At 41.6% G+C, this 72,089-nt stretch overlaps 3 protein-coding genes across 3 annotated transcripts in view; all 3 read left to right on the top strand.

Moving 5' to 3' along the window:
- The window catches only part of LOC124117751 (pantetheinase-like), a 12,782-nt gene extending 2,102 nt beyond the window's left edge, over positions 1–10,680 (top strand). The window contains exon 2 of the mRNA XM_046479745.2: positions 9,075–10,680. Coding sequence (XP_046335701.2) covers positions 9,075–10,421 — 1,347 coding nt within the window. The 3' untranslated portion in view covers positions 10,422–10,680. The remainder of the gene's footprint in view (positions 1–9,074) is intronic.
- A 6,342-nt stretch (positions 10,681–17,022) lies between these two features.
- Positions 17,023–45,740, top strand: LOC124117727 (cytochrome P450 4F6-like). The gene is made up of 11 exons (XM_048394484.1): positions 17,023–17,864; positions 21,178–21,325; positions 23,230–23,411; positions 24,208–24,332; positions 25,966–26,028; positions 28,636–28,759; positions 29,480–29,627; positions 30,522–30,645; positions 34,296–34,574; positions 43,777–43,842; positions 45,358–45,740. The coding sequence occupies exons 1-11, from the start codon at positions 17,694–17,696 to the stop codon at positions 45,455–45,457; spliced, it is 1,530 nt and encodes a 509-aa protein (XP_048250441.1). The 5' UTR covers positions 17,023–17,693; the 3' UTR covers positions 45,458–45,740.
- Positions 45,741–48,814: 3,074 nt separating this feature from the next.
- LOC125378808 lies at positions 48,815–65,495 on the top strand. The gene is made up of 5 exons (XM_048394782.1): positions 48,815–49,196; positions 53,213–53,267; positions 59,212–59,278; positions 63,538–63,705; positions 65,229–65,495. Exons 1-5 carry the CDS (start codon positions 48,872–48,874, stop codon positions 65,319–65,321), a joined length of 708 nt encoding a protein of 235 aa, XP_048250739.1. The 5' UTR covers positions 48,815–48,871; the 3' UTR covers positions 65,322–65,495.
- Positions 65,496–72,089: the final 6,594 nt, after the last annotated feature.

The raw sequence follows: 72,089 nt of genomic DNA, 5'->3' as shown, positions 1-72,089 counted from the left end.
TATTGAGAGAATAATTTAAAAAAAACCGGCACATTAATATTATCTAAGTCATGAAATATGTATGCAATAAACATTTGGTGCACAACGAAAAAAGCTTGTGGACTGTTGTTGTGTGATAAACAATATGCTGTGAAATCAGTTATTGTATTTATTTTCCACTTGAGCTGTCTGCGTCATAAAGTACAAGTGTTGCATGATGCACATCTCATGTAGATCATCCTCGATTATTGAGGGAACAATATATTAATTCTATTGTAATATATACCCTCGACACATTCGCCACCGTTGTTTCGTGTGGAAAGTGACGGCGCCATCCCCATCTCTAATTAACTTAGCAGTGGAATCTTCCCGCTTACAATTGTGTTTTGGTTGCACGGCAACCCCAAAGGATCAATCTATAGCGGCCATGGATCCAGGGTATTTATCATGATAGAATGGAGACATAATACCCTATATTATCGAGGATGCATGTAGATATACCTGATAGAAAATGTGTTGGTGGTGAAATGGGGTTTAACGTCGCGTCCAAGATTATTGCACTTATATAGCGACGTGCATGTACGTGAGTTTGTTTGTGTGGCTGCTTGTACTAGTCCGGACTGATGCCGATTTATAGTGCTAGCTCACTGAGATACCATGCCGCGATTGAACATGAATACCCCACTCAGACACAGTATACTGACTCCGAGCCGACCAGTCCTTGTTTTAACCCCTTAATGCCGAGCGCCAGACAGAGTAACAACAAGTACCATCTTTAAACGTCTTTTGGTATGACGCGGCCGGGGATCGAACCCCGGACCCTCCGCTCTCCGGGCGGACGCTCTACCACTAGACCACGGAGACGGTCGATAGAAAATGTAAATGATTTTATTGATAAATGGAAATTAATAATAATAATGATAACCCAGTAGTCCAGAAACTCTAGGGTCTTTGCCGACTCTCGGTCAATGGTATTTACAAAAATAAACATGCTGTTTTCATGGGAACATACAAAGAAAGAAAAAATTAAAAAAGAAATGTTCAAAAACTCAATTTTTATACTATGTCGCCAATAGGCCTGCCCATTGGCCTACCCATGGGCGAGAATATGTTCCTTAACTCAAAACTCATGTTTTTGTTTCGCAAATACATTAAATGTATATATTAAGTATGATGACACAAAATTTAACTTATTTTAACTTAAGTCAACGATTTTATAGCGATATTGAAATATTTCGCCCATGGGCGAGAAAAAGGTTTGGCCCATGGGCGAGAATATTTTCCTTTACTCAAAACTCATGTTTTTGTTTCGCAAATACATATATGTATATCTTTCAAGTATCATGACACAAAACTTAACTCATTTTAACTTAATTCAACGATTTTATAGCGATATTGAAATATTTCGCCCATGGGCGAGAAAAAGGTTTGGCCCATGGGCGAGAATATTTTCCTTTGCTCAAAACTTATGTTTTTGTTTCGCAAATACATGCAGGTGTTCTAACAATTTTCATGGCACATAATGTAACTCAATTTTACTTAATTCAACTATTTTAAAGCGTTATTGAAATATTTCGCCCATGGGCGAGAATATTTTCTTTTGCTAAAAACTCGTGGTTTTGTTTCGTAAATACATAAAGGTGTTCTTAGAAGATTCATGTCACATAATTTAACACATTTTAACTTAATTCGACTATTTTACGGCGTTATTGAAATATTTCGCCCTGGACGAGAAAGTTTGGCCAATGGGCGAGAATATTTTCCTTTGCTCAACAGTTTTAGTTTCGCAAATACATAAAGGTGTGTCTACAAGCATGACACATGATTCAACTATTTTACGGCGTTACCAAAATATTTCGCCCATGTTTTCGTCAGTGCCTTGAAAGCATCAACTAACTGTGTGCAAAGTATATTGTATCATGTGAAATATACTTTATATTATATCATTACATTACTATTTAAAAAGGCCTTTGGTTGGATGTTTCCTTTATAGAAGTTTTACAAACTTCACCTGTTTAACATATTGCAACGATCTTTAATGAACCCGGCCTTACCTCTCAAAACGTTTTGACAGTTTATCATACGAATTCATGTGCGTGTACTCCAATTCATTGGAATTATTTTCCACAACATTCAAGTTTAGTTAGTTTCTATTTCATTTCCCATTTTATGTCCCGTTGATACATCACACTGGGCAATTAGGTGACACTAGGTATGCATTATACAGGTACGCGTGCGCGTATTTTAATGGAAAAAAAACATTCGTCTTTTATTGCATAACGTTTGGCTGAATATCTCACATTCTAACGAAATCTCGAAATAATTATTAAATTACATGCGGTGTCGAACTGACCAGTGGGAATTATGTTTCAATGCGATTGAGGAAAACGTGAGTGAATATTGTGACACTAAAGTAACTTTCAAATGCATTGTCACTTTTGGTATGAAAATGGTAATAGTTAAGAAAAACGAAACAGCCTTCTTATGATAATTCTCATATTCTCATTAGTACGTTGTATCTAATTACAGTGTCGGCCTTATTTACAGGTGATTCTACAATACCTGCTCTCGGTCAATTACAATCTGCCACACCACGCGTGAATAAACAGTTAATTCAGGTGTTGCTGTGGGCAAATACCTAGCCTGAAAATGTATATTTTTTGTGGATACATGTATTACATATTTTCGTTGATATGTGGATATATTAAGCACAAAGACACAAAAAGTTTATGAAAGATGAATTGGTGCCTAGATATATATATTCAACGAGAACGAATCTTGTATTTTCTCCGCGATCCTGATGTGTATCATCGTTTAATGGGTCATTCATTAAAAGTATGTTGTGAAGCGATATCAAAGGAGATGCTCAATTTACACAGTGTAGTCTGTTTCGCGTAAATTACCACCCCACCCTGTCGGTAAGACTTATGTAATCGGTACACAAATATATTTGATGCGATGTCAGTGTCGAAGGAGTTTGAATTACGTCCGCCACTGGCCACAGAAATCCTCAAAGTATAGTAACAATCAACAAGGTCAATGCCGTACTAATAACCTAGTGACGTACGTAACAACGGCTGTCAATCTGTCTGCTACAGCTACCATACCATCATCCCTGTCACAACTGGCGTATTAACGGCTTATTCAAAATATTAATTGTAGAAATGTCGTTAAGAGACTAACGTACGTCGTATACAGTCCTCAACTGGATGTTACATTCCTTATATCAGCTAACAGCCCTGTTTGTGTAAATATTTACTAGACATCAGATTTAAAGACTAATAAAATCAATTGTAAGACCGCATAGACCATAAAACCGAATAAAATATGTCTTGGTATCATCTCTTGTGTAGTAGATGATGGTAATGACCTGAAATGTTATAACGTTAGTTTAAGAAGGAGAAACACTAAAGTGTTTTACAATACTTGGAAACATGAGCAATAAGATGAAGCAACAAACATGCATGGAATAGGGAAAATGGTGAAAACAAATTGAAAAGGATTGTAATACAAAATTATTGTACTAACTAACTTGCCTGAACAGAAGGGGTACCCAAACTTGTTTGACAGTTATTCGTGTGTTGTAGACTGTCGAATGGGACTCATGTGTGTACGTAGGGTACACATATCTATTGCAAGTTTTAGCACTCATACACTTTCTCTTTTTGTGTTGATATGATTTCTATTTTCGTACATGATATGATTTCATTTTTATCTTACCTGCTCTGTTTATATATGTTCGAGTAGCTGTCTGTCCCTCATAAATTGACATAGTTCTGCCTCGCTAATGCATCTCTTGACTACAGGAGATCTACAGCATATAGCGGATCTAACTGCAATTCTTGTTTTAACCAAGTCCGGGTTTGACATTCCAGTAACTGGATTCAGGTTGATTGAAAGATATGCATACCTCGTCATAGTGATTGTTGTGAATTCCTCAAAGTTTTGTTTGTTTGTTAGTTGTATAACGCCGCACTTGGCAATATTTCAGCTGTATGACGGCGGTCTGTAAATAATCGAGTCTGGACTAGACAATCCAGTGATTGACATCATGTGCATCGATCCATGCAATTAGGATACGATGACATGCATCAACCAAGTCAGCGAGCCTGACCACCCGATCCGTGAAGTCGCCTCTTACGACAAGCCTTGTCGCCCTTTTACGCCAAGAATGGGTTACTGAAGATCTGTTCTACCCCGGATTTTCACGGGTCCATTGACGCAGGGATTTGTGTAAAGTCATTCAGACAGCATACAATGCCAACTAAAAAATTATACTCAATGTCTCCTCAAAGTAATATAGTACGGTACTTAGAGTACATGTGAGATTATACTCAGGTTAGGGAGATGTTTAATCTATATAACGTGTTATTATTCTACCTAACAATGTATTTAATGAAATGAATGCAAAACAAAAGGTTTAATTAAAAAAACTACCCCTGGTCTTGCCTAATAAAACAACTGCAACCCGACACAGATTAAACGCAACTTACAAACATAATCATAATCTGGTTATTCTGTATCACTCAACGAGTTGGAGTAGCTTACTCTGCCCACAGTATGACAGTATTGGGCAGCTCAGAGATTAGGAGGTAAAACCAGTCAGGTACACTGGTCACACTTGACTGGTCTGTCTGATGATTAGGTCGTCTGACAATTGGGAGTGGACCATAGCAAGTACAGTGGGATATCTGCGATACTATTTGCTCCTTTTATGGGACCGATTAGTTTTATGACCACGGGCCTCGGCACAAGCGTGGTGTTGGAAGACAAGTTATACATGTACATCCCATATGGTGATTGTTTTTCGCTATTCATATTCTAAATTCATTCATAATACCACAACATTTTAGTACTCCTTGAAACTTTGCAATCACTTTTTATATGTACAATAGATTGAACGAGACGAATGATATATTGCAGATTATTCAATCATTGACTCTATTATCATCCGCTACGTTTGTATCGTTTGCATTGTACAAAGACACATTTTGTCTGTCCTTTTGCAGATTTAGCCTCAGAATGTTCTCATTCGAATTAGGAACGAAAATAATTGCTTATCATGAGTATATATGATACAGTTAAAAGTTACTTGTACACTGTAGATGTATTCACTTACGGTTTAGCATTTAGCAAGTCGTATACGACCTTCGCGAGCGAGTTGAATGATCCAGGTTAATTGGAACGAAGTCTAGAAAGGGTTATAAAGTTTTGTATTTGGTAATGTTTAGGTTTCTTAAATATGATTTGTTTAATTCCTTTTTTCAAAATGTAAAAAAAATAATTATGCGCTTAAACATAGAGCTGACTCGATGGGAGATATGGCGTTAGCCACATGAGATTGTCTTGTGGACACGGTTTAACCTTACTGTGCCCTCAACCTGGTTGTTGTTGTCGTTGTTATAAGGGATTAAGAGCTACAGCTCATTGCATTTTTGGTTACAGTCTGTCTCACTGAAGTGGACATGTGCAGGTGAACTCTGTTCAATTAGTATATGAAATGCCCAAAAATGTGAACTCCAGACAATAATAACCTGAGAGTAAATCCACGTGCGTCTGCCTTTCCCCTCGTTCACCTTCGAAATCCTTGATTATTATATCATGCCGGAGTTCTGAAATTCAGTGACAATGTTGCTGAACAGTAGAATCGGATGGACGTATTGTGCAGAACCTGTTTGACACTATGGGTTCCAGGACCACTAACACTGGGAAGAGTGGCACTCTGAACTGAAAAAATTTGGTCCAAACCGCCCTAACATCTACAAGTTTGTAAGCTTGTAGACATCATTAAGAAGACATTAACAGTCCCATGCTGTGACCTTTCTCAAAATTCAGACCGGTGGCAGGCTGCCAACAAAGAGAAGAAAATATCGCAACCCGACACAAGTGTGCTCAGTCTAACGATGAACTTACGACCGGCAGAAAACAACTCCAGTTGAGTATGCCGATGCTGTATCTCAACCGTGTTGGCCTGAAAATGTAAACATGCTAATTAAATCCATAATCGTATAATTATTTTAAATAGAAACCGTATCCTTATTTGTTCTGGCACTGTATCATATCGTGTATTTCATCTGTATATGTGTAATGTGTATATGTATAAATGACTACACTTATACCGCATATTCTGCAACAGACTATAATTAATCACCTTATTTTTGTCTCTCCATTTACCATGGCTGACTGCACTTATAGCCTTTTAACAGTGGACACCGATTTCAGTATACATGTAGGCTTTTTGTTCAAAAAGGAATATGCAGGAAATTATATGTAACAATTAACTGTGTACTAATTACATGTTTGAATGTTATCAGAGGAGAGGGCATACACACAAGTATATTGCTTCCGTTTGTGAATGCGGGTTATACTTGGCATCTCAGTTCTCAGTTTCATACCGGATGTATATCTGAATTCGTATATGGAACCATGCGTACAGCATGACAATTACTTGCTAGTCGTCAGTCTACAACACACATAACAAGGTCAAACAATTTTGGGCACCGCTTTTGCAAGTTATTTAGTACAATAATGTTTTATTAAAATCTGTTTCAATTTGTTTTCACCATTTTCCCTATTCCATGCGTGTTTATGTTGCTTCATCTTATTGCTCATGTTCCCAAGTATTATAAAAACACCTTAACGTTTCTCCGTCCTAATCTAACGTTATAACATTTCAGGTCATTTCCATCATCTAATACACAAGAGATGATACCAAGACATATTTTATTCGGTTTTATGGTCTATGCGGTCTTACAATTGATTTTATTAGTCTTTAAATCTGATGTCTAGTACATATTTTCACAAACAGGGCTGTTAGCTGATATAAGGAAGGTAACATCCAGTTGAATTACTTACTTTTTTTAATCAAATATGAGGAATGTATACGACAAACGTTAGTCTCTTAACGACGTTTCTACAATTAATATTTTGAATAAGCCGTTAATATGCCAGTTGTGACAGGGATGATGGTGACTTTTTTTTGTCTTTGTGCTTAATATATCAACATATCAACGAAAATTTGTAAAACATGTATCCACAAACAAATATATATTTTCAGGCTAGGTATTTGCCCACAGCAACACCTGCATAACTGTTTATTCACGCGTAATGGGTAGATCGTAATTGACCGAGAGCAGGTGTTGTAGAATCACCTGTAAATAAGGCCGACACTGTAATTAGATACAACGTACTAATGAGAATATGAGAATTATCATAAGAAGGCTGTTTCGTTTTTCTTAACTATTACCATTTTCATACCAAAAGTGACAATGCATTTGAAAGTTACTTTAGTGTCACAATATTCACTCACGTTTTCCTCAATCGCATTGAAACATAATTCCCACTGGTCAGTTCGACACCGCATGTAATTTAATAATTATTTCGAGATTTCGTTAGAATGTGAGATATTCAGCCAAACGTTATGCAATAAAAGACGAATGTTTTTTTTTCCATTAAAATACGCGCACGCGTACCTGTATAATGCATACCTAGTGTCACCTAATTGCCCAGTGTGATGTATCAACGGGACATAAAATGGGAAATGAAATAGAAACTAACTAAACTTGAATGTTGTGGAAAATAATTCCAATGAATTGGAGTACACGCACATGAATTCGTATGATAAACTGTCAAAACGTTTTGAGAGGTAAGGCCGGGTTCATTAAAGATCGTTGCAATATGTTAAACAGGTGAAGTTTGTAAAACTTCTATAAAGGAAACATCCAACCAAAGGCCTTTTTAAATAGTAATGTAATGATATAATATAAAGTATATTTCACATGATACAATATACTTTGCACACAGTTAGTTGATGCTTTCAAGGCACTGACGAAAACATGGGCGAAATATTTTGGTAACGCCGTAAAATAGTTGAATCATGTGTCATGCTTGTAGACACACCTTTATGTATTTGCGAAACTAAAACTGTTGAGCAAAGGAAAATATTCTCGCCCATTGGCCAAACTTTCTCGTCCAGGGCGAAATATTTCAATAACGCCGTAAAATAGTCGAATTAAGTTAAAATGTGTTAAATTATGTGACATGAATCTTCTAAGAACACCCTTATGTATTTACGAAACAAAACCACGAGTTTTTAGCAAAAGAAAATATTCTCGCCCATGGGCGAAATATTTCAATAACGCTATAAAATAGTTGAATTAAGTAAAATTGAGTTACATTATGTGCCATGAAAATTGTTAGAACACCTGCATGTATTTGCGAAACAAAAACATAAGTTTTGAGCAAAGGAAAATATTCTCGCCCATGGGCCAAACCTTTTTCTCGCCCATGGGCGAAATATTTCAATATCGCTATAAAATCGTTGAATTAAGTTAAAATGAGTTAAGTTTTGTGTCATGATACTTGAAAGATATACATATATGTATTTGCGAAACAAAAACATGAGTTTTGAGTAAAGGAAAATATTCTCGCCCATGGGCCAAACCTTTTGCTCGCCCATGGGCGAAATATTTCAATATCGCTATAAAATCGTTGACTTAAGTTAAAATAAGTTACGTTTTGTGTCATTACTTGAATGAATGCATTTAATGTATTTGCGAAACAAAAACATGAGTTTTGAGTAAAGGTACATATTCTCGCCCATGGGCCTGCCCACGGGCCACACTTCGCCCATGGCAGGCCCATGGGCGACATAGTGTAATTATTGAGTTTTTAAAAATTCTTTTTAATTTTTTCTTCCTTGGTATGTTCCCATGAAAACAGCATGTTTATACCTTTGACCGAGATTGGGCAAAGACCCTAGAGTTTCTGGACTTTTGGGTTTCCAGAATTAAAATGGGATGTGTTGTCTTTATATCATCACAATATGATAGATAAGATAACTAATACAGTTATTTTTGCTTTTGAGTATTATATATTAAAAGGTTTTTTTTCCTTTAGGGAGCTGATACCATAACGATGTTTTTAAAACGTTGTTATTTGTTCTTCAGGTAGCTTTTATAATAACGATGTTGTTAAAACGTTTTTTTTGTCCTTCTAGTAGCTTTTAACATAACGATGTTATCAAAACGTTGTTATTTGTGCTTAGGGATCTGATATCATAACGATGTTGTTAAAACTTTGTTATTTGTCCCCAGGGTGCTGATATCATAGTATTTCCTGAAGATGGGATATATGGAATGATATTCAACCGAAACACCATCAAGCCATTCTTGGAAGAAATCCCCGATCCCCGTATCACCGAGTGGAATCCCTGCTTGACTTCCGGTAGCGACACCGACACCACGATACAACGGGAACTCAGCTGTATGGCGAGGGAAAATGCCATGTATGTTATAGCAAACATGGGTGACAGAAAACCATGTCACCATAGCAACGACCCAAAGTGCCCAGACGACGACCAGTATCAGTACAACACCGATGTGGCCTTTAACCCGGAAGGAGTTCTGGTCGCCAGGTATCACAAGCGCCATCTCTTCCAGGAAGATCAGTTTGATACGCCGCCATTAGAACTGGCCACGTTTGAGACACCGTTCGGAAAGTTCGGTTTATTCACTTGTTTCGATATCCTGTTCTACAACCCTGGCGTCGAGTTGATCCAGAAGGAGGGGATACGGAACATGGTCTTCCCGACGGCGTGGATGGACCGACTTCCGTATCTCGCAGCCATTGAGTTTCATTCCGCCTTCGCCAAGGGCCTTGGGGTCAACGTGCTCGCGGCCAATATACACTACCCAGTGTTTAAATTCCAGGGCAGCGGCATCTACACCCCGACGGGGTCGGCGACATACTACTACAACGACGGTGTCCTGAGTGGGGGAAGGTTGTTGTTAGCCGATGTAGATTCTGTTGAGGAGACTGGTATCCAAGATCCGATTGTGTATTCGCAGATGAAAATGGAAAACTGGCGTGTCATTAATATGAAGGAAAATAAGAAAGTGTCTTCATCTTTGGTAGCTGAAGAACGTTCACCTGACAAGACTGACTCGTTTATTGACATGTTAAAGCTCTCCAGGTTGACTTCCCTTCCACGAGAAAACTACACGTTTGTTCCCCTAGAGCACCACACTGGGACGCAACGTGCTTGTAGAGAGGATGTGTGTTGCACGGTGGTCTACACCAGGGAGAACCTCTCCGCCCTTGAGGATTTGTTTGTTCTGGCAGTATTTAATGGTTTTGATGACGGGCGTTTTACTCAGACCTGTTCCGTATTGATGTGCCCGGATAATGATATGTCCAGTTGCGGGGACCCTGTGAAACAATCACGCTCAATGTTTAGCTTCATGGAAATTAGTGGTAATTTATCAAGTCCGTATATTTTCCCAGAAGTGCTTGTTTCTGATGGACAATATATTGGTCTTGTGCAAGGAGAGTGGACTTTTAAAGACGGGGTTCTTCATGGAGGAAATGGATTTTCCAAACCGCTTATCACAGCCTCGTTGTTCGGTCGCCTGTATTCTAGAGACAAAGTCACCCTGACGTAGATCCTTGTGAAGAGTGAGTGAGTGAGTGAATGATTGAGTGAGTGTGGATTTTTACGCTGCTTTAGGCAACATTGAAGCTGCATCAAGGCGAGGGACATATGGGGATTCATACATGAGGCTTTGCCGTAACGATCGAATGCTGTAACCACTAGGGCACCCTACCACCCATCTTCCCGAGGCAAGAGTGTTAACTGACTTTTCAAAAGTCTAGTTTCCACCCTTGCCGAACTAGGCTGGAATTCCTGGGCTCGATCGTAGCGCCTCCAGTGGTTATTATGAGTTATGTCCCTTTTGAGCCTCTCCTATGGACCAATCCGATTCTATAACTTGCATTTGTTTCAAACAAAATGGCGGCGCCCAATCAAGACGATCTGATCGATAATCAAGATCTATAATGTGATAAAACGAGTCTTACATTGAGTAGTGCATCAAATCACGCGAGCACCTTGATAAAAAACATGAAAAAGTTTCGAAAATATCTGTTGACAACGAGTTGGCGGTGCACATGTTTTGCAAATCCTGCAATCGACCGAAATCTGCACGACAGTTCACGAACCGGATTTCGATTTCGTTGCCAGATTTGGATTGGACTATGCATGGACTCGTTAGTCCAGCCAAAATGTTATGCCAGCCTAGTTCGGCAAGGGTGGAAACTGGACTTTTATAGTCAGTTAACTCCCTTTCCTCGGGAAGCTGCCTACCACCACACCTAGGGATGAGTGAGTCAGTGAGTGGAATTATCGCGGCTCATAACACTATTGAAGCAACATCGCTGATGTCGACTAAAAGAATTTCACCACAAAGCTTCCTTACTGCCCATCTCGGATTGAATCTTACACATAGTTATGTTTGTTAGTTGTTCCGGCTATATGGCGGCGGCTTTAAATATTGTGAAAGGAGATGATCTGGCGTAGTAATAATTTATCTATAATGTAGTAATAATTTATGATTGTAGTTGTGACTGGATTTACGCAGAGAGGTATTTTTGACGAACGGGTTTGACGTTTATCACGTGTTGTGTTTGGTCTTGCAGCGAGTGCATCACTAGCCATCGATCCCATAGTGCTGCCACCTCGGCACGACTGCACTGCTGTTCCATCAACATCGCATCACGAATTCCTTCTACCTCGTATTTATCTCCCCTGACTCGAAGCTGTCTTTCGCTTCCCGCAATCTCATTAATATCAGACCCTTTATTCCGAAACGACATTCCCTGTATTTAGATCTGACGAACATGATTCGGCTTCATTTCTTGACCACCTCTTTCACGATTTTAGCAAAGGAGAACCGCCACACAACACAAATGTAGCCATGATAGTACAAGCTTTTGTGTGTAGAAACTATGGTGCTCAGAAACGACTGTCCAGAAAAAAATGTATTTACATTCCGAACGTGTCGTTATACATCGTTTTCGAGATACAGAAATCAGATACGCTGGTCTCAATGCTCATTCACTCTTTCCGTGCCTGGCGCTCGGCATTCTGGGGATAACACAAGATTCTTTTTTATCTGAGTGGGGTATTAATATTAAACTGGTGCATAGTATCTGCGTGCCTAGCTACTATAAAACCGGCACAGGTACAATCACGCACACACAGGTGCATGCACATCGCTACACAAGTAAAATAAATCTTCAACAAACGAGTGAGTGAGTGAGTTTAAATGCCACTTTGAACTGTATGTCAGGTGTATTACAGCGTGTCAACTTGATGTGAGTGAAGAGCACGTGGAACGGCCTTTACCACTTTGGAGAAACACATGAGCACGGGTATGTGCAGACAAACTCAGAAGTCTAGTCAGAGCGAATCCACGATCACAGGTTCCTGACACGCCTAAGGGACGCAACTCTTCACAACGACTTGGGGCGTTTTTGACGTCACTACTGGGAACATATTGACAATCTCAAACGTCCAGTTGTTACCACAGATCCGACATCAAGCCCCTCTATAGAAGGAAGGTTCGTGTTAATTTACACCAAATTGTTTTGTGTGACAGAGTGTCAATAAATTCTTTGTTAACATTTTTTCGACTTCTTTCATGGATCGTGAGTCCTTATGCCTGTTGAGAATGTAAGTAATTTAAATATGACTTGATGACATGTTAATCTGCTGCTCAACACAACAAGTCATGCATATAGACCTCTCATCAAGTATGGGTTGTAGAATAGATCTTAATCGTTCAGCGCTATAATGCAACACAAGCGCACCCATTCTATTTTAACCAATCAGGAAACAGAAGTCGGTTAATGGGCGTGGTCTATTTTTGCGGCTTGTGGAAACATAAACGCACAATAAACTGCTTGGTAAGCCACAGATTATATTGAAATTTATTTCTTCTCTCATCTCTGATTTGTCCACATATATCTCAAAGGCGATAACACTGGAGTGACCGGAACATTTATTTAATATCGTGTAATATTAATACCATCAACGCTAATTACTGTAAAGTGTTAGCTTCCATTGCCTATTGCTAATCATCTGTCAACGCCAACCATCTGTTGGCTTCCCTTGTTAGTTCCTACCTTTTGTTTTTTTCCACCTTTTGTTATCTTTTTACTTTTGTTGTCCTTACATGTCTCTGTCTCGTGGCATTCATTCACCCGATGAAGGAGTAAGCATATGCTCCGAAACGTTATGTTCCTCGTAATAAAGAAGTTGACTTCCATATATTCTCTTCCTCTTGTGTAATATTGATGTTAACAGCCTCCCGAGGCATTAGGTTTGAAATGTTTCGTTATTTTTCTTAGGTTTTTCAAATACTGATTTCCTTTCCTTGGTCCATCTTCTGCTTCCCCCTCATCACCACCCCGACGTTGATGCTGTCGCACTCAGTTGACTGTCTGGTGTTCCCCCAATCTATCTATCTGTCTATCTATCTATCTATCTATCTGTCAATCTATCTATCTATCTATCTATCTATCTATCTATCTATCTATCTATCTATCTATCTATCTATCTATCATCTATCTATCTGTCATCTATCTATCTATCTGTCAATCTATCTATCTATCTGTCATCTATCTATCTATCTATCTATCTATCTATCTATCTATCTATCTATCTATCTATCTATCTGTCATCTATCTATCTATTTATCTATCTATCTATCATCTATCTATCTATCTATCTGTCATCTATCTATCTATCTATCTATCTATCCACCCACTGTGTGCCAACTTCGACATTCAGTATCATGTTTTTATTCATTCAGACTGGTGGTCTACAGATAACTATACGGATTGACAAGCAGTTATCTGGCCCGTCTGTACTCATATACTCTCGCGAACAGTCAACTCTCACATTCGTATGAATGGGCGTGAAACATTATTGGGTCGTTACCGCTACTAGAACTTATAAGCATCATACATCTGACAATTTTTGTTTGTTTTGTTCTTTTAATAATGTCCAAACGAACAAAGAAATTAAACCACAAAAATCTGAACTTGTGTAAGGTGTAGATCAGCTGATTGTAAAACTAACCCTGATAACATGAAAACTAAAGCAAGACTATTTAAGGACTGTTTTACAGAAGTGACAACATGATGTCACAGATACGGGTTGTTGTTGTTGTTGTTGTTGTTGCTGCTATACATTGGTGGACTGCCTCCGTGGTCTAGCGGTAGAGCGTCCGCCCGGAGAGCAGAAGGTCCGGAGTTCGAACCCCGGCCGCGTCATCCCAAAAGACGTTAAAAGATGGTACTTGTTGTTACCCTGCCTGGCGCTCGGCATTAAGGGGCTAAAACAAGAACAGGTCGGCTCAGGGTCAGTATACTGTGTCTGACTGGGGTATTCATGTTAAACTGCGGCATGGTATCTCAGTGGGCTAGCACTATAAATCGGCATCAGTCCGGACTAGTACAAGCAGAATCACAAACACACACGTACATGCAAGTCGCTATATAAGTGCAATAATCTTGGACGCGACGTTGAACCCCATTTCACCTCACCTCACCCATACATTGCTGCAACCGAGTATGCCCGCCCCTCCCTGGCGTGTGTGAGTGGGTGTATGTGTGTGAGTGCGTGCTTTCGTGTGTGTGTGTGTGTGTGTGTGTGTGTGTGTGTGTGTGTGTGTGTGTGTGTTGTCTGGTACCGCCAAGAATCGGCAATATATACCCGTTGATGCAGTTTTCCAACAACCTACTAAGAGATCCAACAAGAAATCTGTTTCATGCATTAACCTGGGATGACACCACATCCTACTTCATTAATCAAACCAAACGGCCCTCACTTAGGAATCGGTGAACTCACAGAGGAGACCGTTCGATCTTCAGAAGCCTTTGTCTGCAGAGTATATAATGTGCACAAAACAGTATTCCAACTATTCCCCAACCCTTACACGTATATTCAGGAAAACATGCGTCAAAGGAAATTAACGACGAGTGGGAGTTGTTTATCGCACAATAAAACACTGCAGGGAGAATAAACCATACCGTCATATTAGAACAATGTTTTATCGTGAAATAAACCACACTGCATTCTCCATCGTTCTTTGCGATTCATCGCGTAACTATGTTATATTGTTAGATAATGACTAAATTACAGATATTTGTGATATCCTAGTCCCCATGATGTTCACGGCTAAAAATGGTATAGGTCATACGTTGTGCCTAACGGCTATCAAATAACACGATTAAAGCCTTATCATAACTGTGTGTAACACCCACCATAGACTCTGTGTGACACCAGCAACATACTCTGTAAGACGAGTCATTTACCCTGTATAACTCCAATCATGTACTCTTCATAACGCCAGCCACATATTGTGTATAATGCCTGTCATGTCCTCTGCATAGCGCCTATTATGTTATCTGTTAAATGACAACCACATACTTTGTATAATGCCAATCATATGCTCTGTATAACGTAAATAATTTACTCTGTATAACGCCAATCATATACTATGTATAACGCAATCCTGTACTCTATATAACGCCAATCATGTACTCTGTATAACGCCAATCATGTACTCTGTATAGCGCCTATTATGTTGTCTTTTAAATGACAACCACATACTCTGTATAATGCCAATCATATACTCTGTATAACGCAATCCTGTACTCTGTATAACGCAATCCTGTACTATGTATAACGCCAATCATGTACTCTGTATAACGCCAATCATATACTCTGTATAACGCCAATCATATACTATGTATAACGCAATCCTGTACTCTGTATAACGCCAATCATGTACTCTGTATAACGCCAATCATGTACTCTGTATAACGCCAATCATGTACTCTGTATAACGCCAATCATATACTCTGTATAACGCCAATCATGTACTCTGTATAACGCCAATCATGTACTCTGTATAACGCCAATCATATACTCTGTATAACGCCAATCATATACTATGTATAACGCAATCCTGTACTCTGTATAACGCCAATCATGTACTCTGTATAACGCCAATCGTGTACTCTGTATATCGCCAATCATGTACTCTGTATAACGCCAATCATGTACTCTGTATAACGCCAATCATATACTCTGCATTGCGTGTACGACATGTCATATATATCATACACGCTTTATGACGCCTATTTTGTATGCTGTATTACGTACATCATTTACCCCTCAAAACGCCTTATCATTCAGCTTTTCAGAGGGCCTGATGAAAATATGAACTTGAAGTACTTCTCAGGAACAGCGGAATTTACAAGAGTACTAAATATAACATCCGGTTAATTCCCAGAAACTCGGTATTCTGCGAGAAAGCGATCCTGTCTGAATCACGAGGCGAGTGTGTGTGTGTGAGGCTGGTGATGGTGGAGGGGTGAGGTGGGGGGTGAGGTGGGGGTAAGGTGGGGATGAGGTGGGGTGAGACTAGTGGGGCGGAGGGATGAGGTGTGGGTGAGGCTTGGGGGGATGGAGGGGTGAGGTGTGAGTGAGGCTGGTGTGGGTGGAGGGGTGAGGTGGGATGAGACTGGTGAGGGTGGAGGGGTGAGGTGTGGGTGAGGCTGGTGAGGCTGGTTGGGGTGGAGGGGTTGGGGTGGGTGGGAGATGAGGTGGGGTGAGACTGGTGGTTGGTGAGGGATGAGGTGGGGTGAGGCTGGTGGTGGTGAAGGGGTGAGGTGGGGTGAGGCTGGTGTTGGTGGAGGGGTGGGGTGGGTTGAGGCTGGTAGGGGTTGTGGGGTGGAGGGGTGAGACTGGTGGGGTGAGACTGGTGGTGGTGGAGGGGTGAGATGTGGGTGAGGCTGGTGTGGGTGGAGGGGTGAGAAGGGGATAGGGTGGGGGTGAGACTGGTGGTGGTGGAGGGTAGAGGTGGGGTGAGGCTGGTGGTGATGGAGAGGTGGGGTGGGGTGGGGTGGGGTGGGGTGGGGGATAAGGTGGAGTGAGACTGGTGGTGGTGGAGGGGTGAGGTGGGGGTGAGACTGGTGAGGCTGGTGGGGGTGAGACTAGTGGGGATTGAAGGGGTGAGGTTTTGGTGGAGGGGTGAGGTGGGGGTGAGACTGGTGGTGGTGGAGGTGTGAGGTGTGGGTGAGACTAGTGGGGGTTGAGGGGTGAGGTGGGGCTTCGCTAGGTCACAACTGCCCAGTTTGCATTAATCGGGAAGTCCCTTGAAACTAAGCACTGAGCAGCTATATTTGTACTTCTATGTTTCTATACTGTATCCTATAACCCTGGAAAGCACGAAGTGATGCAGGTCTTAGACGGTTACCACATTGGCCAAACCCACGAACACAACTCCCCATCTTCCCATCTCCCCAGGGTTGAAAGGACCGGGTCTTCCTAGCCGTCATCACACCCCGTGGAGATCCCGGGTGATAAAAGGTCCTTAGCAACCTATGCTGGTCGTGAGAGGCGACTAGATGGACTAAGTGATTGGACTCGGTAACTTGGCTGATTGATTGTTATTGGATCCCAGATGCGCAGATCGATGCCCATGATATCAATCACTAAATTGTCTGGTCGACGTCATATAGCTTAAATATTGCTCAGTGCGGCGTAAAACAACAACAAAACAGTACCTACAAAAAAACTGGCAGTATATCGTTCGACCGTTTACTTACTAGGTCACAGCAACCAGGTTTGAGGCGAGCTTGTGGAACCAGCCATGCTCTATTTCCAGTGTCTGCTTGTATTTCTACACACGACGATGTGATTCGACTCGTCTCCTACAGGGTACGTGTTTGTGACCGAATTTATTTGAATGCGTGTTTTGTGACCTATAAACTGCGCTAATAGATCACATCCTCATCCAACCTGGACAGTTGTAGCCGGCAGCAAGTGTTGTCATATTTTCCGTTTTTTAAAAGCATACATCATGGACGTCAGTCTACGTGACAACATTTCGGGGACGATTGCCACAGCAGCAGTGATCTATCTACTGATCAGATTCCTCCAGTGGGTTAGGACAATTGTGTCACGCTTCAAGTTTTACAATTCACTTCCTGGGGAGACTGACTTCTCCTTCATCACCGGCAACTTGCACTTGGTGAGTAAAATGATATTGGTGAAAACAAAACGTTATCTCTACCGGTACAAAGTTTATCTTGTGAGAAATGGTAGAAACCCCAGCGTTGTTAGTTTAACTTGAAGTGTAACATGATGAGAAGGTTTGTGTCAATACAACAACATGAACTCTACATGTCCCGTACAACATTGTTACATTGTCATTATTACATATTTTATTAATTAAAGGGGCACTGATCTAACGCAATTCCCCGGGACTGGTTGTTGCCTTTGTTATTGTTTTTTCCCCGTGAGTACCCGGATGTATAGCAGAAATCTAGACTAGTTCGCGACCTCTGCTGCGCCATTCGTAAGCGCGTTAGTCACTTTTATGGGTAGTAATAAGGGCGTATGGTCACATTGATCAACAAAATGAAATACAGTTTTCGAGATAATAAGGAAATGTAGGTATCTTTGTGGGTAGCATCGGTAATGGTGACGAAGTTTTGATAAGTCACTTGCTTGGTAATTTTGCGATTTCCGTTTACACTATATTGACTTGCAACACAAAGTAAATATTTCACCTGAGCATTGCTTTTTGATAGTGTGTATATTTTTTACTGTCAAAATGTGTAACATTTTCAAATTTATTAAACGCCTAAATATTCAGTTATTTAACAAAGTGACTGAAAAACATTTCCATCTGTATTATTATGATAACGAATTCCAAACATTTTGATGTTTAATGTCATCACCAAGAGATTGAAAATGTTACGTTGAAAAGTACATTTCTGTGTTGTTTGGCTTCTACTCACGGGGGGAAAAACAATAACAAAGGCAACAACCAGTCCGGGAAATTGCGTTAGATCAGTGCCCCTTTAAAACATGGCGGTCGGGTAGCCTAGAGGTTAAAGCGTTCGCTCGTCAAGCCGAAGCCCCGGGTTCGATTCCCGATATGGGTACAGTGTGTGAAGCCCATTTCTGGTGTCCCCATCCGTGATATTTCTGGAATATTGCTAAAAGCGGCGTAAAACCATACTCAGACATTCACAAAGAATGCAGGAAAGAGGGTTTGAGTGATCCTGGCACTGGTTAGGCTCATCATCAGCTCAGGGCCCTTGCCCCCTCTACACGCAGCCCAGACAGCGACTGGGACTTCTCAGTCTGTGCTTTTTACAAAATCTAATCTAAAAGTTCATGCTGTAGAGACTAGAGAGATTACACAAGAGGTCACGTTTCTTTGTGCCGTCACAGTCGAAATCTTGCCAAGTATCATGCCGGTTGTGTTACATCCGGGTTACCCCGTGCACGAATGCTGATTAGTAGACATTCATCACCATCGACAGATGGCGCGCATTAAGGATGCAGGAATAACTCATAAAGAGGCAAACATAAGCATGACGTCACAGATAAAATCTTTTGAGGACACGACCTTTTTTTCTTTTTTTTGAATGAATCAATTGGTGTTCGACCTTCCACAAGGCAGAACAAGGGATAGTAATGAGTTTCCATTATGATATAAGATAGTGCCTACTGGGACACGGAAGTCGAACTAAGTCAGGGGGAGGGGAGGATGTCGAGTTTAACCTCGCGTTCAAGATTATTGCACTTATTTAAGCGACGTGCATGCTTGTATGTGTTTTGCTGCTTGGACTAGTCCGGCCTATTGTCGATTTTATAGTACCAACCCACTGAGATACTATGCTGCAGTTTAACATGAATACCCCACTCAGGCACAGTATACTGACTCCGAGCCGACCAGTCCTTGTTTTAGACCCTTAATGCCGAGCACCAGGCAGGGCAACAACAAGTACCATCTTTTACATCTTTTGGTATGACGCGGACGGGGATCGAACCCTAGACCTTTCGCTCTCTGGGTGGACGCTCTACCCCTCTTAATAGAGTTACCGACGCTGACCCGCCTTTGTCACACATCCTAATAACCACTTTCATTCATTAGAAACCATGAGCTCAATTCGTTTCATGATTGGAAATGACCACTGACTATTGACCAGTTTGTCCACTGTCCATACCCTTTACTGATTCCTTAATTTCGTGACTTTCTCTCTCCATTACGAAAAAACCCAAACAAAGCATTGTACCCGCCATTTTTGAATCTGTCAGCATACTCTTTGTTTTTGGGATGCATTTGTACCTTATAACATTAGATTGGTTGGTTGGTTTGTTATTTAACGCCGCACTCAGATAGAAGATAATAAATTGACATCCTGTCATGCACAAATAATAACATTATAAAAACATATTCATACATGAACATCACAATCAATGATGTATGAAATCATTGTCATCTTCACGCATTTGTTTGGTTTTTTGTTTGACGCCGCACTCAGCAATATTCCAGCTATATGACAGCGGTCTGTAAATAATCGAGTCTGGACCAGACAATCCAGTAATTGACATCATGAGCATCGATCCACGCAATTGGGGTCAATGACATCCATCAACCAAGTCAGCGAGCCTGACCACCCAATCCCGTTAGTCGCCTTTTACGACAAGCATAGTCACCTTTTACGGCAAGCATGGGTTACTGAAGACCTATTCTACCCCGGAATCTTCACGGGGCTTATTATGACATTAGAAAATATAACGGAAATTAATCGGTTCGGAGGGGCATCGATTCGCCCTCTTGTTGATCTTGTTTTGGTACAGCCATCCTTCTCACCAGTCTGCTATATTCAGTAAACAAGGGCGGATAACGCTTATATCCGGTGCAAAATCATCTGTACAGCTCTACTCGAGCTATTTTGGTCAGTGTTTAAACACGTGAGTTGCAGGACATGTAGCTAAGATCGCTTTGTGAAGCTGAGCCCTGTTCCATCTTCATCGGGGATACGGGTGGCCCAGTCGTCCAAGGCGCCGCGATTCGCTGTGCAGAGTTGCGTCCCTTGGGCACGCCAGAAACCTATGATTGTGTGTTCGAATCCCGGTTCGCTCCAATTATGTTTCTAGGTTTGTCAGCACCATACCCGTGCCCTCGGGTTTCACCGAAGTGGTAAACGTCTGAGACCTGCATCACTTGGGGCTTTCCTCCCACATTAAGCTTACACGCCATGATATAACTTGAATACTGTTAAAAGCGGCGTTAAACCCAACTCACTCACTCACTCTCACCAGTCTGCGATATGCAGTAAACAAGGGCGGATAACTCTTATATCCGGGGCAAAATCATCTATACAGTTCTACTCCATTTTGGTCAGTGTTTAAATATGTGAATTGCAGGAGACGTAGCTAAGATCGCTTTGTGAAGCCGAGCCCTGTTCCACTTCCAGCTCCAGAAATATACATGTTAAGTATCTTGTTGATGTTCAGTAATCCGGCAGTGTATGTGTGTGTAGTTCCCTGTGGACGAGGAGCGTCGCCTGGAATACGAGCTGTCCCTCACCCACAGGTTCCCAAAGATGTACAGGGTGTGGTTTGGTCCCCTGGTCCCCTCCATTCAAGTGTGTCACCCCGAGACTGTCAAGGCGCTACTCAAAACATCAGGTAAGGCCACAACTAACCGAACACTTCATTTGAGTGAGTGAGTGAGTTGGGTTTAACGCCGCTTTGAATAGTATTCCAGTTATATCGCGGCGTGTCAGCTTAATGTGGGAGGAAAGCCCGAAGTGATGCAGGTCTCAGACGTTTACCACTTCAGTGAAACCCACGAGCACGGGTATGGTGCTGACAAACCTAGAAACATAATCGGGGCGAACCGGGATTCGAACCCACAATCATAGGTTTCTGGCGTGCCCAAGGGACGTAACTCTGCACAGCGAATCGCGGCGCCTTAGACGACTGGGCCACCCGTGCCCCCACACTTTATTTGAAGCATCGCTACGTTTTACCGAAAACAGGAAATTACATTTTCAAACGTGTAAGAACTGTGTAATAGAACATGGCATCGGTAAAGAACTCGTGTGTCCTGACGTCATATTATATTTCTTTCAACGAGATCTGTTTGTTTGTTCAAGCTTTATCACGACCAGACATTCCAGTGATGTATATTATGAACAAGGGAACAATGGCACCAATCAATCCACCTGATCACCCAATCCACTTAGTCACGTCGCCGACAAGCATTGGGTACCAGGGGGAATCCCCTCTGTATGGCAAGAAGTGAGCACTGTCCGATAGCATGGCAATACACACATGATCCATGTGACAAATTATGGATGCACGATGGCCCAGTCGTCTACAGAGCCATAATTCTCTGCGCAGAGTTGCGTCCCCTAGCCATGTCAGAAACTATTGTCATAGCGACTGATTTACGACACCCATTGTCTGAAGAACATTTAATTGCAAAGGCTCATTACCCTGGAGCCATGACATCTATATGCCTTGAAACACTTACCGGGTAATTGCTGTTATTTATAAGATGCTAATCCTAATTGTTAATCCCCATTTTTGTGTACATCGACCGTCTGCCATCCCGAATGAGATGTGCAAGTATGTCACTGATGAATTACTGTTTACATTTGAATTTATTACTTACTAAATGTCAGGTGACCTTGGCTATATAAGCCTTGGTCCAGTGAGATTGAAAGAGAAGAAGAAAGGTCTTACCCTTAGCTTAGCTAGGGTTAGGCTGGGTGCTCCGGGGCACCTAGACAACAACCAGTGACACTATGTGCTAACCTCTCCAAGTTGTCACTTCCTACAGGAACCATACGTTGGCCCCTTGCATATACGAGTATGCAAAATATTCATTAATCAACGTCAGACCACACGCGTTGTTGCTATGGTCGTGAACTCACTTTCGCCGGATCATGTTTTGTCCAGGTTTGTCAACTCCATACCCATGGTCGTAGGCTCCACCATAATGGTACATGTCTAAACTAGACTGCCTCGACATGCTCATATATTACAGCAAGCTGTTCCGTCTTGATACAACTGAAATACTGTTCAAAGCATCGATACACCCACCTCACTCACTATGTCAACAGTTTCAACAATGCCCTATATAGAGAATCCCACCGGAGTGTCTTTTGATATCAAATATATCAACACGAGTTGATAAAAGTGGGAAAACTCCGAGGCTTGATATATTTGATATCAAAAGACACGAGGGTGAGATTTTATTTATCACCCAACATCATTCTTCCATTTTTTTCAGTTTGTGGACATTAATAAGCAGTGTCTTGAGTGTAAAAAGTACTGCTAACAGCTTAAGTAGCAGAGCCATTAGTGATGTCATTTGATTGTGACATCATGGTAACAATGACGTCACAATGGTCTGCAAAAGCATTGTGATGCAATGTCATTGCAGCGACATCTACAGTGTAGATATCGCTTGATCTCACCCAAGCGATATCTCCTGTGGGGGCCAATTTTGGATGATAAACTAGAGGCAGCTCGAGAATACATGTAACATAAAACAGACGTAATGTGGTGATATTCGGTTTCAGCGCCCAAGCCGTACGGGATGGGATCTGTGTTCGAGTTCTTCAGGCCTTGGTTGGGGGACGGCATATTGATTGCCAAAGGGGCGACATGGGAGCGGTCACGTCGTCTCATCACACCCGCCTTCCACTTCAACATCCTCAGACCCTACGTGGACATCTACAACGTTGCTGTTGATACGCTGCTGGTTGGTCATTGAACGTCATGCACTCAAATCAGAAATATTTATTGTGACGGCGATGATGACTGGTAGATGCATGACGAGGAAGGGGGTGACTAATGTATGTACATGTATGACTGTATGACTTGACGTATTGATGTATGTATGACTGTATGACTTGACGTATTGATGGAAGGATGACTGTATGACTTGACGTATTGATGGATGGATGACTGTGTGACTTGACGTATTGATGGAAGGATGACTGTATGACTTGAATATTGATGGATGGATGACGGGATGAGTTGACGTATTGATGGATGGATAACTGGATAGCTTGACGTACTGACGGTGCAATACGGGAGATTGACGTACTGATGGATGGATGACGGGAGAGATTGACGTACTGACGGTGCTTGACGGGAGATTGACGTACTGATGGTGCATGACGGGAGATTGACGCACTGATGGTGCATGACGGGAGATTGACGCACTGATGGTGCATGACGGGAGAGATTGACATACTGATGATGCATGACGGGATATTGACGTACTGAAGGTGCATGACAGGAGAGGTTGACATACTGATGATGCATGACGGGATATTGACGTACTGAAGGTGCATGACGGGAGAGATTGACGTACTGATGGATGCATGACGTGAGAGACTGACGTACTAATGGTCCTACAAACACGACAGGATCGTCACGCATACGTTCTACCCAAATTCTATTTCCCGATCTGAAGATTGTGTTTTGCACGTGCTTGTCTAAAATTAACCTTTTCAAATCAAATAATATTGACTACTATTGTCTGTTTCCAGTGTAAAATCGATAGCTACGCGGCCAGTGGAGAAAGCTTCGATCTGTTCAAGGTTATAAAACCGTGCACGTTGGAGATCCTTCTGCGGTGTTGCATGACATGTGAAGATGACATACAGAACGCAAGGTAGTTAGTCACATGTACCATACATGTAGACACTTGTATGTACCATACAGGCAGACAGATACATGTACCATACAGGCAGACAGATACATGTACCATACAGGCAGACAGCTACATGTACCATACAGGCAGACAGATGCATGTACCATACAGGCAGACAGCTACATGTACCATACTGGCAGATAGTACATGTACCATACAGACAGACAGCTACATGTACCATACAGGCAGACAGCTACATGTACCATACAGGTAGACAGCTACATGTACCATACAGGCAGATAGTACATGTACCATACAGGCAGACAGCTACACGTACCATACAGGCAGAGAGGTACATGTACCATACAGGCAGACAGCTAAATGTACCATACAGACAGACAGCTACATGTACCATACAGGTAGACAGCTACATGTACCATACAGGCAGACAGCTACATGTACCATACAGGCTGACAGCTACATGTACCATACAGGCAGATAGTACATGTACCATACAGGCAGACAGCTACATGTACCATACAGGCAGACAGCTACATGTACCATACAGGTAGACAGCTACATGTACCATACAGGCAGACAGCTACATGTACCATACAGGTAGACAGATACATGTACCATACAGGTAGACAGCTACATGTACCATACAGGCAGATAGTACATGTACCATACAGGCAGAAAGCTACATGTACCATACAGGCAGACAGCTACATGTACCATACAGGCAGATAGATACATGTACCATACAGGCAGACAGCTACATGTACCATACAGGCATACAGTACATGTACCATACAGACAGACAGCTACATGTTCCATACAGGCAGATAGATACATGTACCATACAGCTGGACAGCTACATGTACCATACAGGCTGACAGCTACATGTACCATACAGGCAGATAGATACATGTACCATACAGGCAGACAGCTACATGTACCATACAGACAGATAGTACATGTACCATACAGACAGACAGCTACATGTACCATACAGGCAGACAGCTACATGTACCATACAGGTAGATGGTACATGTACCATACAGGTAGGCTGGTACATGTACCATACAGGTAGGCCGATACATGTACCATACAGGCAGACAGCTACATGTACCATACAGGCAGACAGTACATGTACCATACAGGCATACAGTACATGTACCATACAGGCAGATAGTACATGTGTCATACAGTGGATAGATATATGTATTATACAGGCAGATAGTACATGTGTCATACAGTGGATAGATACATGTATTATACAGGCAGATAGTACATGTACCATACAGACAGACAGTACATTTACCATACAGGCAGATAGTACATGTACCATACAGGCAGATAGTACATGTACCAGTGGACAGATAGTACATGTACCAGTGGACAGATACATGTTTTATAGGTAGATAGCCGATAATGTGCACTAATAGTTAGGGTTAGATGTGAACATGTTTTGAATTCGATGAATTTAACATATCTTTTTAAGTTTATTCTGTCTTGTCTAAACCAGATGAAGAGTCTTTGTCCTTGAACTTGGTCTAATAACTAAATGTACATTCTCTCCTCACTGAAATTGTTCATGTCATCAAATAGAAGAGGTTCTTGTGTCATGTTTCACTTTGTCATTTCCTCTCAGAAACGACCACCCGTACATGAAGGCAGTGGAAGAGTTGACAGAGCTGGTGATCTGTAGACTCAGGTAGATATATATCTCACGTCTCACAAGGTGTACAGTAGCTGGTGATCTGTAGACTCAGGTAGATATATATCTCACGTCTCACAAGGTGTACAGTAGCTGGTGATCTGTAGACTCAGGTAGATATATATCTCACGTCTCACAAGGTGTTAGAAGCTGACTCAGGTACATTCAATCTCTCTCTGTTATATCTCACACAGGTGTGTGGTGTCTGTGGTCACCTGACTCACGTGGATACTTTCTCACATTGTCACACCTCACACAGATGTGTGGTGTCTGGTCAGCTGACTCAGGTAGATACAATCTCACACTGTCTCGCCTCACACAGGTGTGTGGTGTCTGGTCAGCTGACTCAGGTAGATACAATCTCACACTGTCTCGCCTCACACAGGTGTGTGGTGTCTGGTCAGCTGACTCACGTAGATACAATCTCTCACTGTCACACCTCACACAGGTGTGTGGTGTCTGGCCAGCTGACTCACGTAGATACAATCTCACACTGTCTCGCCTCACACAGATGTGTCGTGTCTGGTCAGCTGACTCACGTAGATACAATCTCACACTGTCACACCTCACACAGGTGTGTGGTGTCTGGTAAGCTGACTCACGTAGATACAATCTCACACTGTCTCGCCTCACACAGGTGTGTGGTGTCTGGTCAGCTGACTCACGTAGATACAATCTCACACTGTCTCGCCTCACACAGGTGTGTCGTGTCTTGTCAGCTGACTCACGTAGATGCGATCTCATTCTGTCTCGCCTCACACAGGTGTGTGGTGTCTGGTCAGCTGACTCAGGTAGATACAATGTCACACTGTCTCGCCTCACACAGGTGTGTGGTGTCTGGTCAGCTGACTCACGTAGATACAATCTCACACTGTCACACCTCACACAGGTGTGTGGTGTCTGGTCAGCTGACTCACGTAGATACAATCTCACACTGTCTCGCCTCACACGGGTGTGTCGTGTCTGGTCAGCTGACTCACGTAGATACAATCTCACACTGTCTCGCCTCACACAGGTGTGTGGTGTCTGGTAAGCTGACTCACGTAGATACAATCTCACACTGTCTTCGCCTCACACAGGTGTGTCGTGTCTTGACAGCTGACTCACGTAGATGCAATCTCATTCTGTCTCGCCTCACACAGGTGTGTGGTGTCTGGTCAGCTGACTCACGTAGATACAATCTCACACTGTCTCGCCTCACACAGGTGTGTGGTGTCTGGTAAGCTGACTCACGTAGATACAATCTCACACTGTCTCGCCTCACACAGGTGTGTGGTGTCTGGTCAGCTGACTCAGGTAGATACAATCTCACACTGTCTCGCCTCACACAGGTGTGTCGTGTCTTGTCAGCTGACTCACGTAGATACAATGTCACACTGTCTCGCCTCACACAGGTGTGTGGTGTCTGGTCAGTTGACTCACGTTGATACAATCTCACACTGTCCCGCCTCACACAGGTGTGTGGTGTCTGGTCAGCTAACTCAGGTAGATACAATCTCACACTGTCTTCGCCTCACACAGGTTTGTAGTTAGTGAGTGAGTGTGTGAGCTTGGTTTAACGCAGCTTTTAACAGTATTCCAGTTATATCACGGCGTGTCTGCTTAATGTGGGAGGAAAGCCCGAAGTGGTGCAGGTATCAGACGTTTACCACTTCGGTGAAACCCACGAGCACTGGTATGGTGCTGACAAACCTAGAAACGTAATCGGGGCGAACCGGGATTCGAACCCACAACCATAGGTTTCTGGCGTGCCCAAGGGACGCAACACTGCAACGCGAATTGCGGCGCCTTAGGCGACTGGGCCACCCGTACCCCCAGGTGTGGCTAGTCTGTGGTCGGGCCGACTCATCACTCTCGCTGTTAGATGTGAGTGAATCTGTCTGTGTGTCTATGTTAGGGCTGCAACGATACACCTAGGTCACGATAAGATACGTATCTCGATACTTACATCACGATACGATGCGCATCTCGATACGCTACGATACATATAGTGACAAGAGAAGACAAGAGATAAATGAATTAAACTTAGTTTATTAAAATGAAAAATTAAATGAACGTGAATGAATGTTCATGAGTCATAAAATATAAACTGTAATGAGTATTTTTACTTAATAAATCATCTGCCATTTCCAAGTAAATGCCAGCAAACACAAAAGTAACAACCCTACATATTTGTGAGTTGTGACTAGATGGTAGGAGTAAATACTAAATGTACCAGTGTCCAGTAACTTATGATTTGCCATTTTCATGTATTTTGGGGGGGGCAACCGACGGAACCGTAATGTTATACAGCATTTGAAAGGTCTAATCCTAGTATTTATAAATATGAAAGTTACGTTTATCACATTATTTAAATAATGCATTTACAACTTAATTAAGTTCGTTGTACATAAAAAAATGTAAGCTAACACATTCATAACGTCCAGATTAAGGACCAAGGAATATTTATATATATGTACCTCTTTGAAAAAACGTATCGTGAAAAATCGAGATACAGCACCTCACAAATCGCGCACCATATCGTATGGAGTGAATCGTGATGCATCGGTGTCCCGGGATATCGTTTCAGCCCTAGTCTCTGTAGATCTGTCTCTATGTCCACAGACAGCCCTTGCATCACGTACAGTGGTTGTATGACAGGACGCAGAACGGGAGGAGGTTCAAGCAGCTGACAGACTACGTCCACAACGTCTCCGCCACCGTCATCGCCGCCAGGCAAAAGACACTGGTAGGTAGGGGTCACACAATGAACTAGAACCCCTGGGGTCTCTGTGGTCTGTACTCTGTAAATACGGATCCGAAGCAGATACACCTCTCCACTGTCCTGCCTTCAATCGCCGGTGGGGGCACGGGTGGCCCAGTCGCCTAAGGCGCCGCAATTCGCTGTGCAGAGTTGCGTCCCCTGGACACGCTAGAAACCTATGATTGTGGGTTCGAATCCCGTTCACACCGATTATGTTTCTAGGTTTGTCAGCATCATACCCGTGCTCGTGGGTTTCACCGAAGTGGTAAACGTCTGAGACCTGCATCACTTCGGGCGTTCCTCCCACATTAAGCTGACACGCCGTGATATAACTGGAATACTGTTAAAAGCGGCGTTAAACCCAACTCACTTACTCACTCACTCACTCACTCAATCGCCGGTTCTAATATTGAATACACAGTACATGTACATGTTTAGATCATGATCTGTCTGAGCGAGTGAGAATGTATGATCGTGCGTGCGTGCGTGCGTGCGTGCGTGCGTGAGAGAGAGAGAGAGAGAGAGAGAGAGGGGGTGGGGGGGGGGTGGGGGGGGGGGGGGGGGGGGGGTTACGCCATGTTTGTACCTTAAATGCTGTTCGATGCAATCTGACACGCAATAAAAGTTATATGGGTCTGCCAACAATGCGGGAGCCAGACATGAGACTTTAGTGTCCACTTCTGTGTCCCCACCCTGTATCTCCAGGCAGACGAGGGGACGCCATCGACAATGGGGACTCCGGGGACGCGGTACCTAGACTTTCTGGACATCCTGCTGAAAGCGAGAGATGAGGACGGCGTGGGGATGACGACCGGTGAGATCCAGAACGAGGTGGACACCATATTGTTTGAAGGTCAGTTCGCCGATAACCCAGTTAGGACACCTCACGGTAAACAGGAATAGTTTTCAAAGATTGAAAGATTGATATTTTCTGTTGGCAGATGTGTATCTACATTTCTTTAACTTTTGATAGGAATTTCGGTAAAACTGCCTATTCTTCAGTGACACACGTGTGGGTGGTTAGCCTTATGGTAAAAGTGCTCATCACACCGAAGACCCGGGTTCGATTCCCAACATGGGTACAATGTGTGAAGCCCATTTCAGGCGTCCCCCGCCGTGATATTGCTGGAATATTGCTAAAAGCGGCGTAAAACCATACTCACTCACTCACCGACTCAGTGATACACCGAATGAGTTTCTTTCCGTATACCAATCAAGCGTGGAGTCGTATGTCATGTAAACCCTACAAGTATGTCCATATTGTAATTTACAACTTTTACGCCTATTGGCGATTGCCTGTGCAATTATTGTTCAGGTTTGACATGGTGTATTGTTTTAATTAGCAGTAGTCTCAAGATCACAATCAATCTGCCCCGTTATAACGCTACGTCACTCATCTGGCGACGTCTCTTTTGAAAAGCTAATTCCTGTTCCAGTATGTGAGTTGGTTGGTTTGTTGTTTAACGCCGCACTCAGCAATATTCCAGCTATATGACGGCGGTCTGTAAATAATCGAGTCTGGACCAGACAATCCAGTGATTGACATCATGAGCATCGATCCACGCAATTGGGATCGATGACATGCATCAACCAAGTCAGCGAGCCTGAACACCCGATCCCGTTAGTCGCCTTTTACGACAAGCATAGTCGCCTTTTACGGCAAGTATGGGTTGCTGAAGACCTATTCTACCCCGGAATCTTCACGGGTTGGAGTTTGGAGATGGTTTTGATAACGTTCTTTGTACAGGTCATGACACAACAGCTAGCGCCATCTCGTGGACGTTGTACTCCCTGGCGCAGCACGCCGACTACCGGCGGAGGGTGCAGACGGAACTTGACGGGGTCCTGCACGACAGAGATACTGTCACCTGGTACGTATGTAACTGAGTTTGTGGTGGGAAATTAGACGATCCAACACAGGCGGAGGTTTGTATTTTTTATTGCCATGGAAGATAATATATTGACATCCTGTAATGCACAAATAATAATATTATAAAAACATATTCATACATGAACATCACAATCAGTGATGTATGAAATCATTGTCATCTTCACGCATTTTTTTGGTTTGTTGTTTTACGCCGCACTCAGCAATATTCCAGCTATATGACGGCGTTCTGTAAATAATCGAGTCTGGACCAGACAATCCAGTAATTGACATCATGCACCAACCAAGTCAGCGAGCCTGACCATCCGATCCCGTTAGTCGCCTTTTACGACAAGCATAGTCACATTTAACGGCAAGCATGGGTTGCTGAAGACTTATTCTACCCCGGAATCTTCACGGGTCTCCTCACGCAAGTGAATGTACAGTTAACCAAGGGAGACAACTCGATCACGATATTATATGTAGACTTTATGTAGGCTGTTAAAGCAATTGAATCTGGTATCAATGGGTCACCCATGGAAATGAGTCAAAAGACCATCTTGCGAAGTCTGGCTTTCAATATCCCGAGTTAACAATATCGGAATTCAGACCAGAACCAAATGATTTCGACTTTGTATCAGCAAACTCATTCACCACTAGCTGGCGACAGTTGTGGGATGCTGGCGACAGTTGTAGAATGCTGGCCACAGTTGTGGGATGCTGGCGACAGTTTTGGGATGCTGGCGACAGTTTTGGGATGCTGGCGACAGTTGTGGGATGCCGGCGACAGTTGTGGGATGCCGGCGACAGTTGTGGGATGCCGGCCACAGTTGTGGGATGCTGGCGAAAGTTGTGGGATGCTGGCGACAGTTGTGGGAATCTGGCGTCAGTTGTGGGATGCTGGCGACAGTTGTGGGATGCTGGCCACAGTTGTGGGATGCTGGCGACAGTTGTTGGATGCTGGCCACAGTTGTTGGATGCTGGCGACAGTTGTGGGATGCTGGCGACAGTTGTGGGATGCTGGCGACAGTTGTTGGATGCTGGCGACAGTTGTGGGATGCTAGCCACAGTTGTGGGATGCTGGCCACAGTTGTGGGATGCTGGCGACAGTTGTGGGATGCTGGCGACAGTTGTGGGATGCTGGCCACAGTTGTTGGATGCTGGCCACAGTTGTGGGATGCTGGCCACAGTTGTGGGATGCTGGCCACAGTTGTGGGATGCTGGCGTCAGTTGTGGGATGCTGGCCACAGTTGTGGGATGCTGGCCACAGTTGTGGGATGCTGGCGACAGTTGCGGGATGCTGGCGACAGTTGTTGGATGCTGGCCACAGTTGTGGGATGCTGGCCACAGTTGTGGGATGCTGGCCACAGTTGTGGGATGCTGGCGACAGTTGTGGGATGCTGGCGACAGTTGTGGGATGCTGGCCACAGTTGTTGGATGCTGGCCACAGTTGTGGGATGCTGGCCACAGTTGTGGGATGCTGGCCACAGTTGTGGGATGCTGGCCTCAGTTGTGGGATGCTGGCGACAGTTGTGGGATGCTGGCGACAGTTGTGGGATGCTGGCCACAGTTGTGGGATGCTGGCCACAGTTGTGGGATGCTGGCCACAGTTGTGGGATGCTGGCGTCAGTTGTGGGATGCTGGCCACAGTTGTGGGATGCTGGCGACAGTTGTGGGATGCTGGCGACAGTTGTGGGATGCTGGCGACAGTTGTGGGATGCCGGCCACAGTTGTGGGATGCTGGCGACAGTTGTGGGATGCTGGCGACAGTTGTGGGATGCTGGCGACAGTTGTGGGATGCTGGCGACAGTTGTGGGATGCCGGCCACAGTTGTGGGATGCTGGCGACAGTTGTGGGATGCTGGCGACAGTTGTGGGATGCTGGCGACAGTTGTGGGATGCTGGCGACAGTTGTGGGATGCTGGCGACAGTTGTGGGATGCTGGCGACAGTTGTGGGATGCTGGCGACAGTTGTGGGATGCTGGCGACAGTTGTGGGATGCTGGCGACAGTTGTGGGATGCTGGCTGACAGATGAATTCAATTTGTCCTTCTGATCACATAACCATAAGGAAGTCCTCGTTAAAAAAACCTTCAACTTGGACTTTGTGGGTGTGGGTGCTTACCGCAGTGTCATTGATATAGAGGTATCCTCTGTATGTTTATTTGATGAAAATACTCCCGAGGCAGTGAAGGCTTATTTAATTATTAAAATCAGATTAAATTTAAGAAGTGCAATACTTGAGAGAGAAAGCTCATTTTCTCTTATTACACTTTTGGGCCCCAGCATATTTTAAGGCAATAGGGGCAATATTAGACTTCGTGACCGCATCAGGAAAATTTGACATATTGTATAAGTTAAATGTATATTGACTAATCAACTATTTTAAATAGTGATTACTTGCTGTTTTAATACATTAATTAGATTATGAAGCAGATTAGTTCATCATGCCATTTCCATTACTCACTTTGCTCTTGTTTGAAAACATTTGATGTGTTGGGCGCAAATAGGCCTTTTATGGTCCAAGTCGCCATTAAACCCAAATACGGGAAACTACGGTTATAACGAACTCAAAGGGACTACTCATTTTAATTCGTTATAACCGTGGTTCGTTATAAGCATATATACAGCATAACTACAGCAAAAATTCGGGACCAAAAAGTAAATTCGTTATATCCGTCAGTTCGTTATAAGCGTGTTCGTTTTAACCGTAGTCTACTGTACCATATCATACCTTAATATCCATGGTTGTATAGAAATTGAATATTGTAGATACAATTACCACTTTCTGGCAAGTATTATATTAAGTACAGTAACTAATCATGCACTTGGCATGATACATATTTACAATATATGTGCAAAGATATATAATGCTAAAGAAGGCCTACAAACTCATACGCACTTCGTCCACAGTTATTGACACAGTGGGATGTGCTGCACCTAGAATATGAAATACAATTATCAACACGCTCCATTTATGTATATATACTCATATATAAACTATATATATACTCTCTCTCTCTTTCTCTCTCTCTCTCTCTCTCTCTCTCTCTCTCTCTCTCTCTATGTCTCTCTCTCTCTATGTCTCTCTCTCTCTGTCTCTGTCTGTCTGTCTGTCTCTCTCTTTCTCTCACTCTCGGGGGCACGGGTGGCCCAGTCGTCTAAGGCGCCGCGATTCGCTGTGCAGAGTTGCGTCCCTTGGGCACGCCAGAAACCTATGATTGTGGGTTCGAATCCCGGTTCGCCCCAATTATGTTTCTAGGTTTGTCAGCACCATACCCGTGCTCGTGGGTTTCACCGAAGTGGTAAACGTCTGAGACCTGCATCACTTCGGGCTTTCCTCCCACATTAAGCTGACACGCCGTGATATAACTGGAATACTGTTAAAAGCGGAGTAAACCCAACTTACTCACTCACTCACTCTCTCACTCTCTCACACACACCAACAGACAAACAAGCCTACTGAAGCTCATACTGATGACACAATTGCTATCTTGATAGCGCCTCCCGCGTCCATATGATAAATTCAATGCATATCGCCTGTACATATTATATTCTGCCTGTGAATGTTTCCATTGCTCTGGAAACGGGTTCTGAGGACTCCGTAGATACACATAACGCATTAACCCTGTTATGCTCGTTCTCTCTACATCTAGGGGCGACCTTCCGACATTGGAATACCTGACTCTGTGTATAAAGGAATCCCTCCGATACCACTCCCCCGTCCCTTTCATCGCCAGACAGACGGAGGACGTCGTCAACATCGGCGGCGTGACGCTACCGACGGGGACGATAGTCGCTGTGTCCATATACAACCTTCACCGCCACCCGGATATCTGGGAAGAGCCAGACGTTTTCAGGCCCGACAGATTCCACCCAGACAACATGGCGAAAATGGACCCTTTCTCGTTTGTCCCTTTTTCAGCCGGCCCAAGGTAAGCAGTGTTATTGTGTCAGCTGGTGTGATACATGGGTTTTAACATCAATTTTATTAATCCGTGAGTGGGTTAAACTTTCACATCGCGTCGACACTATTTCAGCCACATAGCGACTTTTTTATGCCTCAGAGTCAAATTGACCAATCAGAGAGCAGAACTACTAACCCAGGGGCGGTCGGGTAGCCTAGCGGTTAAAGCGTTCGCTCGTCACGCCGAAGACCCGGGTTCGAGTCCCGACATGGGTTCAATGTGGGAAGCCCATTTCTGGTGTCCCCCGCCGTGATATTGCTGGAATATTGCTAAAAGCGGCGTAAAACCAGTCTTACTCACTTCTAATCCCATATGAGCCCGTACACCGTCAGTAAAAATCCAAGATGGTTGTTGCTGACCTAATATGAGACCGTATACGGCAACTATAGACACCATAACTAATATTATTACTCCGAGGAGCCAAACAGCAACTCAAAACAGACCCCGTATGGGCGGTTGGTCAGTCTAGTCGTCAGCTCTTGGTTTGGATTCCTACTTAGGTACAATGTGTGAAGCTCATTTCTGTTGTCCCCCCCCCCCCCCCCCCCCCCCGTGATATTGCTGAACTATTGCTAAAACGGCGTAAATCCCAACTCACTAACTCACCAAACACCATATTACACAGCGAGTTTTTATGCTAATGAAATTTCTCTGTAGATAAATCCCCAGTTGAAACTTAAATAACGTGTTCCACACCAGCTGAACGGGGCGGCCGGGTAGCCTAGTGGTTTAAGGGTTCGCCCGTCACGCCGAATGTCCGGGAACACGTCCCATTTTAATTCTGGAAACCCAAAAGTCCAGAAACTCTACGCTCTTTGCCCAGTCTCGGTTAAAGGTATTTACAAAATTAAACATGCCGTTTTCATGGGAACATACCAAGGAAGAAAAAATGAAAAAAAAATTGTTTAAAAACTCATTATTTAGACTATGTCGCCCATGGGCCTGCCCATGGGCGAAGTGTGGCCCATGGGCCTGCCCATGGGCGAAGTCTGGCCCATGGGTAGGCCCATGGGCAGGCCCATGGGCGAGAATATTTTCCTCTACTTAACACTCATGTTTTTGTTTCGCAAATACATTTAATGTATTCATTCAAGTATCATGACACAAAATTTAACTCATTTTAACTTAATTCAACGATTTTATAGCGACATTGAAATATTTCGCCCATGGGCGAGAAAAAGGTTTGGCCCATGGGCGAGAATATGTTCCTTTACTTAAAACTCATGATTTTGTTTCGCAAATACATTAAATGTATTTATTGAAGTATCATGACACAAAATTAAACTCATTTTAACTTAATTCAACGATTTTATAGCGATATTGAAATATGGTATGAAAATGGTAATAGTTAAGAAAAACGTAACAGCCTTTTTATGATAATTCTCATATTCTTATTAGTACGTTGTGTCTAATTACAGTGTCGGCCTTATTTACAGGTGATTCTACAGTACTTGTTGTCGGTCAATTACAATCTGCCACACCACGCGTGAATAAACAGTTATGCAGGTGTTGCTGTGGGCAAATACCTAGCCTGTACATGTATATTTTTGTGGATACATGTATTACATATTTTCGTTGATATGTGGATATATTAAGCACCAAGACACAAAATGTTTATGAAAGATGAATTTGTGCCTTGATATATATATTCAACGCGAACGAAGCTTGTATTTTCTCCGCGATCCTGATGTGTATCATCGTTTAATTGGTCATTCATTAAAAGTATGTTGTGAGGGGTTATCAAAGGAGCCGCTCAATATACACAGTGTCGTCCGTTTCGCGTGAACTACCACCCTACCCTGTCAGTAAGAGTTATGTAATCGGTACACAAATATATTTGGTGCAATGTCAGTGTGGAAGGAGTTTGAATTACGTCCGCCAGTGGCCACAGAAAGTATAGTACCAATCAACAAGGACAATGCCGTACTAATAACCTAGTGACTCGCGTAACAACGGCTGTCAATATGTCTGCTACATCTACCATACCATCATCCCTGTCACAACTGGCGTATTAACGGCTTATTCAAAATATTAATTGTAGAAATGTCGTTACCAGACTAACGTACGTCGTATTCAGTCCTCAACTGGATGTTACATTCCTTATATCAGTTAACAGCCCTGTTTGTGAAAATATTTACTAGACATAAGATTTAATGACTAATAGAATCAATTGTAAGACCGCATAGACCATAAAACCGAATAAAATATGTCTTGGAATCATCTCTTGTGTATTAGATGATGGCAATGACCGGAAATGTTATAACGTTAGATTAAGAAGGAGAAACTTAAAGTGTTTTACAATACTTGGGAACATGAGCACTAAGATGTAGCAACATAAACATGCATGGAATAGGGAAAAAGGATGAAAACAAATTGAAAAGGATTTTAATACAAAATTATCGAACTAAATAACTTGCCTGAACAGAAGGGGTACCCAAACTTGTTTGACAGTTATTCGTGTGTTGTAGACTGTCGAATGGGACTCATGTGTGTACGTAGGGTACGCATATCTATTGCAAGTTTTAGTACTCATACACTTTCTCTTTTTGTGTTTTGTTTGTTTGTTAGTTGTATAACGCCACACTTAGCAATATTTCAGCTGTATGACGGCGGTCTGTAAATAATCGAGTCTGGACCAGACAATCCAGTGATTGACATCATGTGCATCGATCCACGCAATTGGGATACGATGACATGCATCAACCAAGTCAGCGAGCCTGACCACCCGATCCCGGTAGTCGCTTCTTACGACAAGCGCTGTCGCCCTTTTACGCGAAGAATGGTTTGTTGAAGATCTTCACGGGTCTATTGAATGCAGGGATTTGGGTAAAGTCATTCAGACAGCATACAATGCCAACTAAAAAATTATACTCAGTGCCTCCGCAAAGTAATATAGTACGGTACTTAGAGTACATGAGAGATTATACTCAGATTAGGGAGATGTTTAATCCATATAACGTGTTATTATTCTACCTAACAATGTATTTAATGAAATGAATGCAAAACAAACTCAAAAGGTTTCATTGAAAAAACTACCCCTAGTCTTGACTTATTAAACGTAACTTACAAACACAATCATAATCTGGTTAGTCTGTATCACTCAACGAGGCCGCTTACTCTGCCCACAGTATGACAGTATTGGGCAGTTCAGTAATTAGGAGCCAAATCCAGGCAGGTACGCTGGTCACACTTGACTGGTCTGACTGATGATTAGGTCTTCTGACAATTGGGAGTGAACCATAGCAAGAAGTATCTGCGAAACTATTTGCTCCTTTTATGGGACCGATTAGTTTTATTACCATGGGCCTCGGCAAAAGCGTGGTGTTGGAAGACAAGTTATACATGTACATCCGATATGGTGACTGTTTTTCGCTATTCATATTCTAAATACATTCATAATACCACAACATTTTAGTACTCCTTGAAACTTTACAATCACTTCAACATGTACAATAGATTGAACGAGAACACTTGATATATTGCAGATTATTAAAACATTGTCTCTATTATCAGCCGCTACGTTTGTATCGTTTGCATTGTACAAAGAAATATTTTATCTGTCATTTTGCAGATTTAGCCTCCGAATGTGCTCATTCAAATTAGGAACGAAAATAATTGCTTATCATGAGTATATATGATACAGTTAAAAGTTACTTGTACACTGTAGACGTATTCACTTTAAAGACGCATACGACCTTCGCGAGCGAGTTGAATGATCCAGGTTAATTGGAACGAAGTCTAGAAAGGGTTATAAAGTTTTGTATTTGGTAATGTGTAGGTTTGTTAAATATAATTTTTTAAATTCCTTTTATTTCAATATGTAAAAACATAACTATGCGCTTAAAAACAGAGCTGACTTGATGGGAGATAGCCACCTCAGATTGTCTGTTGGACACGGTTTAACCTTACTGTGTCCTCACCCTGGTTGTTGTTACCGTTGTTATAAGGGATTAAGAGCTACGGCTCATTGCATTTTTGGTTACAGTCTGTATCACTAAAGTGGACATGTGCAGGTGAACTCTGTTCAATTAGTATACGAAATCCTTGATTATTATATCATGCCAGAGTTCTGAAATTCAGTGACAATGTTGCTGAACAGTAGAATCTGATGGACGTTTTGTGCAGAACCTGTTTGACACTATGGGTTCCAGGACCACTAACACTCTGAGCTGAAAAAGTTTGGTCCTAACCGCACCCAACATCTACAAGTTTGTAAGCTTGTAGACATCATTAAGAAGTAATTAACAGTCCCATGCTGAGACCTTTCTCAAAATTCAGACCGGTGGCAGGCTGCCAACAAAGAGAAGAAAATATCGCAACCCCGACACGAGTGTGCTCAGTCAAACAATGAACTTACGACCGGCAGAAAACAACTCCAGTTGAGTATGCCGATGCTGTATCTCAGCCGTGTTGGCCTGAAAATTTAAACATGCTAATTAAATCCAAAATCGTATAAATATTTTTAATAGAAACCGTATCTTAATTTGTTCTTGCACTGCATCATATCGTGTATTTCATCTGTATATGTGTAATGTGTATATGTATCCATGACTACACTTATACCGCATATTCTGCAACAGACTATAATTAATCACCTTATTATTGTCTCTCCATTTACCATGGCTGACTGCACTAATACCCTTTTAACAGTGGACACCGATATCAGTATACATGTAGGCTTTTTGTTCAAAAAGGAATATGCAGGAAATTATATGTAACAATTAACTGTGTACTAATTACATGTTTGAATGTTATCAGTTTTACGTTCTGAGATACAGTGATGTAAGCATCTTCTAAAATCTTCTAAAAATATAATAAAATACAAAACTCTCTGCCGTAATTTTTTGTGGAAATCATTCGATCAAGTAAAAATGACTGCGTGACAAGACGAATCAACTATATATTTATACCCGATAAAAGAAACTGCCGTATTTTAGGAACAGTGCTATAACAAGACATTTGAAATTGCTAACAAGCAGATACATTAGATACAGTGACTAGACTACAGGTACGTAATCTGTATCAATCAAAGGTGTAAAAAAACTGAAAATCATATCTGTCGGAGACCTACCAAATTACCAAGTTTTATCATTTATCATTTATATTTTTTTCAATGCAAATACTTTAGTGATACATTTTTTAGAGGAGAGGGCATACACACAAGTATATTGCTTCCGTGTGTGAATGCAGGTTGTACTTGGTATCTCAGTTCTCAGTTTCATACCGGTTGTATAACTGAATTTGTATATGGAACCATGCGTACAGCATGACAATTACTTGCTATTCGTCAGTTTACAACACACATAACACGGTCAAACAATTTTAGGCACCGCTTTTGCGAGTTATTTAGTACAATAATGTTTTATTAAAATCTATTTCAATTTGTTTTCACCATTTTCCCTATTGACAGTCGTTGTTGCGTGCGTCACTAGGTAATTAGTACGGATTGACCTTGTTTATTGTTTCTATACTTTGAGGATTTCTGTGGCAAGTGGCGGACGTAATTCAAACTCCTTCCGCACTGACACCGCATCAAATATATTTGTGTACCGATTACATAACTCTAATGGACAGGGTGGGGTGGTAGTTCACCGGACGACACTGTGTATATTGGGCGGCTCCTTTGATATCTCCTCCAAACATACGTTTATTGAATGACCCCATTAAACGATGCTACACATCTCGATGAATATATCAAGGCACTAATTCATCTTTCATAAACATTTTTTTGTCTTTGTGCTTAATATATCCACATATCAACGAACATTTGTAAAAAATGTATCCTAAAAAAAATAAACATTTTCAGGCTAGGTATTTGCCCACAGCAACACCTGCATAACTGTTTATTCACGCGTGTTGTGGTAGATCGTAATTGACCGAGAGCAGGTATTGTAGAATCACCTGTAAATAAGGCCGACACTGTAATTAGAAACAACGTACTAATGAGAATTATCATAAGAAGGCTGTTGTTTTTTCTGAACTGTTACCATTTTCATACCAAAAGTGACAATGCAGTTAAAAGTTGCTTTAGGGTCACAATATTCACTCACGTTTTCCTCATCGCATTGAAACATAATTCCTACTGGTCAGTTCGAAACCGCATGTAATTAAATAATTATTTCGAGATTTCGTTAGAATGTAAGATATTCAGCCAAACGTTATGCAATAAAAGACGAATAGTTTTTTTCATTAAAATACGCGCACGCGTACCTGTATATTGCATACCTAGTGTCACGTAATTGCCCAGTGTGATGTATCAACGGGACATAAAATGGGAAATGAAATAGAAACTAACTAAAATTTAATGTTGTGGAAAATAACTCCAATGAATTTGAGTACACGCACATGAATTCGTATGATAAACTGTCAAAACGTTTTGAGAGGTAAGGCCGGGTTCATTAAAGATCGCTACAATATGTAAAACAGGTGAAATTTGTAGAACTAAAGGAAACATCCAACCAAAAGCCCTTTTTAAATAGTAATGTAATGATATAATATAAAGTATATTTCACATGATACAATATACTTTGCAAACAGTTAGTTGATGCTTGAAAGGGACTGACGAAAACATGGGCGAAATATTTTAATAACGCCGTAAAATAGTTGAATTAAGTAAAAATTAGTTAAATTTTGTGTCATGATACATGAATAAATACATTTAATGTATTTGCGAAAGAAAAACATGAGTTTTAAGTAAAGAAACATGTTCTCGCCCATGGGCCTGCCCATGGGCCAAACCTTTTTCTCGCCCATGGGCGATATATTTTAATATCGCTATAAAATCGTTGAATTAAGTTAAAATGAGTTTAATTTTGTGTCATGATACTTCAATAAATACATTTAATGTATTTGCGAAACAAAATCATGAGTTTTAAGTAAAGGAACATATTCTCGCCCATGGGCCAAACCTTTTTCTCGCCCATGGGCGAAATATTTCAATATCGCTATAAAATCGTTGAATTAAGTTAAAATGAGTTAAATTTTGTGTCATGATACTTGAATGAATACATTAAATGTATTTGCGAAACAAAAACATGAGTTTTAAGTAGAGGAAAATATTCTCGCCCATGGGCCTGCCCATGGGCCTACCCATGGGCCAGACTTCGCCCATGGGCAGGCCCATGGGCGACATAGTCTAAATATTGAGTTTTTAAACATTTTTTTTTTCATTTTTTCTTCCTTGGTATGTTCCCATGAAAACGGCATGTTTAATTTTGTAAATACCTTTAACCGAGACTGGGCAAAGAGCGTAGAGTTTCTGGACTTTTGGGTTTCCAGAATTAAAATGGGACGTGTTCCGGGTTTGATTCGCCCATATCGGTACAATGTGTAACGTCCATTTCTGTTGTCCCCCGCCGTAATATTGTAAAGTTCGGCGTAAAACCCTACGCACTCACTCACTCACTTTAGACTGTTATCTCATGGTAGAGATACGGGTAGTTTGGCCATACCATCTTTCCAAACTGATAACGACAAATACCGTAACAATACGTTTTCTGAAGTGACGTTATGGTCAAAATGGGTATACCACTGAATGGTTTGGTCAGGTTAAAGATGTCACAGTGGCTTAGAGTAACGCTGAAACCATTGGACTAGACAGAAATAACATCCGCAACTTAGTAGTATCCCACTTGACAATGCCGACATGGGGTCGAGTTGATTAGATACAATGATCTACTGAGTCCGATTCAAAGCGTTGGTATCGAAACTGCTGCTTCGTTTACGTAGTGTATTGCCTGTATTAGACCTGACACCAGAACATTTCTTTTGGCAAGTAAGTCGAACTGACCGCCTTGTTGAACAATGCCTGCCTGAATCTGTCCAACAGTCTGCCGATAACATCTTCCCGAGGCAAGAGAGTTAACTGACTTTAAAAGTCCAGTTTCCACCCTTGCCGAACTAGGCTGGAATTCCTGGGCTCTATCGTAGCGCCACCAGTTGCTATTACGAGTTATGTCTCTTCTAAGCCTCTCCTTTAGACCAATCAGATTCCACCTCTCGTAACATTTGCATTTGCTTCAAACAAAACAGTGGCGCCCAGTCAAGACGATCTGATCGATAATCAAGGTCTATGTTGTGATAAAACGGGTCTTATATCACGAAATGCGTGAGCACCTTGATTAAAAACATAAAAAGATTTGGAAATATCTGTTGACAACGAGTTGGCGGTGCACATGCTTTGCAAATCCTGCAATCGACCGAAATCTGCACGACAGTTTACGAACCGGATTTCGATTTCGTTGCACGATTTTGATTGGACTATGCATAGACTCGTTAGTCCAGCCAAAATGTAACTCCATAATACCAGCCTAGTTCGGCAAGGGTGGAAACTTTTATAGTCAGTTAACTCCCTTGCCTTGGGAACATGGCCGATAACGCCATGAGTAAAGTTGGCGACCAACCTGACGCGCGATGCCAATGCTTCCATAAGACCTACTTCTCTTGTCGTGTCTTCTTTTGTGAGTGATCTCGTAATGGCATATTATTAACTACCGTGGATCAAACGGCTACCGTCAGGAGCCATGACTGAGAAACGACGAGGCAGCCATTGCTCAAGATCGTCAGTTTTTCAAATATTCACATATTGCCTCACAACACACAAAATGCATAAATTTCAACCAAACAAAAGTATGACAGGTGATCAGTTTATAATTTGTTTGTTGTTTAACGCCGCCCTCAGCAATATTCCAGCTGTATGACGGGGGTCTGTAAATAATTGAGCCTGGATCGGGCAATCCAGTGATTTTCATCATGAGCATCGATCTACGCAATTGGAAACGATGACATGCACCAACCAAGTCAGTAGGCCTGACCACCTGATCCCGTTAGTCGCCTCTAAGGACAAGCATAGTCGCCTCTTACGGCAAGCATGTGTTGCTGAAGACCTATTCTAACCAGTTTATGAAACATACCAGTGACAGTAACGTTTTGTCGAGCATAATCGACAATAGGCATTTCTTATATGGGTTTTCGTCAGTTATTTCAAGTTGTATTAATATTCACATGTTAAACATAATCGAAGAATCAAAATGACATTTATAATGTTATTTCTCACTTTTGAATCAGCGTACCGGTAGCTGTCTCGGAAATATTCGTGTCCGAGTTTACCAAACGGGACACCTTCACCGTTGACATCAACTCGTATCAATGATTTGTGTTCTCTTTACAGAAACTGCATTGGACAAAATTTTGCCATGAACGAACTGAAGGTGGTGATTGGAAGGATACTTCAAAGGCACGTGATGTTTTCACACACTTTGTCACACTTCCGGCAATGCTCCCGAGGGGGTCCATCAGGTGTCCATCAGGGGTCTATTAGGGGTCTATCAAGGGTCCATCAGGGGTCCATCAAGGGTCCATCAGGGGTCCATCAGGGATTCAGGTGTCCATCAGGGGTTCAGGTGTCCATCAGGGGTCCATCAGGGATTCAGGGGTCCATCAGGTGTCCATCAGGGGTCCATCAGGTGTCCATCAGGTGTCCATCACGTGTCCATCAGGGGTCCATCAGGTGTCCATCAGGGGTCCATCAAGGGTCCATCAAGGGTCCATCAGGTGTCCACCAGGGGTCCATCAGGTGTCCATCACGTGTCCATCAGGGGTCCATCAGGGGTCTATCAGGGGTACATCAGGGCTCCATCAGGGGTCCATATTGCACAGGGGCAGAGAAGGCCCCAAGTGCTCCATGCTTGCTTTAAGGCCGACGACTGGTGGACAGGTGGTTACAATGTGTGGTCTGGCTGTTTGGATGTCCTCGTAGCCTTCTCCTCACCGGCCTGTCCGTCTCAGATTTATCTGCATACAGCCAGCCGTGATAAAGCTGGAACATGGCTGATTGCGGCGCTAAGTAACACTCAGTCTGTGCCAATATGATTTTAGCAGGAACAAACATCTAAACTGAATCTTTGACTTATATAAAGAGAAGCAACATTTGGGAGTACAACTTATTCACTGCTGGGAAAATGTGGATCCCACTGTTGGGTCAAGCGTTCAACAATCATGGACCATTTCATCGCGTTTGAAACCACGTTTAAATACATAGATAACATAGCATTCAACCAACGTACGATTACATAGCCATTTTTGTCATGACGTTCAAGTATCGTCTCCCTGGTAAGTTTCTACTGGTCTGGTGGAGTGAGTGAGTTGGGTTTAACGTCGCTTTTAACAGTATTCCAGTTATATCACGGCGTGTCAGCTTAATGTGGGAGGAGAGCCCGAAGTGATGCAGGTCTCAGACGTATACCACTTCAGTGAAACCCACGAGCACGGGTATGGTGCTTACAAACCTAGAAACATAATCGGGGCGAACCGGGATTCGAACCCACAATCATAGGTTTCTGGCGTGCCAAAGGGACGTAACTCTGCACAGCGAATCGCGGCGCCTTAGACGACTGGGCCACCCGTGCCCCCCATACCTTGTGGAAGTGACATGTGGCAGAATCTTTCGTATAAATCATAACTCATTATCTCTTACAAATGATTCTAGTGCCTTCAAGACAGAATACCGACTGATAATGTTTTCAATGGGCATTTCAACCAGTCCTCTTAGCTCACTGAATGACCGTTTCGGAAATATTTGAAGTCTTTGATTGGCATTGGAGTATTTGTGTTGTTTCAGACAGTTACAAATCTAAATTGCTTATGAAGCGGAGCGTAACTTTGCTGATAGGCTACACATTTAACGACAGAAGAGTAAATTAACTGCGTTTCTGTAACAATACAAAACAACTTCGGATTTCGTCTATTTCAGATTTGACCTTTTGCCTGACCCCAGCCATGCCGCGCGCCACCAAGCGGCCGTTGTTATGCGAGCGGTAGAGGGATTGTGGGTATTTGCCAATCGCAGATAGCACACAGTCCTTGGTCAGGGCGCCTCTATGGAACACCTAGGCCCCAAACATGAACACACAGCATGTGTTAGACAGCTCAGGTTATTGCGATAGGCCAACCTACGTCCGAAGTAGAAAGATGAATCGACTGTCAATACTATGGACACAACTAAGAAACTGCCGAAGGGAGCATGCAGTCCGCCGAGTCAGTATATGGTTAACGATGTTTCATGTATCAGACCAGCAAGTTATTCTGAATGTGTCCTAGTATCTAAGACAAAATTGTTATGGATGAGCAACTTCTTTATTAATTATTAACAATTGTAATAAAGAAGTTGCTCATCCATAACAATTTTGTCTTAGTTACCATTCTAAATGCCACTCAAAGAAGTGTCCTAGTATATTTGGGCATGTAGCTTATAGTATAGCCTGAATCAATACCTGTGAAATATGGGTGCACGATCTATATCAGGAAGGGATTGCTTCGGGACGATTGTCCATAACCGATTCAAGGACAGATGGTTTATGTTGCCAAGGCTGTTATCTGTGTATGGTAACACCAGCAGCAGTTTCGCTACCTTGAGGTGGCAGTGGGCCTATTAATCCACGACTACATCCACGACTACATGGTCGGCAGTAATAACGTCCACACATTTGAACGTCCTGTGTTTGTCTGATCGGAGTGGTCGCCCAGTAGTAAAGAATTCACTCCTCACCGGGAGTCCCGGTTTCGATTCCCAACAGGATATCGTCACGTGTGAAGACTATTTCTAGTATCCTCGCCGAAATATTGATTGAATGTTTTCTCCACCTGACTCACTGGTCAGACCAGAGGCCTCCTCAGAAACCACAACGCCCGGAAAGCGAACAGGTTGTTTGAAAGATAATGACAGCGATTTTTAATCCAGTGCATCCCCATGTTGTAAATATCATAGGGAATAAAACATGTTTTATCAACCGAGTGTGTCCCTATGTAGTAAATATCATAGGGAATAAAACATGTATTATCAACCGAGTATGTCCCTATGTAGTAAATATCATAAGAAACAAAACATGTTTTATCAACCGAGTGTGTCCCCATGTAGTAAATATCATAAGAAACAAAACATGTTTTATCAACCGAGTGTGTCCCCATGTAGTAAATATCATAAGGAATAGATCCTGTATTATGGAAGCCTACAGCATGAATAAAAATTTCTTTTTCACACATTGTCTGTTTGTTTGTGTGTGATCGAGTCTTGACCAGACAATCCAGTGATTCATATTACGAGCGACGATCCTCGTCATCAAGGGGCGAAGACATACTTTCAACCAAGTATACCGAGCGTGGCCAACCGATTCATCAATTCAACTCTTACAATCAACATAGATTCCCGGGGACCTATTATAATCTGCTTTCAATAAACTCCATAGTCTGTGATTTTCACCTGAGGGCGAGTAACATTCCTGCCGACTAGTACCAGTAAGCTCAGTAAATAAAACCCAATTTTAACAACGCAGTCCGCTGAAATAACGAACACGATAGTACAATTAGAACAAGACTTTCCTGCAAGGTGAAGCTTGATTGTAATTCTCCCCGGCATCTCGGACTAAGTGAGATCACGCGAGACTGCGCCTGTGGAATCGGCTTCAGTGAGTTTGGACATCGGCGAGGTCAATATGCTTTTGCTGGCTCATGGAATTCAGGGCTTGTGTTCGTTGTGTTAGACCCTACAACTTTAAAGTTTGTATCAAGTTTTTGATAACTCATTTCATGGTTTGGTACCCATCAGGTAGTGTAGTTAGTAACTTGAAGAACACTCTTAGTCATCATGTCGGGCAGACGGGGTGTCGCCATTTTGGCAAAGTGACAAGATGAAGTTCAATGTCAGTGTTGATTTTGTTGATGGTTCTGTACTCCTGGGCGGTACAGAAATGAGTGTCAACCAAGTAAAGTGCCATATCAAATCGGCCTAGACTCACTTTGAGAAGCAACCTGAACGACCACTGCATCGAGTTTATGTGCAGTGTGCTGAGAAGGTAAGCAACCCTGCAGAGTCCTTCGTTTGGATGAGGTCGGCTGGCCTGAAAAGTGAAATAAAAGATTTTCTGTTTGCTGCTCAGGACCAGTCACTTCCCACTCGAAACCGTCAACGTGTGATTTTGCATTAAAATGTAAATATGAAATCGCAATACACTTAGTCATGTGGAGATGCAGTTTGCCTTGAACACACTTATAACCAGATATCCCACTAAACTATACAACTAGGCATCGGCGTTGTTTTTCGTAACCTGCAAGATGTCTCGCCCCCCTGTCGATGAATGTCATGTGCGAAAATACGACAAACCAATCAAAATGCGCGTATGAGTTCAAGTTCTTCGTCAAAGAATCACTCGGAAATAAGTTTTGATTTTACATATATCTTGTACCTAAAAATATACCCAAGACACAGTTAAATGTGTTCAATCACACTGTATAATTCCGCACGTCCCGATGTGCTTTAAATTGCATCTGAGATAAATATAATACATGGGAAATAGATGTGAACCATTATGCAACGAGTTGACAATTGTTTCAGGTATGCCCGTTTGCGCTAAGACGGAACCCGGTCGCAAAAATGGCCACGAGAGGGGCACGAGTCGCTATTCGGCTTGTCCCGGAATAACACGAGTTAGTCACGAATGTTTTTTTTCTGGAACAAGAATACTTTTAATCTTGACGAATAACTGTCTAGTGTGGAAAATTTTGTGTTAAGAAGAGCTTTGAGCTACTGTCGCTGCTACTGCTACTGTCGCTGCTACTGCTGCTACTACTACTACAACTACTACTGCTACTGCTACTACTACTACTACAACTACTACTGCTACTGCTACTGCTACTGGTACTGGTACTGGTACTGCTACTACTGCTACTGCTACTGCAACTACTGCTACTACTACTACTACTGCTACTACTATTACTATTACTGCTACTAGTACTACTACTACTAAATGATGGTCGTAAATGGTGTTGCCTCAAATCAGTTATACCATAAAATAAGAAAAAATAATCTTACATTCTCATGCATCGACCTGACCAACATTCAAGCCCAAAGTTGCATGTGTCGATGTAGGATGAAAGGTTGCGTAAATTGCCTGAACTGTGCTCAGAAGTGTGACCGTTATTACACAACGGGGAACAGTATAGGCTGACGTCAATCACTGAGAAGTTCCAGCCAATCAGACAAGCACGCTATCAATGTAAAAGCGTTCAACTGTCAATAGGTGAAACATGCCAATCAGGTAACCATTCCTACCCTGCTGGCAAAAGAGCTTGGGTGTGTCCACGCTAACAACGCCAATCAGATCATCCAAGTATATCGAGACTTGATGTCCATGATTCACACGACTTGGAGAGAACTTTGCATGTAGCAGGAATAATTTCTGTCGACCTTCCACCTGGATCTACCCACAGACATGCTAGTCCGATACTGGGTTGTGTGGACAGCTGCTTTGTACATTTGTTTCTCCTCCAGTGGTCAGGGGATAACTGAGGCAACCTGTGATAATACGTATGGTTTCAACCCTTCCATCGGCTACTTTAAGGATAAGAAGATAGAGAAAGGGATAAGACGACGTGGCAATGCGACTGGTCTGATGGAGTGTTTGCTGTCCTGTAACCGATTCCTTGTCAGTAACTTCTTCTACAACCAGGCCACCCAGGACTGTATTTGTGCGATGTCTTACCCTGGGAGTGTGTTCCTGGTCGACGCACCGGGCTACGATCATTACACTGCACCAGGTGAGAGTTCTATATCATTACACGTCACAGGTCAATTTAACGTTACACTCAGCGATAGTCCAGCTATATGGTCGGCGGTTTTTAAGTAAACAAGTCTGGAACAGATAATCCAGTGGTTCAGATTGTGAACAGCGATCCACGCTGTGTGGGTAAGATGACACGCCATTGACCAATTCACCAAGCCTGACCACCCCATCCATTTCGTCGTATAGATTGCTGGGGACCACTTCTAACCCGGAATGCCCCCGGGGCTATGTGTAATGAATACCATTTTCAACATGTGGCATAAAGTTAGTCATTACTCATTATCAACACGTGACATAAAGTTATTCAGTACTTATTATCAACATGTGACATTATTTACATGTGTCATTAAATTATTCAGTACTTATTATCAACACATTTCGTTAAGTTATTCAGTACCTATTATCAACATGTGACATTAAGTTATTCAATACTTATCAACATGTGTGAGTGAGTGAGTGAGTATGGTTTTACGCCGCTTTTAGCAATATTCCAGCAATATCACGGCGGGGGACACCAGAAATGGGCTTCACACATTGTACCCATGTCGGGAATCGAACCCGGGTCTTCGGCGTGACGAGCGAACGCTTTAACCACTAGGCTACCCGACCGCCCTTATCAACATGTGGCATTAAGTTATTCAGTACTTATTATCAACACATTACGTTAAGTTATTCAGTACCTATTATCAACATGTGACATTAAGTTATTCAGTACTTCTTATAAACATGTGAAATTAAGTGATTCAGTACTTATTATCAATATTTGACATTAAATTATCCAGTATATGAGTCCAACCATTCAGATATGATATCTACATTAACACATGATTGACGCGGATCAGATAATATCTACATTAACACATGATAGAGGCGGGTCAGATGATATCTACATTAACACATGATAGACGCGGGTCAGATAATATCTACATTACCACATGATAGAGGCGGGTCAGATGATATCTACATTAACACATGATAGAGGCGGGTCAGATGATATCTACATTAACACATGATAGAGGCGGGTCCGGTGATATCTACATTAACACATGATAGTCGCGGGTCAGATGATATCTACATTAACACACGATAGACGCGGATCAGATGATATCTACATTAACACATGATAGAGGCGGGTCAGATGATATCTACATTAACACACGATAGACGCGGGTACGATGAGATCTACATTAACACATGATAGTCGCGGGTCAGATGATATCTACATTAACACACGATAGACGCGGATCAGATGATATCTACATTAACACATGATAGAGGCGGGTCCGGTGGTATCTACATTAACACATGATAGTCGCGGGTCAGATGATATTAACACATGATAGAGGCGGGTCAGATGATATCTACATTAACACATGATAGAGGCGGGTCAGATGATATCTACATTAACACATGATAGAGGCGGGTACAATGAGATCTACATTAACACATGATAGTCGCGGGTCAGATGATATCTACATTAACACATGATAGACGCGGGTACGATGAGATCTACATTAACACACGATAGACGCGGGTCAGATGATATCTACATTAACACATGATAGTCGCGGGTCAGATGATATCTACATTAACACATTGTAGACGCAGGTCAGGTGATATGTACATTGTCACATGATAGATGCAGGTCAGGTGATATATACATCAATAGGGGTGACTATTGGTCTTGAACCCACTATTGCAATAACTATTGATTCTGAAATAAACTATTGCGATAACTATTGATATTGCAAGCAACTATTGCGATAAATATCGATAGTTTTCAGTGTATCATTTTAGATGGATTTTAGAGTTGAATTAAATCTTGGAACTGAAGTTTCCTTTGATTGTGATAACAATAACAACAAATAAAAAGTAAAGTTTGAGATATGACTGATTTGTTTGTTTTTTACCCTTATAATTTAAGAAAAAGAAAATTCATGTGTAAATTACTACCAATCATGATCAAAAGAAAAACAAATTTGTACAGCATTGCATGTAATTAATTGATGTATTAAATACAATCGAAACTATCGATATTCCTAACTGAAATCGATACTATTGATCGGAAACTGATTTAACAATCGATTTACATTAACACATGGCAGACGCAGGTCAGGTGATATGTACATTAACACATGATAGATCCAGATATACAGGTACGTGTGTCAACTTACGTTTCGTTTTTATTCGGCCGAAATAACCACCATCAACCTTAATGTATGTTACATGTATACACACTCATGATGCATCCAAGCAACGTGGAACAGGGGCCAACCAAATATACTCTTCAAAAAAAGAAACTTGACACTGACTTTCAAAATGTAATATAATGCGATTGTTTCAAAATAGGACACTGAGACCATAATTGAAACACTGTTTGAAGATCAATGTACACAATGCTCAAAACATTAATCGTGTCACCTAGACAGACACACGTACACGATACAGTTAATGTCACAGGGGTACAGAAAATGTCAGTATCGGTTGTGCCCACCACGTGCATCAATCACCGCTTGACACCGACGACCCATAGATGCAATCAAGTTGTCAATAACACGCTGTTGGATGTGCTGCCATTCATGCTGAAGTGCATCAAGAAGCGCCGGAAGTGTTTGGGGCGGTGGATTCCTTCTGCGAACGCGTCGATCAAACTCGTCCCACATGTGCTCAATCGGGGACAAATCTGGTGACAGGGCTTGCCAAGGTAATGTCTGGATGTTGTTGTGGTGTAAGAAGTCCTGACAAACACGTGCAATATGCGGTCGAGCGTTGTCCTGCTGGAACTGTCCGCCATGAACGTTGACGTGAGGAAGAACGTAAGGCTGTAGGATCATGTCTCTGTAACGCACACCTGTCAATGCACCTGCCACATGCACGAGAGGCGTCCTACCATCGTGATGAATTCCGGCCCATACCATGACACTCCCGCCGCCAAATGGGACAACCTGCTGCACACAGTCGGGGGCGTAACGTTCACGTGTGAGTAGGAAACGGGACTCGTCAGTAAACAGTACATTTCTCCACCTTGCACGTGCCCATCTAACCCTCTGTTGGCACCAAAGCAGACGGTCCGCCAGATGACGTGGGGTCAATACATGACGTCGAACAGGTCTTCGTGCAAAAAGTCCAGCCTCCCTCAGTCTGTTGCGTACCGTTTGATCTGATATTCTGCGTACCCAAGGGATCTGTGTGGTTGTAGACGTGGCTGTGGTAGTGCGGTCTCGGAGGTGTCGCAGCCGGATGTACCGATCTTGTGCTTGGGTTGTCACCCTTGGTCTTCCTGACCTTGGTCTGTCGTCAACTCTGTTGGTGTTGTTGTATCGGGTCCACAGTGCGGTGATTGTCTGTCTGGATACGCCAAAGTGCCTGGCCACTTCTTGCTGAGTTGCTCCAGCTTGTAATCTCCCAATGGCGTTGTTCCGTTGAGCTGCACTCAGTCTTGGCATTCTGTCACCGCGTCTACTGCCCCAAACGCTACGTTTATGTGCTTTGCATGTGTTTTCGCGAATTATAGACACATCATCTTTCAGTTTGACTTATTTGGTTCTCATTTAATGTAATTTTTTTAGATATTTGGCAAAAGGTGGTTTTACATCTATGTCAAGTTTCTTTTTTTGAAGAGTATATATCGTCAAGCAGGTCGAGATGAGCGTGCTGGAGACTGTTAAGAATACGTACGGTGAACACAGTGCTTCTGATGAAACACCCACTTCCAAGGCACATGCAAGGCCGCCCAAAGTGTCCTCGCTGGTTTACGCGCCAATTAGAGATTTTTTATAAAAGTCCCTGTTGAAAAGTAACACACAGTGGAAATTAAAAACGTATTTGGTACATGAACGCATTGTACGTATTTTAATTAACTCGCTTATTTTGAAAAATATGGATAATAAATATTGATAGATCCATTACTTCTAAAAAACCTGCTGAGCAAGCTCGGCTGTTAGTTATCTGTAATCGGTTGTAACGTGTTTTGTTCCTGTTTTTCTCCAGGTCTTATTGGAAAGTATATGACGCAGGCGATCAATGCTTCATCAGCAGTATATGGGTATGTAGTGTTTTAAACCTTGACAATTAGAATTACAGCAGGATATTGAATTATCGCCACAGAAATAAGGTAACATCAATGTCAGAAAATACGATTCGACCAGGGTTTCTCAGCCTCCAATGTAAAGACGTTCTGGTCCACAGTGTTCGTCGTGTGTGAACCGTACACATAAACGTGGTAGCCTCTGGATGGACATTATAGACTGTAGTCCTGTAGAAGCGAGCGTCAGTCTCCACAGTAAAAATGACACTGATCTTGTGTGTTCTCTGCTTTCGTGCAGACCTCCACTTCCTCTGCCAGAAGACGACACAATAAACTATGCAAAGACTGTAATACAACACCTTTCAGCATTCACATCCGCTCTTTAAAAACACGTATCTACTCCTCTAAATATTTTTCAATATTTTGCCCCGCATATTTGGACTCCCCTACCTACCTACCTACCTACCTACCTATGTATATACACATCTATAACTATCTATCTATATGTATATACACATCTATAACTATATATATCTATTTCTATATCTATATATCTATATCTTCAAATATAGCTCCACTTTAAATCGAAAAAAACAATGAAGAACGAAGCATGGTTTATTTCACGATAAGACATTGTTTTATCATGACGTCATTTCTGGAGATTAGAACATGCGCTCGCAGCTTGATGACGTCGTATATTGGACGACGTTATTTTTGAGAGGGAAGTGTCTTGTGAGTTCTTCCCCATCGATGTAGCTGGGCTTCGCAGATAAACGAAGTGGCCGAACGATCGCATCCAAAAGTGGGAGAGATATGACAATCAGTATTTGGAGAAAAGGTACAGATAATCGATGCGAGGATAGTGAGAATATGCGGGAGATACCAAACTTAACCCACCTGTTCGTAAAATGGACTTGTCCGACATTCAGGGAGTCATCATTATTTAAATACGGGTAAATATGTTCAAAGCATGTACATTTTTGTAACATCCTCAAAGAGGCTATACATAATATTTATATCTCATATACGAAATAAACGACCCGTTGTCGTTGTTTATCGTACAATTAAACACCGCAGGGGGTATAAACAACCCGGGGCTGCCCTCGTCATGGTTTATTCTCCCTGCAGTGTTCTATTGTACAATAAACAATGACCACGAGCCGTTTATTTCTTAGATAAGGTGCTATGTGACGAAGAGGAAAATGTTCCCTGCCATGATATTTCTTGAATATTGCTGCTGACATCGTCGTCAAACAATACTCAACCCATTACTCTATTCAGTAAAAAATAATTGTTAGTGTAAGGTAACAGATATTATCAAATGACAGAAATGTTATTTTTGTCAGCGAGACAACGACGAGAATGGTGAAGTAACAGCATTGTCACGTGTGGCCAAGTGACGTGGAAGTAATGTCCCAAGTGGTGCAGTGACGTGTCGTTAACGTCACGTGTGACCCAATGTATTGTGGTGATGCCACTTGCGGCCCAATGACTTGCGATGATTATTAAGTTTGGAAGTGGTGCAGTGACGTGTCGTTAACGTCACGTGAGACCCATTGATGTTGTGGTAATGCCACTTGCGGCCCAATGATTTGCGATGATTTTTAAGTTTGGAAGTGGTGCAGTGACGTGTCTTTAACGTCACGTGTGACCCAATGATGTTGTGGTAGTGCCACTTGCGGCCCAATGACTTGCGATGATTATTAAGTTTGGAAGTGGTGCAGTGACGTGTCGTTAACGTCACGTGTGACCCAATGATGTTGTGGTAATGCCACTTGCGGCCCAATGACTTGCGATGATTATTAAGTCTGGAAGTGGTGCACTGACGTGTCGTTAACGTCACGTGTGACCCAATGATGTTGTGGTAATGCCACTTGCGGCCCAATGACTTGCGATGATTATTAAGTTTGGAAGTGGTGCAGTGACGTGTCTTTAACGTCACGTGTGACCCAATGATGTTGTGGTAGTGCCACTTGCGGCCCAATGACTTGCGATGATTATTAAGTCTGGAAGTGGTGCAGTGACGTGTCGTTAACGTCACGTGTGACCCAATGATGTTGTGGTAATGCCACTTGCGGCCCAATGACTTGCGATGATTATTAAGTCTGGAAGTGGTGCACTGACGTGTCGTTAACGTCACGTGTGACCCAATGATGTTGTGGTTGTGCCACTTGCGGCCCAATGACTTGCGATGATTATTAAGTTTGGAAGTGGTGCAGTGACGTGTCGTTAACGTCACGTGTTACCCAATGATGTTGTGGTAATGCCACTTGCGGCCCAATGACTTGCGATGATTATTAAGTCTGGAAGTGGTGCACTGACGTGTCGTTAACGTCACGTGTGACCCAATGATGTTGTGGTAATGCCACTTGCGGCCCAATGTCTTGCGATGATTATTAAGTTTGGAAGTGGTGCACTGACGTGTCGTTAACGTCACGTGTGACCCAATGATGTTATGGTAATGCCACTTGCGGCCCAATGACTTGCGATAATTATTAAGTCTGGAAGTGGTGCAGTGACGTGTCGTTAACGTCACGTGTGACCCAATGATGTTGTGGTAATGCCACTTGCGGCCCAATGACTTGCGATGATTATTAAGTCTGGAAGTGGTGCAGTGACGTGTCGTTAATGTCACGTGTGACCCAATGATGTTGTGGTAATGCCACTTGCGGCTCAATGACTTGCGGCGATTTTTAAGTTTGGAAATAAAAAACTCTTTATCAGTCCATAAATAGAAAAGAAGAATTATTGAATCACAAGATGATGTACTGAAAGATGCAAAAGCCTATTTTTCGAAAGTTTTCTCAACACATGACATTTATAAAATTGACCTTATATCACTACTAAATGAATGCAATATTCCTAAACTATCTAATAAAATAGCACTAAGGTTGGGCGGTGAGCTGACCTACAATGAGGTAGAAGGAGCTGTTAAACACTTAAAAAAGGACAAGAGTCCTGGGCCAGATGTATATACGGGGAAACTTATAATTATTTATGGAATGCACTTTGGAAATATCTGATCAAATCTTCAACGCTTACAATATTGTACAATTATTAGTTTCACAAAGACTAATAACGTGTATCCCAAAAGCAAATAAACCCAAACAATATTTGAAAAAAATGCGACCAATAAGCTAACTGTCAGTATTCTATAAAATCTAATCAATAGCAAATAACAAAAGGTAAAATATGTGTTTAACACCCTGATTAACGAGGATAAAAAAGGATTTATGCCTGGAACATACATTGGCGAAATCACAAGACAAATCTATGATCATCTGGAATATACCGATATCTATCCGATACGAGGTTTATCATTGAGTGAGTGAGTTGGGTTAACGCCGCTTTTAACATTATTCCAGTTATATCACGGCGTGTCAGCTTAATGTGGGAGGAAAGCCCGAAGTGATGCAGGTCTTAGACGTTTACCACTTCGGTGAAACCCACGAGCACGGGTATGGTGCTGACAAACCTAGAAACATAATCGGGGTGAACCGGGATTCGAACCCACAACCATAGGTTTCTGGCGTGTCCAGGGGACGCAACTCTGCACAGCGAATCGCGGCGCCTTAGACGACTGGGCCACCCGTGCCCCCTAGATTGTGAAAAGGCATTCGATACAGTTGATTGGGAATTTATAGACGAAGCGCTAAACCTTTTTGTTTTTGGAATGTTAATAAGAAGATGAATAAAAAACCTGTATAACGAATTCAATCAAGAGTACTTGTTGATGGCTTTGGATCCTCATTTTGCAAAATATCAAGGGGTTGCAGACAAGGTAATCCTTTGTCTCAATATATCTTTATAATATGTGCTGAAATACTGGCAATAATGATAAGAACACCAATAACATAAAAGGTATTACAATTGGTAATATTTAATATTTAATCACACAATTAGCAGATGACGCACCATGCTCTCTAGACCATTCAGAACGAGGCTCCTATACTGAACTACAGGTTCTCAGCTTTTATGTTTTTCTGGCTTAAAACTTAACATGACATAACAAGGATACTCTGGGTAAGACAAAATGCGCCCCAGAATATACCTATGCCAAAAATGGAACCTTGATTGGAGGCAAGATCCTTTCCATCTACTTGGAATTAATATCAGTCCTGATCTCGACCAAATGATTGGCTTGAATTATGACAATGTATTTTGAACATATCCAAGCTAAAACGTTTTAAAAAGGTGCGTTTTGTTCATTTTGGGAGGTGAACCCGACATTGTAAAGAGAAGTCAAATTATAGGTGAGCAAGTGAGGGAGTATGGTTTTACGCCGCCTTTAGTATTATTCCACCAATAAAACGGCGGGGGACACCTAAAATGGGCTTCACCCATTATACACATGTGGGGACTCGAACCCTGGTCTTCGGCGTGATGCGCGAACGCTTTAACCACTAGGCCACCCCACCGCCCCCAAATTATAAGTGAGACATCAGTTGGAGGTATAAAATGTCCCAAAATACTAGAATTAATATATGCACCAAAAAACATCAATGGTACCTAGAGCATCAAAATCGATGTCAAAGTAGTGTCCATTATTCTTTTTAAATATACCTCTTTCAGGACCCTATACTGCATTCACAATTACTTGCAAGACATTAGGATTACAAGTGATTACTAAGATAAGAAATGAAATGTAATACTGAAAGGACCTCATTAAGGCCTGGTGGAAATTCATAGACAACATCCACTTGGAGCGTATAAATGACAAGGGTATCCTTGCACAATATATACGGCATAACATACAAATGGGAAATACCAGCATATTTTCTAAAAAATGGTTTGTAAAAGAGGTACGTTTCATTCGTGATCTTGACAATCCATGTCATTCGAAACCTTTAAAACCGTTTTTCTCAATTTGAAAACCAACTTTATAACCCACACAGAGACAGAAGTCAACGGTTACCAAAATTTGCCATCATTCTGCAATTTGCCATTTTTACCATTTCATATATATCACCTGAACAAAGATAAAATAGGTTTAATCAAATCTTGCCAACAAACTGTCTTCTTAAAATGGGATTCGTAGACAGTACAAGTTGTAGCTACTGTTGTAATGAAACAGATTATATACAAATATTTTGGGAATGCAACAACGTGAGCTCCATCTGGTGAGATATGGAAACTTGGATATCGCACTAAATGCAAAGGCCGGCAACAATATCTACAGAAAATGTTGTTTTTGGTTATTTATCGAAAAATAACAATCCTTTAAACCTTATTATTATTTTGTCCTCACGAAACATTTTCAACTTTAGAAATAACAACTATCCACCTACAAACCAGTTTAAACAGGAGCTCAATGAATTTTATAAGTTTTAAACGTTTATAAAGTTTTCTTCCGTCATTAATAAAATAGAGATCACTTCAATAAGCTTTGTTAAGCTATCATGCTTTATTTCTTTGAATACAATATTATGCAAACCCGTATAAGTTTTAGAAAAATAAAAATAAAATATTTTTTTATTGTCTGCGGCCCAGTGAGGTAGGGTTACTTGCACGTGCATCCCAATGGCGTTGGGGTAATGTTGCGTGCGGCCCAGTGATTTTGGGCTGTTGGTAATTGCGACCCAGTCACGTGGAGTTAATGTCACGTGCAAGCCAGTTGGTGGCTGGGCTAACGCCATGTCACGATAACAGGTATTATTGCACCAATAAATTTGGGTAGTTTACGGTCACTTAAGGAAAAGAACAGTTATCCTTTATCAGAAATGAGGATGCTCAGATTTGGGGGAACTGTCAAGTAACATTCGGAAATGCGAAATGCAGGTAAACAACAACTAATTTATCCAGGTGAGCTACCTTTTTTAACATTACCATGAACATTAATAATGACCTATATTGTTACATTTTATTCATCCATGAATAAAACACTAAGGTTCATGTTCCCCTTCTTTATATGGTAAATATCAATGTATGTGACATGCACTATTTAAGTTTTTATCTTTTTAAGCTTTAACATTGGAGGACCTTTTACTGGCTGGAGGCCAATGTCTGATGATCAAGCTCCGTGGGTTGAGGTGAATATTGCTTCATGCTGTCGAAGTGTAGCAGCTGCGGTAGAAAGCCTCCGCTACGCTTTCTACACAACTATGCTAACAGTTTGCATGCATAACGTACAACACTCATCATGCTAACAGTTTGCATGTATTAAGTACAACACTCACCATGCTAACAGTTTTCATGAATTAAGTACAACACTAACCATGCTAACAGTTTGCATGTATTAAGTACAACACTAACCATGCTAACAGGATGCATGTATTAAGTACAACACTAACCATGCTAACAGGATGCATGTATTAAGTACAACACTAACCATGCTAACAGGATGCATGTATTAAGTACAACACTAACCATGCTAACAGGATGCATGTATTAAGTACAACACTAACCATGCTAACAGTTTGCATGTATTAAGTACAACACTAAACAAGCTAACAGTTTGCATGAATTATGTACAACACCATCCATATTAACAATTTGCATGTATTATATACAACACTAACCATGCTAACAGTTTGCATGTAGTAAGTACGACACTAACCATGCTAACAGGATGCATGTAGTAAGTACAACACTAACCATGCTAACAGTTTGCATGTATTAAGTACAACACTAAACAAGCTAACAGTTTGCATGAATTATGTACAACACCATCCATATTAACAATTTGCATGTATTATATACAACACTAACCATGCTAACAGTTTGCATGTATAAAGTACAAGGCTAACCATGCTTACAGTTTGCATGTATTAAGTACAACACTAAACAAGCTAACAGTTTGCATGAATTATGTACAACACCATCCATATTAACAATTTGCATGTATTATATACAACACTAACCATGCTTACAGTTTGCATGTAGTAAGTACGACACTAACCATGCTTACAGTTTGCATGTATTATATACAACACTAACCATGCTAACAGTTTGCATGTATTATATACAACACTAACCATGCTAACAGTTTGCATGTAGTAAGTACAACACTAACCATGCTTACAGTTTGCATGTATTATATACAACACTAACCATGCTAACAGTTTGCATGTAGTAAGTACGACACTAACCATGCTTACAGTTTGCATGTATTATATACAACACTAACCATGCTAACAGGATGCATGTATTAAGTACAACACTAACCATGCTAACAGGATGCATGTATTAAGTACAACACTAACCATGCTAACAGTTTGCATGTATTAAGTACAACACTAACCATGCTAACAGGATGCATGTATTAAGTACAACACTAACCATGCTAACAGTTTGCATGTATTAAGTACAACACTAACCATGCTAACAGTTTGCATGTATTAAGTACAACACTAACCATGCTAACAGTTTGCATGTATTAAGTACAACACTAACCATGCTAACAGTTTGCATGTATAAAGTACAACACTAACCATGCTAACAGTTTGCATGTAGTAAGTACAACACTAACCATGCTTACAGGATCCATGTATTAAGTACAACACTAACCATGCTAACAGTTTGCATGTATTAAGTACAACACTAACCATGCTAACTGGATGCATGTATTATGTACAACACTAACCATGCTAACAGGATGCATGTATTAAGTACAACACTAACCATGCTAACAGTTTACATGTAGTAAGTACAACACTAACCATATTAACAATTTGCATGTATTATATACAACACTAACCATGCTAACAGTTTGCATGTATTAAATACAACACTAACCATGCTTACAGGATGCATGTATTAAATACAACACTAACCATGCTTACATGATCCATGTATTAAGTACAACACTAACCATGCTAACAGTTTACATGTAGTAAGTACAACACTAACCATATTAACAATTTGCATGTATTATATACAACACTGACCATGCTAACAGTTTGCATGTATTATATACAACACTAACCATGCTAACAGGATGCATGTATTAAGTACAACACTAACCATGCTAACAGGATGCATGTATTAAGTACAACACTAACCATGCTAACAGTTTGCATGTATTAAGTACAACACTAACCATGCTAACAGGATGCATGTATTAAGTACAACACTAACCATGCTAACAGTTTGCATGTATTAAGTACAACACTCACCATGCTAACTGGATGCATGTATTATGTACAACACTAACCATGCTAACAGGATGCATGTATTAAGTACAACACTAACCATGCTTACATGATCCATGTATTAAGTACAACACTAACCATGCTAACAGTTTACATGTAGTAAGTACAACACTAACCATATTAACAATTTGCATGTATTATATACAACACTAACCATGCTAACAGTTTGCATGTATAAAGTACAACGCTAACCATGCTAACAGTTTGCACGAATTAAGTACAACACTAACCATGCTAACCAGATGCATGTATTAAGTACAACACTCACCATGCTAACAGTTTGCATGTATTAAGTACAACACTAACCATGCTAACAGGATGCATGTATTAAGTACAACACTAACCATGCTAACAGTTTGCATGTATTAAGTACAACACTAACCATGCTAACAGGATGCATGTATTAAGTACAACACTAACCATGCTTACATGATCCATGTATTAAGTACAACACTAACCATGCTAACAGTTTACATGTAGTAAGTACAACACTAACCATACTAACAGTTTGCATGTATTATATACAACACTAACCATGCTAACAGTTTACATGTAGTAAGTACAACACTAACCATATTAACAATTTGCATGTATTATATACAACACTAACCATGCTAACAGTTTGCATGTATAAAGTACAACGCTAACCATGCTAACAGTTTGCACGAATTAAGTACAACACTAACCATGCTAACCAGATGCATGTATTAAGTACAACACTCACCATGCTAACAGTTTGCATGAATTAAGTACGACACTAACCATGCTAACAGTTTACATGCATTAAGTACAACACTCACCATGCTTACAGGATGCATGTATTAAGTACAACACTAACCATGCTAACAGTTTGCATGTATTAAGTACAACACTAACCATGCTAACAGGAGACATGTATTAAGTACAAAACTAACCACGCTAACAGGATGCATGCATTAAGTACAAAACTAACCACGCTAACAGGATGCACGTATTAAGTACAACACTAACCATGCTTACAGGATGCATGCATTAAGTACAACACTAACCATGCTAACAGGATGCACGTATTAAGTACAACACTAACCAAGCTAACAGGATGCATGTATTAACTACAACACTAACCATGCTAACAGGATGCATGCATTAAGTACAACACTAACCATGCTAACAGTTTACATGCATTAAGTACAACATTACCATGCTAACGAGACGCATTTTGACCGAATATGCTTCCTGGCGTCATCTGAGAGACTAAGTATTTTCTGTTGATGAAATTGAAAAAAATTGGCTATCGCGCTGATGTGCAAGTATCTTCCAATGAAAGAGCTAGCTCCAACAGCAAAACATGCAGACACAGACACGTAGTCAAGTTTAGGGGATAGTGTTCCTTACTAGGCCACTATTGTGAGGTGGAGTTCAGAGTTCAAGAGGGAATGAGAGAGCACAGATGGTGATCCATTGATGTTGACATTTTAGACTCCTTCGGATTGATTGGTCCGCCAGTGTTATTGACCATGATTCTCTTATGAATATATTTCTTTGACATCATAGCACTTTCAAAACCTGATTTACTTAATAAATGTTGTGAAAGGCAATGTTTCGAGGCGTAGGCTATTTATGGTAAATATAGCAATATATTGTTAATTTCAGTGACATCAGTTATAAATACAGTTTGGCGATCACTTATTATGTACTGTGGCGTGATGTCTATTTAGCATCCCTTAATGTTACCACTTATTGCCTTCTATTGTGGAAAGGTTCTCATTTGTTATATCACTGATGATTGCGACCCGTGTAGGGTCGTGTTTGAAAGGAATTGGTCTTCAGCAGCTCATGCTTGCCGTAAGAGGCGACTAACGCGGTCGGTGAGTCGGGCTCGATGACTTGTTTGATGCATGTTGTCGTATCACAATGCTGAGATCGATGTCAATCACTGGATTGTCTGATCCAGGCTGATTAATAACAGATAACCGTCATATAGCTGGAATATTGGCTGGAGTGTGGCGTTACACAACAAACAAACAAACAAACAGAACTCATCATGATTGCACGCAATGTTGATAATGCAAAAGCATATTTGGAGGTGTTTTGTTCACAAATATAATAATAGTGTTTTGTTCACAAATACAATAATACAACGATTGCCTCTTCAACAGATTGGGATAGATGCTTTCCTGTACTTCGCTGAGATTCGAATCTCCCCCAACATTGCTGCTATCACGAAGGACATCTGGTTTCGGGACGCCAACGGAAGCTGGAGAGTAACATGGACGAGAAACGACGAGGAATCTCTGCTGAGCAGTTTCTTCATTCCACATTGTTTGGTTGGTTTTATATTGTACAGGTTGCATTGTTCCCAGTTTGAACGCGGTTAAAACGTTCGCTCGTCACGCCGAATACCGGGTTCGACTCCCCACATGGGTATCAATGTGTGATATTGATGGAATGTTGCTACAAACGGCGTAATGCCATACTCATTCACTCTCACTTTTAACATATTTTTCATTGATTGGCGTGAATAAGTAGAACACCATATACACGTTTGGGTATATATGGAATTACCACGGATACGAGTTAATAAAATGCAACATTCAGTGTGTCTGCCACGTGCTCAAATCAGGTAAAATCCAATTTATACCGAATATTAGAACTGAATATTTTTGTTCACTTATGGACGTATAATGTAAATGCAGGTGTGGCCCTTATGCAATCTTTGCAAAATAAAATAAAAGTAAATTCTTATGAATAAAGAAGTCAACAATAAAAACTTCACAAATTGTTTATTAAATCGGTAACATACAAACAACCTGCCAACATTGTCATCAGCCAATCAGGAAACAGTGAGTCAGCCAATGGTGGGTGTATCCTAATGTTTCAAAACTTTTGTTTGAGCTTGGTTAGCCAATCAAATGTCATGGAATCACTTGCAATTTATCATATTCATCAATAGCTGTAAGGTTTAAATACACAATGGTGTGATATATATATATATATATATATCACACTTATAACACGAACACGCTTATAACGAACTTACTTTTTTGTCCCAAATATTTGCTGCAGTTAAGCTGTATATATGCTTATAACGAACTACGGTTATAACGAACATAAATTAGTGGTCCCTTTGAGTTCGTTATAACCGTAGTTTACTGTATATATATTTTGAAGTGACGCGTAGATGGATAAAATCAACCTTGTTATTACACAGCCGAACTAGGCTGGAATTACTGGGCTCGATCGTAGCGCCACCAGTGGCTATTACCAGTCATGTCCCTTCTAAGCCTCTACTATGGACCAATCAGATTCCACCTCTCGTATCACTTGCGTTTGCTTCACATAAAATGGTGGCGGCCGGTCAGTTAGATCTGATCGACAATCAAGATCTATATTCTGATAAAACGGGTCTTACATCGCGAAATGCATCAAATCACGTGAGCACCTTGATTAAAAACATGAAAACATTTGGAAAATATCTGCTGACAACGAGTTAGCAGTGAACATGCTTTGCAAATCCTGCAATCGACCGAAATCTGTACGACAGTGTACGTACGAACCGGATTTCGATTTCGGTGCGCCATTTTGATTGGACTATGCATAGACTCGTTAGTCCAGCCAAAATGTAACTCCATAATACTAGCCTAGTTCGGCAAGGGTGGAAACTGGACTTTTATAGTCTGTTAACTCCCTTTCCTCGGGAAGATGATTGGGACCATGACAATATAACAGTGACGAAAGAAGTGACAGAAACAGTTCCATCGCCATGCATCGACCTGTAAAATAGCCTTGCGTGACATTACATCAATATCAAGTCAACAGTCTTGAAATAACGCCGTGTTTTTTTTTACAGATGCTGCCTTTTCCAACAGACGCAGTCAGAATCACAATGGACAACCACAGCAGTGCCCAAATTCTAAATATATACTTGTCTGGTCGTATGTAAATCTGGGATACTCTCACGATACCAAATATTGTTTAGAAAAGAGTTTGGAGATGAGAGTTAAACTTTCAGTCACCTTCCCCATGTGAAGTCTGTATACTACATTCATGCAACATACACTCTTCGAAAAAAGAAACGCACAGGTAGTATGTAGTCCATTGAACCTGACTACGCAAAAATCCGGTATATAAATTGGATAAGTATTATTGGAAAATGTTGGTGGCCTGATATTCGACAAACGGTGCGTCAAAACGCATCCATTGTCGATCTGCAATGTCTTAAACGGCATTAAATATATCGACTTTATTAGGTACAATAAATTTACTAAACATCTACCCGTGCGTTTCATTTTTTTTAGCCGATTATTGTTAATATTTTGTAATATTGATGTTTGTTTGTTTGTGGTTTAACGCCGCAATATTCCAGCTATATGACGGTGGTCTGTAATTAATCCAGTCTGGACCAGACAATCCTGAGATTGGTATCATGAGCATCGATCCACGCAATTGGGATACGATGACATGCATCAACCAACTCAGCGAGCCTGACCACCCGATCCCGTTAGTCGCCTTTTACGACAAACATAGTCACCTTTTACGGCAAGCATGGGTTGCTGAAGTTATATTTCTGTTCCCGGATCTTCACGGTCGTAATCATGATGTAATCTTGATCGTTGTGATATCTTGTTGCATTAAATGTGATTTTGTCTTAGTATGTGAAAGTATTTACAACTGCCCCGGGGGTCGTGTGGCCATTAATATACAGTAAACTACGGTTATAACGAACTCAAAGGGACTACTAATTTTAGTTCGTTATAACCGTAGTTCGTTATATGTACATATACAGCATGACTACAGCAAGTAGTCGGGACCAAAAAGTAAGTTCGTTATATCCGTCAGTTCGTTATAAGCGTGTTCGTTATAACCGTAGTTTACTGTATTTACACTCGAGGTCATTTGTGATAATTCCATTCTCTTCAGAAGTCCCTGGTAGTCTGTAAGAAAATAAATGTTAAATAAATAAATTCCTATTAGATTGCAGTCTGAAAAATATATGTGGAAAAGAATTAAGATATTGACAGCTGTTTTTATTTTATTAATAATACTGCTGCAGACACAAAGGTCACCAGCTGGACAGCAATATCGTAGTGTTTTATGTACTGATGTTGTTTGTTATATTTGAATAAATGATTTTGCGCATCATGTCGATCGTGGATACTTGACCTCCTCCGTGGTCTAGTGGTAGAGCGTCAGTCTGGAGGGCGGTAGGTCGGGGATTCTTGACCTCCTCCGTGGTCTAGTGGTAGAGCGTCTGTCAGGAGAGCGGTAGGTCGTGGTTTCTTGACCTCCTCCGTGTCAAGTCCGCCTCATGTTGAAATAAAGCTTGTCAAATCCGCTCTCTTCAAGTTGGTATGAAGCTTGTCAATTCCTCTCTCTTCAAGTTGGTATGAAGCTTGTCAAGTCCGCCTCATGATGGTATGAAGCTTGTCAAGTCCGCCTAATGATGGTATGAAGCTTGTCAAGTCCGCCTCATGATGGTATGAAGCTTGTCAATTCCTCTCTCTTCAAGTTGGTATGAAGCTTGTCAAGTCCGCCTCATGATGGTATGAAGCTTGTCAAGTCCGCCTAATGATGGTATGAAGCTTGTCAAGTCCGCCTCATGATGGTATGAAGCTTGTCAATTCCTCTCTCTTCAAGTTGGTATGAAGCTTGTCAAGTCCGCCTCATGATGGTATGAAGCTTGTCAAGTCCGCCTCATGATGGTATGAAGCTTGTCAAGTCCGCCTCATGATGGTATGAAGCTTGTCAATTCCTCTCTCTTCAAGTTGGTATGAAGCTTGTCAAGTCCGCCTCATGATGGTATGAAGCTTGTCAAGTCGGCTTGGAGTCGGATATTATTATTTGACGTTTTGAACTTGGGTGATCTCACACCAGCTCGTTGATTGTGCTGACATTCTATTAATGGGATGGTGCTGGGATTCTAAATGATGATCATAGGATTCTGACACACCAAAGGGACACAACTTTTCCCAGTGAATTGTGCCGCACAAGACAACTGTGCCTCCTATATCCATACTGATCTACAAGTGGGCGAAGTCCAATCTCCTGCTATCAGCTGTGGAGTTACTGACCAATCTGCCATCACCAATTGCTGGAAGCTGGTGATCAGTCGGAGCCGGGGCTCAATCTCCAGATACAGAGATCCCGTCACAGATGCTGACCCGGCGCTCACTGACCGTAATACAATGTACGTCCACGCCCTGCTGCCCCATCATTGCTAAAAACAACCATCAACACTGACCAACACCGACCTACATCACCCAAACCTACCAGATACAACCTACCAGATACACACAACCCTACCAAACACGCACAACATGCCAGGCACACAAAGTGAGTGAGTGAGTTAATATTTTAAGTCACATCGGCAATATTTCAGCCATATAGTGACTATCAGGCACACACAGCATACCAGACACACACAACCCTACCTGTCACACGCTTGTGTCCTGGCATAAGCATGCCTATATGAATCATTATCAAATTGGGATGATACCAGATGTTCGCGAAAAGGTGGGCGTATCCATTGTTGGCATCCGTCACAAACACATGCACAGGCAAGTAAATTGTTCACCTGAAAGAACATGCTGAGTGCAGCGTTAAACAACACACAAAACCAAAAAAACAAACACACACACATACTCTCTCTCTCTCTCTCTCTCTCTTAATTTTTAGTTCAGGTGGGTGAATCTACGGCAAGGAATGATCAAAATGACACATAGACACATGACACATTTGTGAGATGTCCAGCATTTCACATACTGTTTTTTCAGTTAACTACAGATGAAATGGACTTTCACTTTTGACACATTGCCCTGAAGATTTGAAGACAGAGATGTAACTGTTTGTAGACAGAGCATTAATCAGGAACAAGGACTAACTTTTCGTGGATGACATTGTTTGTATCAGACATATCTTTTCCCAAGGGGGCACGGGTGGCCCAGTCGTCTAAGGCGCCGCGATTCGCTGTGCAGAGTTGCGTCCCTTGGGCACGCCAGAAACCTAAGATTGTGGGATCGAATCCCGGTTCGCACCGATTATGTTTCTAGGTTTGTTAGCACCATACCCGTGCTCGTGGGTTTCACCGAAGTGGTAAACGTCTGAGACCTGCATCACTTCGGGCTTTCCTCCCACATTAAGCTGACACGCCGTGATATAACTGGAATAGTGTTAAAAGCTGCGCTAAACCCAACTCACTCACTCACTCTTTTCCCAAGCCGGAAGTCATGTCACTAGACCGGAAGTTTAATATTGTTAGAGCAATGAGATTTTTGTTTAACATTGTTTTGTATTAGACATATGTTATCCCAAGCCGCAAGTCATGTCACTAGACCGGAAGTTTAATATTGTTTTGTATTAGACATATGTTATCCCAAGCCTCAAGTCATGTCACTAGACCGGAAGTTTAATATTGTTAGAGCAATGAGAATTTTGTTTAACATTGTTTTGTCTTAGACATATGTTATCCCAAGCCGCAAGTCATGTCACTAGACCGGAAGTTTAATATTGTTTTGTATTAGACATATGTTATTCCAAGCCGCAAGTCATGTCACTAGACCGGAAGTTTAATATTGTTTTGTATTAGACATATGATATCCCAAGCCGCAAGTCATGTCACTAGACCGGAAGTTTAATATTGTTTTGTATTAGACATATGTTATCCCAAACCGGAAGTCATGTCACTAGACCGGAAGTTTAATATTGTTTTGTATTAAACATATGATATCCCAAGCCGCAAGTCATGTCACTAGACCGGAAGTTTAATATTGTTTTGTATTAGACATATGTTATCCCAAGCCGCAAGTCATGTCACTAGACCGGAAGTTTAATATTGTTTTGTATTAGACATATGTTATTCCAAGCCGGAAGTCATGTCACTAGACCGGAAGTTTAATATTGTTTTGTATTAGACATATGTTATTCCAAGCCGCAAGTCATGTCACTAGACCGGAAGTTTAATATTGTTTTGTATTAGACATATGTTATTCCAAGCCGGAAGTCATGTCACTAGACCGGAAGTTTAATATTGTTTTGTATTAGACATATGTTATCCCAAGCCGCAAGTCATGTCACTAGACCGGAAGTTTAATATTGTTTTCTATTAGACATATGTTATCCCAAGCCGGAAGTCATGTCACTAGACCGGAAGTTTAATATTGTTTTGTATTAGACATATGTTATCCCAAGCCGCAAGTCATGTCACTAGACCGGAAGTTTAATATTGTTTTGTATTAGACATATGTTATCCCAAGCCGCAAGTCATGTCACTAGACCGGAAGTTTAATATTGTTTTGTATTAGACATATGTTATCCCAAGCCGCAAGTCATGTCACTAGACCGGAAGTTTAATATTGTTTTGTATTAGACATATGTTATTCCAAGCCGGAAGTCATGTCACTAGACCAGAAGTTTAATATTGTTTTGTATTAGACATATGTTATTCCAAGCCGGAAGTCATGTCACTAGACCGGAAGTTTAATATTGTTTTGTATTAGACATATGTTATCCCAAGCCGCAAGTCATGTCACTAGACCGGAAGTTTAATATTGTTTTGTATTAGACATATGTTATCCCAAGCCGGAAGTCATGTCACTAGACCGGAAGTTTAATATTGTTTTGTATTAGACATATGTTATCCCAAGCCGCAAGTCATGTCACTAGACCGGAAGTTTAATATTGTTTTGTATTAGACATATGTTATTCCAAGCCGGAAGTCATGTCACTAGACCGGAAGTTTAATATTGTTTTGTATTAGACATATGTTATCCCAAGCCGCAAGTCATGTCACTAGACCGGAAGTTTAATATTGTTTTGTATTAGACATATGTTATCCCAAGCCGCAAGTCATGTATATATAACACGGGGCTTCTACAGGGGATGTACGCTGGGTTGTACGTTATCAAATTTAAGTTATTTAAATTTTCAATTAAATATAAAACCTCGGGTTTTTTTGGTCCTCAGTTTAATTCTGAGCGACAGTTTGCTTTTAATACTAAAGCTGGGTAATTAATTATAAACTGTATCTGTAATAGGGCATGGCAGCAGCTTGCAGAGTGACACATCATTTTTCCCGCGTGCATAGAATTAAATTATCCTTGTGTAACGAACTGTATATCATTGTCGTGGTGTGAATAAATCGGGAAAACACGTGTATACAATTAAATCTATGTAAAATGATTTAAGAGTAACCCTAAAAACTGCGTGAGTGAGTGAATGTTTGTTCAACACTGCAGTCAACAACCCGGCACAATACAATGAACTTCTGTGGATAATGGACCAAAGTGGTGAATATCTAACACCTGTATCACGTCGGGCATTGCGCCCACATTAAGCTGACACGCCGTCATATAATTGGTTTGTTGGTTTGTTGGTTTGTCGTTTAACGCCGCACTCAGCAATAATACAGCTGTATGACGGCGGTCTGTAAATAATCGAGTCTGGACCAGACAATCCAGTGATTAATATTATGAGCATCGATCCACGCAATTGGGATCGATGACATGCATCAACCAATTCAGCGAGCCTGACCACCCGATCCCGTTAGTCGCCTTTTACGACAAGCATAGTCGCCTTTTACGGCAAGCATGGGTTGCTGAAGACCTATTCAATCCCGGAACTTCACGGGTCCGCCGTCATATAACTAAAATTCTGTTCAAAGCGGCGTAAAACAAAACTGTCACTCACTGTGTGTGTCACGAACTGTATGGTGGTGGTGGGGTGGGAATACATCGGCAACAAACAAACTTAGACATCGTTATGATGTGGGGGCCATAGGTTATTTAGTAGAGGAAATCCTGATAGTAGTGAGTGAATGTTGTTTACCCTCTGTCACCTGTAAATAATGAGTCTGGTCAGGCAAATCTGAACGAATAAGGTACGATCCACGCCAACGGGGTCTAAGAGTGAGTGAGTGAGTGAGTTGGGTTTAACGTCGCTTTAAACAGTATTCCAGTTATATCACGGCGTGTCAGCTTGATGTGGGAGGAAAGCCCGAAGTGATGCAGGTCTCAGACGTTTACCATTTCGGTGAAACCCACGAGCACGGGTATTGTGCTGACAAACCTAGAAACATAATTTGGGCGAACCGGGATTCAAACCTATAATCATAGGTTTCTGGCGTACCCAAGGGACGCAACTCTGCACAGCGAATCGCGGCGCCTTAGACGACTGGGCCACCCGTGCCGCTCAGGGGTCTCAGAGCTGACTATTATAGTAACATATTATGTCAAGCATAATGCACTGGGGATGATATTGCTGGATTGTTGCTAAAATCCAGCGTAAAACCACGCTCACTCACTCTTCTCACACGAACGCGCCGTTTGAATTTGTCTTCTATGAGTGAGTGAGTGAGTGAGTATGGTTTTACGCCGCTTTTAGCAATATTCCAGCAATATCACGGCGGGGGACACCAGAAATGGGCTTCACACATTGTACCCATGTCGGGAATCGAACCCGGGTCTTCGGCGTGACGAGCGAACGCTTTAACCACTAGGCTACCCGACCGCCCCTTTGTCATCTATGAAGCCTAATCTAAACTTATTGCGGGATTTCGATTGTGGAAATCAAAGGAATGACTTGCGTTCATTGAATTAAACACATTTCTCACACAAAAATAGGATTCAACAGGATCAAGGAGCCAAAAACGTAAGCGAAGTTAAGGCGTCTCAAACCCTTTCCAACAGTTGTCACAATTAATAAATCATGGTGTTAT

This window comes from Haliotis rufescens, unplaced genomic scaffold, assembly GCF_023055435.1.
Source record: "Haliotis rufescens isolate VD_foot unplaced genomic scaffold, xgHalRufe1.0.p SCAF_13, whole genome shotgun sequence".
NCBI lineage: Eukaryota > Metazoa > Mollusca > Gastropoda > Lepetellida > Haliotidae > Haliotis > Haliotis rufescens.
Note: the sequence above shows the minus strand (reverse complement) of the source record. Positions and strands in the feature narration are given on the sequence as shown.

What these genes read in the sequence shown, in the direction of transcription:
- LOC124117727 (XM_048394484.1), top strand. Translation starts at nt 17,694, where the DNA reads ATGGACGTCAGTCTACGTGACAACATTTCGGGGACGATTGCCACAGCA. An exon ending in GATGACATACAGAACGCAAG is followed by an intron (nt 24,333 to 25,965) that starts GTAGTTAGTCAC and finishes ATTTCCTCTCAG; the next exon opens with AAACGACCACCCGTACATGA. An exon ending in CTGGTGATCTGTAGACTCAG is followed by an intron (nt 26,029 to 28,635) that starts GTAGATATATAT and finishes CTATGTCCACAG; the next exon opens with ACAGCCCTTGCATCACGTAC.
- LOC125378808 (XM_048394782.1), top strand. Translation starts at nt 48,872, where the DNA reads ATGCTAGTCCGATACTGGGTTGTGTGGACAGCTGCTTTGTACATTTGT. An exon ending in CGATCATTACACTGCACCAG is followed by an intron (nt 49,197 to 53,212) that starts GTGAGAGTTCTA and finishes GTTTTTCTCCAG; the next exon opens with GTCTTATTGGAAAGTATATG. An exon ending in ATCAAGCTCCGTGGGTTGAG is followed by an intron (nt 59,279 to 63,537) that starts GTGAATATTGCT and finishes CCTCTTCAACAG; the next exon opens with ATTGGGATAGATGCTTTCCT.